Source organism: Hypomesus transpacificus, chromosome 18 (genome assembly GCF_021917145.1).
Source record: "Hypomesus transpacificus isolate Combined female chromosome 18, fHypTra1, whole genome shotgun sequence".
NCBI classification, from domain to species: Eukaryota; Metazoa; Chordata; class Actinopteri; order Osmeriformes; family Osmeridae; genus Hypomesus; species Hypomesus transpacificus.
The window spans coordinates 12,556,164-12,609,946 of record NC_061077.1 but is presented as its reverse complement, the minus strand read 5'-3'; the positions used below and the strand labels follow the sequence as shown (position 1 = coordinate 12,609,946).

Below are 53,783 nucleotides of genomic sequence, written 5' to 3'. Positions count from 1 at the left end.
AATAAAGAGAGAAAGAGAGCTCTGTCTGTGGTGTATCCAGAAAACGTGTCATTGTCTGTAGCCACAACTACTGTGCTCCCCACACTCTAAGAACCAAGAACACTCCAGACAGAACAAAAGGAAAGATTCCCTCATGCTCAAGCTCAATTGCTCCTTTACCTTGTCCTTGTCAATCACGACAGCCTTGTCCACAGCAAACTCCCAGGCCAATTCTTGGTGACTTGATTAAGTCATTTATCCTATTACAATGCTCATTATTTTAGCTAATGTCTGCTGTGCTGGATATTTGACAGGTTATTAAACTGTTGGTTTGAGGGCATTGTCAGACATCATTGTTTGGTAAACGTGCTCACTCCTGGTTCTCTTAACATAGGCTGCAAGTGTTGTTTCACAGACGGTTCAAAGAAAAAGAATTGTCCAACTTTATCAGTCAATCTCATGTACATCGTCTTCAGAAAATCATCACGGGCCTTAACTATTTCACATATTCCTATGTTACAGACACTTTTTGCAATCGACACGCAATAACATGTGATAATGAATCGAAAATGTGTTTTTAGAATGTTCTTCAAATGGCCATTCACATTAATTTAGTATTCAGACCCTTCAAACAGCAAATTCCAGTCCAGTCCCCTGGTATATACAGGTATGTATGTTGCTACAGGTATGTATCTACCAGCTGTGGAAACCTGAATTAGGACAGCTCTTTTTATTGTGCCTTGCAAATCATTTCAAACTCCGTCAGAATGGATTCAAAGCACATATCAACATTGGGTCTCTTCACAGAGTTTCTATGGGGTTCCAGTCCTGGCTCTGGCTTGGCCACTCAAGGACATTCAGAGGCCTTGGCTATGTGCTCGTGGTTGTTGATTTGCAGAAATGTAAACATTCGCCCCAGCATGAGCTTATGTGCGCTCTGAAGTGAGCTTTCTCCAGGCATCTCTCTATACTTCCCTCCCTTCATCATTTCCTCAATCCTGACCCGTCTTGCCCTCCCTGCTGCTGAGAAACTCCAAAGCTTCATGTTGCCACAATCACCGTTACACTTGGCATTCAGGCTGTTGTGTTCAATTTTTGTCTCATCAGATCAGAGAATCCTTTTCTATATTCTGTCAGTGCCAAGTGTCACATGCCTTTTACTCAGAAGCGTCTCATATCCAGCCACTTCAACATGAAAGCCTGATTTATGGTGTCCTGTAGACAGAGTTGTCATTCCGGAAGGTTCTTCCATCTCTGCAGTGGTACTCTGATGCTCTGTCGCAGTGGCCAGAGTACCTCACCAAGTTCACATTCCTCACCAAGGCCTGGTTTCTTGGTTTTGGCTGGATGTCCAGCTGTAGGAAGAATGTTTCCTGATTCATAGCTGATGACACCTTTAGCTCTTGTCTCTAAATCTATGCCTCTTTTAAATGATATAACGCAGCAAAATGTGGACCCAGTGAAGGTGTCTGAATTCTTTCTGACATTTCCCTGTGCTGTTGGTCACAGCATAAATCACCAGTAAGATAACTAACAATACATTCTTTAGTCATGAGAGTCATCATGGATGCCATAGATTTAGTCAGCCTTGGGGCATTAGTGACTTTGGCAGAAAGGTCATTTGATAGACAATCAGAGCTCTTCTCACATGATTATTCCTTAACATGTCCCTGCTTTGATCAATTATTCCCCCGGAGAAAAGTCAATAAAACACATGATTCTTACACTTCCAAACACTGGATCTATTTGCTTGGATCTCTACTCGGTGGTTATTGCTTTCGCTGAATGAAGGGCCAATCGATAACGACATCTGACGGGTCGTGAGAAGAAAAACATCCACATCGCCTGGTGGTTTCACACAAAGCCACTTCAAGACTTTGCATGAAGATAGGGTCAAAGCAGTATGTTTTGTGGTGCAATAGAAAATGTGAAATACCCCTTTATATAATTGTGAACCAAACGGACTGGTGGGCTTGTGTCAGTGCTCGCATGCTTGTTGTAATTTCCTGTTCCTGAATAGGAAATCCAACAGAGATGAGTTCATATGTTTTTGGTGGGAACAGCCAACAAACAAGGGGGTCAAAAAGGAGAAAATGCTGTTAGCGAGTCAATTTATGGTTTGTGTGATGTTAATGACTAAGAAAAATGCAGGGACCCTTAACACGTCTGTCGTTACCAAGATCATCAGAGTTGGTACAGAACACATCCAAATAGGAACATTATCAGAACATTTTCAGAGAGTGTAACAATTGGTCTGAGTTGTATTTCATTCCGACACACTATCATTGCATTCGTGTTTTGATTTTATGTTCTGAGAGTCCGAAAATGTACCAAGAGTCGAATGTCTAATTGAGACATGATATTCTCCACCACCCCGGTATCATTTATGTGGATAGTGAGATGAGTGGTCAGTGGAAGTTTACAAAACTGTTGCCGCCGTGATGCTGTCAATCTCAAATGGTGTAATTCTTTCCGACTAAATATGCTCAACCTTCCAATGTACTTACACATGTGCTGGTCAACTTGAGGAATTGTGATCGGATCTACATTCCGACATTACAGCAGTAATAATCACATTGAAGCGCATAGTTAAGGAGTTACCTATATTGGAGCATCCAGATACTCTACAAATGGTGTTGGCTTGTTTGTGTGGGCATCAGGACCACGTCTTTTCTGCACAGTGCCTTGGCTTCTCTGAGGGCCATTATCCAGGATATGACAACATCCTGCTGATTGGGTGCTGTATCCTGCATCTCCCCTGCCTCTGCAGACAAAGTGGGGACAGATAAGACGCCCACACGTCACGTCGCAGCACAAGATGGATGACCCTGGGCTCAACTCGTAGCCGCTAAGTGACAACTGCCATCCATAACAAGCGGGCTGTGCTCGGCTGATCTGATTACCTTCGTATCGCACACGGTCCTGGTAAACACAGATGGCACCGAGTCCTTCGTGTGACGCTGCGTCGTAAATGACTGGCGCACCTTCAAATTGCAGGCCTTCTTTCAGTCGAATCTCACCGCGAGCCTGTCAGCGGTCTCGTGCAGACTGGCCTGGATGCATGGCAGTTCCACTTCCTGAAGCGCAGACTGCGTGTCTGGGTTGGAGGATGACAGAGGGCTAAGTATGATGTGGGAGAGATAAGTGTGATGTGGGAATGGTAGACTGATAAGACTAATGACCACCAAATGACCTTGGATGAGGTTGGTTATCATGAATGACATTTGTCCATCCATATCCCTCCGAACGGGAAATGTCATCGGCCATTCTATGAGCTGCTCTCAGCACAAAAGCGGTTTAGTTTCCCAAGTAGGCTGATCAGTTTGGCTTTATGACGTCTCCAAGTTTTCCAAGTTGACGTCTGTTCACTCTAATTATTCGTCAAAAGGAAATCCTCGGGCAACTTTCCTACATGAGAAAGAGTGCGTGCGTGCAAGAGCTGAGAAGGGGTGGATAATTAGTGAGTGGTTGTCACAATACAAAGCCTGATGAATGACAGCATCATTTGTCTCATCCTGAAGTCACATCATTTAATCTAAAGTGGCAGCCATCTTGTGTATGATGCTTCACATCCGACTATCAGCCTCTGTTTTGGCTCTCCCTCTCTCTGTCTCTCTTTGTCTCTCTCTCTCTCTCCCTCCCTCTCTCTGTCTCTCTTTGTCTCTCTCTCTCTCTCCCTCCCTCTCTCTGTCTTTCCCTCCCTCTCTCTGTCTCTCCCTCTCTGTGTCTCTCCCTCTCTCTCCCTCCATCAGCTCATCCTCTTTCTTACTCATCCTTGTGCACTTCCTGAAATGCCAAGGGGCTTTTTGCATGCGTATTGATAGGAGATTCAAATATAGCCATGAATGCATGCATAGGACAACGTGTCACTCCCTGTATTGTCAATGAACCCTTGCCAGACTTTCAAATCTTTCCGAGAATGTACGGAAAAATTCATGCAATCAGCTTAAACAACTATGGATGAGTGACCCTTTCACTAGTATAGGAATTAATTTAGAGTTACAGTTATGAGAGGTATTGTTGTGATATGCTTCTGTCAGGGACAGGATGTGCTCTGTATCTAGCTACTCTTCAGGGTCATTATTCATCCATGTAGCATCACTGTCCAAACAGCTGATTCATGAAGCCATAAAAATCATTTTTATTGCAAAACCCTACTTTCAACCTTCAGTTAACTAGTCTACTTTATCTAGGAGCTAGATCTGGCCAAGAGCAAACGGAAATGTCAGCAAACCACACGTAACTGTTCATGTCATTGCTCATAACATCTTTGAATTACCTACATTCATTGCCCGTTATGCATTTAATTGAATTCCTTCCTACCGCGACCTATATTGACAGACATTGCCTCAGCCACCCACACCACCTTATCTTGTTTTATGTGCCCTTCTACTACCCACTGTCCAACCGCGAGGCGCTTTGTCTCTGCTGCCATGCCAACATGTAGTCCTGTCATGTAGCTGACAGTGCGACACGGGAGTCGGTAAAGACGTTAGAAAGATATTAGCCATAGATCATATACGGTGGAGGTGACACTTTCAGGGTCTACTCGGAGTGACATAGAGTATGTGAACGCATTCAAATATTGCAAACGTTCCTTATTACATAAAGGATTTTTTTCTGGGTGTCTGACATTTTGAGTGTCGTTATTACACCGCAACTGTCTCGATTTCCCAGTGGAGAGTGGGATATTAGGCCCTCCAGTTAGACTACAGGCCACTGCACACTACAAGGTATAGTACATTACAAAGCTCCTTAAATGTTCAAGTCAGAAGCAGGGGTGGTTCTAGTGATGGGAGGTTGGGAGAGGGGGGCAGTGCCCCTGTGAAAACCAGTTTGGACTGCCTTGTGGCCCCCCTAAATGTAGAGTCTGAATAATTATTAAACATTTTATTTGGCCTGTTGATGCCTGCAATACAATAAAGAAAACTAAATGACAACAATAATGTTTAATGTAACTGGCCCCTCTAAAAGTACAACATGCCCCAGCTTGAAATGGTCTAGAACTGTTACTGCTCCGAGAAAGATTTTTTTTTTTTTTTTGATGAAATCTAATTTGTTAGCCTCCAAGATGCTCAAAGTGCATATCTGCCGTTCATTTGCTAGAAACAATTCCTAAGAGAAATTAGCTTTACTGTCCCACTGGACAGTACAACACCTGTCAATTACCAAGACAAACAGTTGTTACCTGTGCTCTACTTCAGTTCCTAGCTAGGGAAATTAGTTCAGTGACTTCCCTTTTCCTTCTGTCTCTTCACAGCTGCCTACAAGTGGCTGTGGAGATTAGACCAAGCATCTGCCCCGCAATGCTGCACCTGAACCTGACACGACTCATTGTCTGGCCAGGGAAGACTTAGGGGACAGGAAATTAGCGATAACAATGTGCTAGCCTTACTACGACCGCCTGTCTAGGTATGAATTGTTAGTTTTAGTGTTGTGATGCATAAAACAACATTTGGGGTGTGGGGAAAGCAAAACACATCAGCTTCCAGCACCACAAGAGGCTAAATCAACACTTGTAGTGTTTTCACCCAGCAAGACAAGGATAGACTTTGGCCTACACAATAGGTACTTCAAATTGAATGCAGACCTCCAATGGGAACATGGCCAATGAAACCTCTTCTTGCAATAATTTGCTCAAATTGCGTTCTCTCCAATTATCTGGATTGTGTTTGACTATCTTTGAAGTCTGCGCTTTTGGGTGGTTTTAATTAGCAATCACTTCTTTGTCATCTACTGTTTATCTGGATAAGCTGCTGAATCATTTTTTATGTCTTTCTGAGCTATAAGCTAAAACGTATTTTCCCACAATAAAGCTTATTGACGAAAGAGATAAATGTTATTGTGTTCTCTACTCTGCAGACTAACTCAGGTTTTCTCTGTAGGCTGTTCAGTCCATAAACTGAACTCCTTCATCTCTAACAAGTAACTGGAATGAAACTCCATTAGGGTATCTTGCACATGGGTTTGCGGAAAGTGTTCGTTAAGGACCCTGTTTATGAGTTCATCTACACAAAGACTCTGGAATCCTATTTACCACACCGTGTCCTTGCCTTGGTTGCGCCAGCAACGATTGTGGTCAGCAACTGAAGAGTGAAGTTGGGATATTCGAGGCAAGAGAGAAGATAAATGAACAGATCAATGTTAACAGCAAATAACTAAAGGAATAAAGATCCAGTAAAAATGAGTGATGCTTGCTTCATCCTTCGGTTAAAATGATACAAACCAGGTTTCTCAGAGTAGACAACCTTACCATGACCCACCTGAAATAATGACAGACAAAAGAGAAGATTTTGTTCTTCTAAATAATTTCTTGATTGCAGCTTGAGTCACACGAGACATGTATTGAGTTCCGTTGATCATAAATCCAATTCAATTCATGCTTTTTAACACTTAACCATATACTTGCAATTTGGATTTTAACGTTTTTCTCAACATTGTCCAGGAAAAGAACATGCCTTTATGGGTGTATAAGCCTGCATCTTCTTCAATAGTTACTTCTCGTTATCATTGACTTCTAATATTCATTTTGCTGTACTGCAACAATGCCAGTGGGAGATACCATGCTTTCAATGTACTGTCATAATGGATGTTTTCAATTTCATTCCAGCTTTGACCAAGTTCATTCTCACAGTGTCTGTTGTGCCTGTCTGTCCACGACAGGCATGCATGGTCCAGAGTGCCAGCAGGGTCCATTTGCTTCAGTGTTCCTCAACCCACTCTCATCTCAAATTGCCCTGCCCTGTCATCTATGAGCCTGAGAGAGAGAGAGAGAGAGAGAGAGAGAGAGAGAGAGAGAGAGAGAGAGAGAGAGAGAAAAGAGACAGAAGAGACAGAAGAGAGAGGGGAGAGAGCCTTGCATAGGAGAGCATATTCCCTGAAGCGCAAGCCACTGTCTCTTCATACTCCGTTAGGAGATGCTCCACACCATCCTCTCAACACATGCAGTTTTCATACAGGTTGCACCTTCAGAAACTGTATTTAATGAAAGCGCAAGAAATATGTTTCCCTTTTAGAAAGCGTGAACAGCATGAAAGATCCAGCATGAAAAAATTCAACTACAAGAAATGTGATTGTTGTTTTTGCGATTCCCTATTCAGCTCATGTTCAAGAGACTTGAATGGTTTGAATGGAATCTTCCATCTTGGTTTTTAAATTAGAACAAATGGCTGTGTAATAAGGCTATGGGCCTGCTATGAGTGAGAACAATGCATTTATCATTTCTTAGTTTGGTAAATGACCACTTCTGTTGGACAACATGGCATGAAAATGATGTTATAGGTATACATAGGATTCTATATTTGTTTGTCGAACCCTACCAGTGTAGCTAAAGTAACAAATATAAGACTGCCAAACAACAGTGGAAAGACACAAAGAAAAAACATCTGCACCTGTTAGGCACGTACTGAATCTACCAACCGAGCACCTACCACCTAAAAGGTTTGATTCAAATCCATTGGCTTAACTATAACACATTTAGCCTATCCAGATCCATTAAATTAGGATGTTGACCGACTCATTCTATTCGTTCATATGCAGGACATTCATTCTGACATTCTAATTTGTTGAATAAGGCAGAGGAATTGCAAGATTTATTCAAGAAAAGAAAGTCTACATATTTTGTAGACACGTGCATTTTGCCAAGATAGTCTGTCTTTCATCAACTCAGGGGCAATCCATAGGGTCATTTATCGTATGATTTCCTCACATTTGAGGGCTGCATGCACATGACAACATGGGCCATTGACTTTTACTGTTACTTTGAAAACCAAAGCAATAAAGCAACCATCTGTCCTGTTGTGTCATGTACAGACAGGTACCTGAGTCAAACAGACAGAAAGGGCATTCTGTAACAAGTTGGAGTACCAGTGATCTCAAACCCTAACCCTAACCATACCAATGCAGCCAATATAGAAATTGGAAAGAGGGATTTTGCGCACTCTGCACCCTCGGCATGGAAAATGTTGCAAAATGTCTTGAAACTAAAGGATTTCATCTCGCTAAATGCTTTATATTAAAAATGAAAGAACTACAGACAGATTCCTTAAGATGTAAATGTTTTTTTATGTGTTTTAATGTATCTGGCTACGACACTAACTCCTAAATGTTGTCTCCTTTTGTGTTTCTGTATGTAACTATGGTTGTATGTATGCTGCTGCCTGTCTTGGCCAGGTCTCCCTTAAAAAAGAGATTCTTAATCTCAATGGGTCTCTCCTGTTTGCATAAAGGTTATTATTAATACAGAAGTAATAGTATTTGTGATCTTATACACATTTTGTAGTTGTGATGGACAATAAACCATATTGCAATGTTGTTCCCGTCAACATACCTTGTATCTTGGCCATCTAGTAAATACCATGTAGTGTGTTTTGACACTGCTTACCATGTCACTGCTTACCATGTATTACACATTGAATACATGAGCATACGTTTACCATCTACATTCGCTGTCAGATTGTAGCATCTAGTGGCTGAGATGTGCAGTTTAATCACAGAAAACTTGAGTCTCTGCCTCCATCTAGTGGTGACTTTGATCTGTTGCAATGACCCTGAGGGAGGGGGGTGGGTGGAACACAGGTGAGCCCTGAGAGAGGGGAGGGGGAGGGGGAAACACAGGGGATCCCTGGGGGAGGGGGGGCACAGTGGAGCCTTGAGGGAGGGGAGGTTGGAGGTGGAAGGGTGGGGAGTAGGGGACAGAGGAAGCAACAGAATATTGATTCCTACAATACGCCTATGGACCATCCTCATCACCACACACAACCACACATACACTCACCACACACACACACACACACTCATACAACCTAACACACATACTCACACACTTAGACACAACTCAACACACACACAGACACACATACACACACTCAGCTCTATACTCAACCAGGAAGAGGAAGCTTGTGTTCACATAAAAGAACACAACGAGCACAACACAACGGTCCCTGACGAGAATGACTCTGGATGCAACATGGTCAGCCTGGACATCTCAGGCTCAGTCTCTCTGTGTACTTTATACACCCGCCAATTTTTTTATGTTCACATTTGAAACATTAATTTGAAACTATATCTGGACAAAATGTTAACCTTCTAGACACTGGCCATTCATTTGATACTGTAGCTGGACAAAATGTCAGCCTTCTGGACATTTCCCATTCATTTGATACTACATTTGGACAAAATGTCACACAACACCGGTCGCAGCTCACTGTCTGTAGAACTAGAAACTTCAGTAGGTATCTAGATTGTAAGATTGTATTTGTCAAACATAACAATGATTAAGCTATAGTGTTTATTTGAGCCCGTCAGACTCAGGACATTCCGATCATCTAATCTGTTTAGCGAGACTGTACAGCAAGCAAGTCAGGTACACCACAGTACAGTCATACTATATGGCTGTAGTGTAGCTGTAGGCCTACTCATAATGTTTCAATTTTAGGGGATTAATACACCAAAAGAGCCAGAACTATTGTGTATCATGCTACATCAAGTCAACGTATTAGATTTATTGCATTACAAGTGTTTTTTATCGATATTGTGAGACTGCGTTGGTCACTGTATAATAAAGTCCCATTCACGTTTGTCACTTATTGAACTCCCGCAAAAACACCTTCCATAGTAAATTTGCTAGAGTAGGCTATCTGTAATCCTGGGTCCAGTAGTTCAAAACCGAATACATGCAGAGATAAAAAATTGTGCAGGTTGAAATATTATTTTTTTCGGTTCGTTTGTCGGCAGGTATAAATCTTACCCTCTGTGTAGCCTACATTCAACAATATTTTGCCATTTTGAGGAGGAATCCGCCATTGATGCTTGCAGCTATATTTGTTTTTATTTGTAACCTTTAACCAAAATATATAAAACTAGTGGAATAGTTATTAGGAACAAAATTAAGTGCCCGTTTCTAATGGCTTTTATATAACCAAAATAATTTGCTAAAGCGACGCGTCAAGAAAGTCTAGAAACATCTTGAGCTTTCTAGTGGTGGGCGGACCAGTAGTGCGTCACAGCACGAGACGCGAGAAGGGAGTCATTGACACGGACAGATTCGGTTTTGGATTTGGCTGCTCTCTTACTCATAATTCGCAGATAGCGACAATAACCAAATTCGCAGACACGGAGTTACAACATTGCTGCACAAAAAGGGAAGAAGAGAAGTAGTGGGACAAGATGTAAGTGTGAGGCGAGCAGTGAGCTTTCTGGAATAGAAAGTGGGAATGCAAGACGTTTGCGACCAAGCTAGGCTAGCTAGCGTAGCTAACGCGTTACTGTAGTTTGTTCGAAGAGGCGCATCAGCAAATGATTTGACAGTGCTGATGTAGGTTACTTGCTAGCAAAGCTAGTGACAGTAACTAGTCAGTATTCCTCTCGTAATTATTCATTTTTGGGTCAAATTTATCTATGCAAGTGCAACAATTTTGTTTATGAAATCCCTACTGGTTTGCTTGCGCAGCAAGTGGGGCCTTGCATTGCATGCTAGCTTTCAGTAGGTAACTGGGCTAGCTAGGTTAGCTGAATATAGAAACGGATGGTGTGTCATGATGGTGGTGTCGTGCTTAGCTGCGTTAGCTACCAACTAGCTGGCTAACCAGCTTCTGCGTTCAACACCTGACATCCAGTATTCATACATTGATATTTGTAATTTCTAACATGACAAACCAACTCCAGTAGGTGATTGCTGTGACCAGTGACACGTTAAGTGACTGAGATGAGGCAAGCCACAAATCTTTAGTTCTTACTTTCCCTGGTAGCGCAATCCTTTGGTAACTACAAACATTACCGTATGTAAAGCTAGCTACCTTTCCCTGTAGGTAACCACAACAGCCACCTGATCAAGTTTGACCTTGAAACTAATTAGGCTGCCTTGGGCGGAGTCAGTCCAACCTCGCATATCAAAGTTAACCTGGCAAAATACATCAGAAGTCCGTCATATTTGCTCAATAACTATCCTAAACATAAACTGCGAGCAGATTTAATTGGGTTTGGATTGAAGCTACAATCCAACAGGTTTATGATGTATTCCATTTATGTTCACATTGTAATCCCACTCTAATCCTCTTCTGTGTCTTCTATCCAATAGGCAGCCTGCAAGTGCGAAGTGGTACGACAGACGGGACTCGGTCTTCATAGAGTTTTGCGTGGAGGACAGCAAAGATGTCAGAATAAAATTTGACAAATCTAAAATAGATTTTCGGTAATATGTCACAACATTGTGCTGCAGTTGCTCATAACTACTTTCCCCAAATTACATGCATGTAGTCACATGGTCATTTGATTTCAAGAGATGTTTTCTGTTGGTTTTTACAGCTGTGTTGGTGGGACAGACAATGCCAAACACTTGAACGAATTGGACCTTTTTGACGCCATTGATCCTAATGTAAGGACATTTTTCCACAGTTGATTAAACTGTTTTACTCGTTCAGAATCCTACACATGCATATGTCACGTGCATGCCAACATTATTATTTTTTGCACTTAGGAATCCAAGCACAAACGCACAGACAGGTCTGTGTTGTGTTGTTTACGAAAAACAGAGGCAGGGAAGTCATGGCCACGGCTAACTAAAGACAAGGCAAAGGTGAAAACTGTTTCAATGTCATCTTTTATTTCTTCTTCTGTATTTCAGGATGCATCGGTTATGCCAAGGTGTTGTGTTTGATCACTTTCGTGTTGTTTTCCAGTTTAACTGGCTCGGTGTGGACTTTAATAACTGGAAGGATTGGGCAGATGATTCTGAGGAGGACTTGTCCAGTTTTGATAAGTTCTCAGATGTAAGTACATTACCATTTGGATGAATATGAGGCATTTTGTCTAAAGTAAAAATGATGCTTGTGGATCTTAAACAGAAATTAATGCATTTTATTTGCAGATGATGAACACTATGGGAGGAGATGATCTACCAGAATTGGATGGTGTAGATGAGGTGAAACTTGTTCTTATTAAGCAATTAACTCAATCTAACTACTCTCTGTAAAATTAACACGTGTCACTCCCCCCCCCCCCCCCCCCCCATTGACACCATTTCCCCCTGTTTTATACTTATAATTCACAGCATGAGCCCGCAGACAGTGATGATGAAAGTAAGCCTTTCTACACTTGTACCACTGCACTTTGAGTTTTGGTGGTTTACTTTTTTGGTGTTAAAATGTTGTCCTGAAACAAGTTTATGTTAAAACTCTGAAATATGGTATAATGGTTTTAATTTAATTAGAAGTTCCAACAATTATTATTATTTTTTTTCATTTAATCATATAACCATTTATTTAACTTTTAAAATGTACTTATTTTCAGAAATGCCAGACCTTGAGTAGCGGAGCAGAGGAAGTGTTAACAACAGCAACAAGGCAAGTCCCAACGGTTGGTTAAAAAGACTAGAGACAAGATTGTCACTACGTGGTAGAGGAAACATCCCGACTCCTGAAGCAGTTTTCCATCCCCTCAGAGGACCATCTCTCTGAACAGTAACAGCCGGACACAGACACCAAGGGCCCTCTTCAGCCATCGGCAGCTCTGTGCTCTGCTGTTCTATTCTGCATGGACAATTCCGTTTCCATGATGTGTTGTTGGGTATAGTTAATTGTCCATCTGACTATAACAAGATGTGCTATTGTTTTACACCATGCTGTCCTTTTTCTTTGCTCATCCCAAGTGAGGTCCCTTAATTACATAAAGTGTGATTTCTAATGAAGATGAAGGTTTCAAAGCCACCTATTTTCAATAAAGTTTTCTTTTTTTAATGAGGGATTATCCATTTATGTTATCCATTTGTTTAAATGATAAATTAAGTTTTAGCTTGAAGCAACCATTTCCCAGTGTATGTTGAAAACAGACTGTTGGCCTATAGTCTGTTGATTTAAAATACTGCAACAGATGAAATGAATGAACAAACCTGTTAACCCCAACCTTGTGTCATGGGTCAAATTAGTGTGTAAAGGGACATATCCTCATGCAATCTCATTTTGCGAGGAATTTGAGTACATGAAAAAATTATGCCAAATTCCAAACATATGTCTATGCTGCTAACTGAAAAGAAGCAGTTAATACATATTATTTGGCTTGTGTCAAAATGTAGCACATATCAAAAGGGTTTTGTTCCATATGTATTTGGAGAAGGAGTGCAGAAACCTTTTTGCACATGACACAATTTAAGTGCAAGTTTATAAAACACAGTCCATTGTTACACTTTTAACTATAACATTTCAAATAAACTTTCAGACTCATTTGGGTTTCCATTCAGCGTTCGTGAAACTAAGATTATTGGGGGCAATGACGTTGAGCCAATTATACAGCTGATTGTCAGTATAGGCTGTCAGTTGTGTACCGTAGCTTCCAAAACAAAGGTTCCTCCTGATGGAGGAATCCTGATGAAAAGCTATGAGCTATTGTGACCACTGAAGGGTGCTGGTGTTTCACAGCAGGGCCACAAACTCAGACATGGTGCATCTCAATAAAGTGACCTTGTTTACTTGTTACCTCATCTCTTCTTTTCACCAACAAGTCTCTACTGTCATATTGATGTCAAATGGGATCTGACAGGCATTCTCCATTGAACCAGTATGAAAGAACATATAAAGACCCACCACTTTCCTTACTGAACACACTTTAACTGGTCAGAGTGAGAGAAACCAAAAGTGTCTGAATGTGGATACAAAGTTGTGTCACATGGTACTGGTAGGAGTTGTGATACATTCTCTTAAATCACAACTCGGCTCTGCTTTCGTGTCTTTTCTGTTGGTAAGTCAGGCAATGTTGTGGCATATGAGGGCACAGGTCAGGGTTGGTATGGCAAAGTGAGAGCTTTGGGGGCTCGGGGGTCAGTTGTGTGAGTGTCAGCAGTCTGGAGTGGAGGTGACACAGAATTCCCCCATGCAGCAGCTTTTAACACCCGTACCCTGGAAAACGGGCTTATACCCACAAAAGGGGAGCTTATCAATGATGGTAGCTGGCATGGTGGCATATGGTAGACCACAATAGGAGTATAGAACCCAGACCAAAACGGATTCACTCTTGCAAGACTGGCTCACTTTTACAACAATATAGTCAAATATGGTGATATAAAATATAGCCTACCCATTTATGATGTCAGTATTGTAGCCTAATATTTCGGTTAAGGTGTCTGTGTATTGTAAAAAACAACTATACAATACACCCAGACTACATAATGGCCTGAAAGTAACAGATGCCTCTCATAGTTCAAGTGCAGTGCATGACAAAGTTAGCTACGATTCCTCAACATGTTGTCAGACTGTCAGTTATTAGCAAAGGTATTAGAATGAGCACAGCGTATTTTAAAATTGAACTGGTGTTACCAGAGGAATAGACCTGCATCAGAGTTAGGGGGACAACTCTAATAGGTTGGAGAGCGAACGCGCAATACAAACAGATCATGGAAAGCAACAGAAACGGTAACTGCCGGGGTTTTGTTTTCCGCGTATGAAAAGGACCAAAAGCGTGAGCACAGCAGTATCCTTTCACTGTGGCAACGGTCCCGCTCTCTGGCTGCCCTGGTCAGCGCGATGCTCCAGTGCAGAAGCTCAATACCAACCCTGCTGCCCCCAACTCCTCTCCAAACATGGATTTTCCAGCGCTTTATCAGGCCTGAGCCTCCCTGCTCAGCCAGAACACACAATGTAAAACTCTGCCTAATCAGTTCTTCACCTAGCCAAGTTCTTCACCTAGCCAACTTGACATCCAGAACACAAGTGCATGATGGAGAAAGCCAGGACATGCATTGTGATGGTCAGCCTTGACACGTTCGATTTTTATGAGAGCAAAAGTGTGTTTGTGAGCTGTTGTGTGAAATTAAATAGAACCACAAGCTTGTTGAAAAGTTTACATCTGACCCCAATGCGATGGGAGTAAGAAGGTCATGATCTAGCCTATGTTGGAAGGCTCAAGTCTCATTGCTTTACGGAAGGCAAACCTGCGTCTGGGCACATCTTATATATATGTTAGACAACATTTAGAAATTGTTGTATTCCACAGTGAATTTCATGACACTTTACCACATAGCACTTCTCTGTCAATCTCTGTGCTGGACGTTATGAGTTCCAGGCCGTTTCCGAAAGGGTGGGCCTTTCATGGTCAATGGCATGATTGGGACGGCCCTCTCATTCCTTTGTGTCAGCACTTAAAGCAGGCTGGGAGGCCGCCACCTTTTTACCCCACTTGCAAACTAGAGCAACACTCCACTCCCGCCTTACATTTGTGGCCCACAAAACAGTCAACAACTACTTCATACACATGATATGCTATAAACGCTTTTTGAATCCCCAAAGCCCAGTGTATAATGTATCAAATACTGAATCTTTGAAAAATGGGGGGGGGGGGGGGGGGGGGGTCATTACCACCGAGTTAGATCCAGACTAACCAACTCTCGGTAATGCCTAAGTAACGATATGACACCGGCTCAGCTTCAGCCATCAGAGGGCTCAGGGTGAGAGAAGGGTTAACTATTGCTGTTTTGATTTGTTGTATTGTGCCCTGGCCCCTCCCCGCCCCCTCCCTCGTGGGGTAGCGGTGGCCCTGGTGGGGATTATAAATAGGCCTGAGGGCTCCCCCTGCTCCGACAAAGAGGCTGAATGTCTGCAGGACATGCTCAACCTTAGTTAGCTATATATGTTCCTCTACTAACCACCAACGGGGTACGCACATAGACGCCCAGCGACCGTCGTGCATCTGTTAACTACAGGGGCTCTCTATGACTGAAAACACTGCTCACTGACAGTCACTGACATTAAGTCACGCTGACTCCTACAGAGCTACATGCTGAACTGTTTGCGTGTAGACACATATTTAGTTTTAGAGAGACTGTTTCTATTTCCGAGTGATTTCTTTTTTCTAGTTTGACTGTAGAATTGGTTTCCTCCCACCGTTGGCTCAATAACAGACATTATTGATCGGGTGAGCAGATAGCTGAATCTAAAGGAGGATATCCATCTCCTTTTAATTGATCAGTTCTTTTGTAGTTTTAGTTTCGGTCCAAGTTTTTTTTGTGCTGCATTTTCATCCCTCCATCTCTTTGGGGTATCATCTTGACTGCCACTATGTGGGAGTTTCGGTCCATGTCGTTCTGGCGGGCGGTGTTCGCAGAATTCTACGGAACCATGTTCTTTGTGTTCTTTGGCCTGGGTGCGGCCCTGCGTTGGACCACCGGGCCCCTTAACGTTCTCCACGTGGCCTTCTGCTTTGGGCTGGCGGCCGCCACCCTCATCCAGTCCATTGGCCACATCAGTGGTGGACACATCAACCCGGCGGTGACCTTTGCCTACCTGATTGGCTCCCAGATGTCCCTGTTCCGCGCTTTCTTTTACATTGTGGCCCAGTGTCTGGGGGCGTTGGCTGGGGCTGCTGTACTCTACGGGGTCACCCCCAATAACATGAGGGGCAACCTGGCACTCAATACGGTAAGCCAATCACGACATGTAGAGGAAGAAATATTTGGTCTGTGTGGTGCAAACCAGTGTGATGCAACAGAAATGGTTGACAGTTAAGGGAAGCGTTCGGAGGACCAATCCAAACCATGTTTATATGAATGTTGTCTAGCACTGATAGATAAAATAGTGTGACATTTCGTAACTCGAAGTGATGTAAGAATTACAAACACGTTGAATTGCATCAGTCTGAAGGTCTGACCAAGGACAAACAAACAGATGAATAGAAATGGCATTTTTTGAATGTCAATGCCGGGACAATGTGCAAGCAGCAAATACTAATTTCAAAACACTACAACTTGTTGAAGTGTCCACTAACTGGATAGCTCCCCCCCCCCCCTCCTCCCTGTGCTTTCTATTCCCTCCTGTCCTCTCCTCCATCTACTGGCCCACAGCTGCAGCCTGGCATCAGCGTGGGCATGGCCACCACCATGGAGGTGTTCCTCACGCTGCAGCTCGTCGTCTGCATCTTTGCTGTGACTGACGAGAGGCGTAACGGCCGCCTGGGCTCGGCCGCCCTCGCCATCGGCTTCTCCGTACTCATGGGGCAACTGCTGGGGGTGAGAGTCAGGCAGGGAATGCTAGTTTGTGGGTATTCATGGGATAGGAGTTGGGACCGATAGAGGACAGGTCATGCAGTACTGAGCTGTTCTTCTGCTCCCTGTAGATTTACTACACTGGAGCTGGGATGAACCCTGCCAGGTCCTTCGCCCCTGCTGTGCTTGTCAGAAACTTTGTCAACCACTGGGTAAGAATTTCATATTAAGTGTGTTTTGAAATGATTGAGAGCCATTTTATCACAGAGCGTCACATTGCAGTGTTGACCAGAGCAGGTTCTCCATCTGGAGTAGGTTCAGGTTTCTGGAGTTTAGAAATCGGACTCGTTTTAAATCAAGACTCGTTGCAAAGGGGTGAAGAAAATTCACAAACCTTTCTCAAGAAGTGGTTTATTTAATTCCTGTAACATGTACTCGGTAAGCAAGGTTTTGCATAGAGATGTAAAATTCTGAAAGTAAACTTTAATTTAGTTGGAAGACATAGGAAAAAAGGTAATTTGATTATCAGTGGTACATTGAAAACAGCCCCATCTAATGACAAATTCAGTCAAATTGAAATTGCACACCTTGCACATTCCTGCTGAAGACAACCAACCCCACACACTGGGAATTTTGTTCAATTTGGCTTGTGTTAGATGTTTCATATTTGACCAGGATAAGTATAATAAGCAAATACTCAATTAATAGTTTATTTTCCTAGTGTCTAATTAGCTAGTTGCCCTCTTCACCATAGGATGCTGTCTAAGTAGAAAATTGTTTTTATCTTGATTTACCATACAATTTGTGGTGATCATAAGATATTTTCATCATAAAAGGTCTCTTCAATCAATCCATTACAACCTATTTGTCTGCATGTGACAAAACTAGACAAATGATAATGTACTGAATATAACCTCACCTCCTTTCCATGTGTGTCCCCTGACTGTGCCCATCTTCCCGTCTCTCCCTCTCCTGTGCCAGGTGTACTGGGTTGGTCCTATGATTGGCGGCGCCTTGGGCGCTCTGCTGTATGATTTCATGCTGTTCCCCCGCGTGCGTGGCCTCTCCGAGAGGCTGGCCACACTGAAAGGCAACAGGCCCCCAGAGGCTGAGAGCCAGCAGGACACCCGAGGGGAGCCCATCGAGCTCAAGACTCAGGCCCTATAAGCTTGGGGAAGAAGGTCTGCTACCTTACCCCCCCTCCCTTAACACCTACCCCCTACACACATAGGGCATAACAAATGGTACCCTTTGTTTCCGCGCAAATGCCCCCAAACTCAATTGACCCGTTACACGTAGACAACAACCCCAAATGACAACACGCCTCTCTCTCTCTCACCCTGCATACAGAACAGGACATGCTGAATCCTAAATGGGCAGTCAAAGGCCAATCCATCTTCAACCCCCCGACTTTTCCCAACCAACCTTCTCCCCCTGCCCCCCCCCCCAGCCCACCTTCCCCCCTTGGACTGCAGGACACAAACAGAGAGCTAGAAGAGGACTTGCCACCGAAGACAAAGCACCGTGTGCCCTGTGATGTAGGGAGTGGGTTACTCCTGGCTGACCAGGTGGCTATGAATGCTCATGACAGGGGCATCTCTCTCTTTATCTCTATCTATCTCTCTATCTATTTTGTAGTCTGCTAGGAGTGAAGCTACAGTAGAGCAGTGGACTTCTGCATGCTTTTTTCCATTTTCATCCAGTGTGACATCTCCCTTTTGTTTTTGTTTTGTTTTACAAACTTCGGGTACCTGACATGTCTGTAATATACCTTTAGAATTTTCGAGATTTATTCAAACTTCAATTCCTTTTTTCAGTCACTCGTGTGTTGTGTGTGCGTGTGTGCCTGTTTTTACTGACCAATTTTCTTTTGGGCTTTTTCATCGCCACCATCCTGTGTTTGTATCATGCTTTGTTATTTTTATTTACAATGCAACCAATCAAAGTATTTTAAGAGGAACAAAAACATGTCCTCTTCCCTCAGTGGTTTTGCTACGGTTGAGGTTTTGTTTCACAAGACTTTGGAGTGCTCCCCTTTCCCATCAGCCCCTAGAGTTTTGCCTTGAAGATTAAGTCTTTTTACAACTTGTTATGTTTTTATTTCCGAGTCTGTGTCTCTTTTAGGGGAGCACGCACACAGTTACATTTATACAGTATGAAAATAAACACACAACACACAAAACCATCTGGTCTTTTCTTACCATTTCAACACATATGCTTGAAATTGTAGAATTTACAACAGAATTCACTTAATTATATATTTCTGTTAAATGCCTCAGAAGAAAGTGGTTCCTATGCAGTATTTGTGGACAGGATGTGCTTACTGTCATTAAAGCTTTACCCTTTCAGCAACAGTAATGCTAGGTTTAATGTACAGATGTGTGATAGCAGAATTGGTTTTTATTTTTGATAGCTCCGTGATGACGAGCTGCAGCTGACTTATGTGGAATGGATTGTTTTGTTATTGACTGTGTTCTATATATAACTTGACAAACGTTGGTTGAAAAACCACAAAGTGAGTGCATGATGATGAAGTGGCTTCTTGCTGGTGTTGGCAAACACCTGGTGCTTTGTCTAGAGGGACGAGTACTCTATTTCAGATGTCCAGTATTCATATACTCATATATCAGATGTCAAATTCATAGCATCTGCTGACGAGGGAAAGACACTCAAAGGTGAGGTTTCCAAAGATGGCTGATGGCTTCCTCCTCTACCACCCGCCCCCCCATCTCTTCTGCGTTCACCTTTACCTCCTTTTGTTTCCAAGGCAGCCATTTTGTCCTGCTCTGCAGAGAGAACAGCCGAGGCTGCAGGCTACAGGTGAGTGATGGAGGGGAGGGGGAAGGACTACAGAACTCCAGCAACTGAAGCATTTTATCTTGTTCAGTTGGTAGAGCATATACTGAACTGCATATATATCTGATTCTCTTTTAATATTAAATTCATCTGATTTCAAAGTTAGATCCCTCGGCAGTAGGTGAATTTGTTTCTTATTCTCATTGAGAAAAAAAGCTTTGTGATGTACAGTGTAAAGTTTTCTTTTTTAATTTATCATGACTGTTTAAGACTGAATCGATAGACAATGTAATATTCAAGCTTTAAAATGTCTCCTCTTTGGCCATTGGATTATGAAAGATAAGCAAAACGTGCTTTATCAATATGCCTGGGTCCGATCTAGAACCTTATACATACTTTCATAAAACGAATATTGTAGGTTTATTGTTTTATGTTGAAAGTTTCTTTAAATTTGGATCAATCTGTCTGTCTTGGCCTGTTTTGTTCTTTTAAACTGATATTTAGGACAACAATGGATATAGTTATGTGTCTTAGTGGGGTGACATTTTCGGTAGAGTTTTAGATCAACCTTTTCGATCCCAGATTTGATATAGGCTACTTTCTGATAAGTATACTTATCGGTAGAATCCCATTAGGCTTTTTGAAATAGCTTTCAATTAGTTTATTATCACAAAACATCTCTGTAAGTCCATTCAGTCACACAGCTTGATCAGCTAATGTAATATTGCTGATTGGTTAAACAATTTGCAGTGGCATCAAACTAGCTATAATATCCAATTGAAGGTCAATATTGACACAGCAAAACTATTTTGTGTAAATAAATAAAAATCAAAAAATATATGTTAAATTTATATTTTTGATAATGACTTACTCCAGAGATGATCAAGATTGAGATGTGGCTTTATGGATGCATTTTGTTAACAAATGCTTCTTTTATCTGGGTTTGGAAATGAAGCAAAGTTCTGTATCCATGGGATCAGGGGTTCCTCTCCTGTTTGTGTTTTAAAAGTAACAATATCTGTTCCATGTCAGCCCTGCTGGCTTCTACTGTGAGACCAAGAAAGGCTACAACACATTGTGTTGTTTTAAATATTAAGACATAAACTATATACTGTATGTAGTAAGACAAGACACTATATTAAATTTACATTTAGTCATTTAGCTGACGCTCTTATCCAGGGAAACTTACTGTAAGTACAGGGACATTCCCCAAGGCAAGCAGGGTGAAGTGCCTTGCCCAAGGACACAACGTCATTTGTCACTGCACGGGGAATCGAACCAGCAACTTTCTGATTACTAGCCCGATTCCCTAACCGCTCAACCACCTGACTATATACTGTATGTAGTAAGTGTACTCCCATTATCCCCCAGAAGTCCCTGTTTAGGAATGCACTGACACAAGGAGAGAGTAAAGGAAAGATAGTTTGTGTGTGGTATTATTGAACTAAAACAGCTATATTTCATACCCAAAAAGTTATATTTAACATACAAATGTATAAGTTCATTCCACAGTTCAATCTGATATACCACGGGTTAATTCATCTCTTTGCACCCTTTGTAAGATTCATTGATGCACAATGCATAGTTGGATGACCAGCTACATAACTAACACAGTGACTATAATACTTTTGGCATTAGCCAACAGAACACACTTTCAAAGTTAAGACGATGGATAAAAGAATCAGCACACATATTCTTCCAGGTTAGACAAAAAATAATTGACTTAAAAAAGGGTAGAATATGAAAACAAAAGTTGTCACGGATAACTAGGTACTTTATCGCCACAATCATTCACTGTCAATATACCGTCGACACATCGGGATTTCATCTATTTCTAAACTAGCTTTAAAAAAAAGAAAAACATTCAAACGTGTGCAATCATAAAATATTTCCAAAATGCCCCAAAAAACATTATTATAATAATAAAATTATGAATATTATTATTTTATTTATTTTAATAAAATGCTATTATTGCAAAATCCCTTCACAATAGCATAATTTTACTATGGCTGTGGGCAATAACCTGTAGACGAGATCGAATTCAGGTTATGTGTAATGCAGAACATGATATTTCTACGTTAAAAAGAACAAATAAATTGTATTTACAAGAATTTCTTTTTTTTTAAATCTGGAATAAATGTGCACTGGGAGAGGGTTTGTATGGCTTGAGAGTGGGAATGTAAAGTGACTAAACATATCACCCCAGAAGATAATGACAATGTTAAGTCTTTAGGTGCTCCAATGTGTACAGTTACAAATCAACCAGTATAGTCGACGACACTGGAAAAGGCAATGAAATGGAGAGCAAGAACTTATGCCCGTATTGTGATAAGGTGGTTATCATTTGGTCAACTCCATTCCATTATGAAGATGTCTTTTGATCATATAAGTTTGTTGTCCTCAGAACACAGAACATTGTCTCTCCTTTAGTGTGGCAGAAGACCAATATTGAACCTGATGTGGGGCCAGGGCCCTCCAATGAGCTGTTCTGAGTTCCCAGAGTGGCTGAACGGATGCACCTTCAAGCTGCTACCTGCTCTGCTGTGGTCCCCTCCACTGAGACGCTCTCAATTCTGGTAGATCTCCCCCAGAATCTCATCCAGATCCATGTCCTGGGCCTGTTCCCTGGGATAGCAAGCACACCGCTCTTTAAATACGACCTATTGACATCATATGGCAAAGTTACACAACAAGGAGTACAAGTGTTGGTCATTGCAGTTCGGTCACTCACATGGTACTGACAGGGTCAGGAAAGAGGTGCTGAGGTTTGTGATCAGAGAATGTCCAACTGTTTCTGGAGTAAAAAGACCACATGTTGTTCATTAGTTCTTAAGGGTGCTCTGAGGAACACATTGACACATCCACCAATTGTAGGTGACTGCTTCAAGGTGGCCAGGTACTCACTGGGGGTAGATGGGCGACATCCCCATAGCTCCATTTCCGGGATCCCTAAGACGAATCAGGTGTATTAGAACAAAGATCTGAACCAGATAGTACCTCTTTACTAGAGATGTTTTTTGGGGCTATCTTGTTGTATTATCAGTGACCTATGCACTTTGTAAAGCTCTGTCTTGGAAGTCGCTTTGGATAAAAGCGTCTGCTAAATGAATACATTTAAATGTATAGAGAAAGAGTAAAGAAGAGGGAGAAAGAGAGAGACAGCGTATGTGTCTGTGTGTTAAAGACTTACATGGACTCACTGGGTGGCAATGTACTGGGAACTGTGGGTGAGGCAGATGGCGTTTCCCTGTACACACACACACACACACAATAAACGGTCAAACATGTGACTTTGTTGTATAATAGATACTAGTGTTACTGTTTAAACTCACACTTTGGTCTGGATGGAGACGGGAATGTATCCACCACCAGGAGGCCCTTGGTTCACTGTTTACAAAGCCAGACGAAACTATTATTCCATGACAACTGACAATGTACTATCTTCCATAAAACTTGGAGGAACAGTGTTATATTCCCTTCCGGAAAAGACAACATATGACATGTAACTGAACCAAACTCTGCCCAATGATGTAGCATTCTTTAGAATGGTGATAGATATGCAACGTTATGGACTTGCCTGTGTAGTATTTGATAAAGACTTTGTTTTTGGGCGAATCTGGATAGACGTGTGTGATTAAGTCAATGTCTTGGATGCGATCGCCAAGGCAACGGATTTCCAGGTCTCTCTTGGTGAAGGGCTGAATGTTTTGGATCTTCTGACCCCCATCTGAAGAAGAGCGAAAAAATGAGGAGACAAATACAGAGAGAGAGAGAGACCTATATAAGCATATAACCAATGCAAAGAACCAGAACTTTGGGGGTCTGTTTGCAACAGTTAAATGAGCTCTGGTAGCTTCCCCAGATGCCACTGCTAGAGCTTACTCTCTGCGGCTGCGACGTAGGCAATGGTGATGCCTCCAATCTCAGAGTCACTGAAACGCAGTAGAAAGGTGCCGGTGGGTTTGTCTTTAAGAATGAGGTGGAGGTGCTGTTTCCCGATGAAGCCAAATATCAGCCTAGAACAGAGGAATTGTCAACGTGAGTCTTTGTCAGTGTTGTACAACTTGAAGGGTTGCTATGGCAGCAGTCACTAGGTTCTGGTCTGATTGGAACCACTCACCCATCTGTCCAGTAGCTCTTCAGGTGTTTCTTGGACAGTTCCATTACCCCATCAAACCATTGCCAAAAGGTGAAAGGTCGTCCTGGTAGCACTTCCTGCAATGTAAAAACGCGATAAGACGTTAACTGCTAAGATGAAGGTGTCTGTGTGCGCATAGCCAAGAATGGGTGTCCCAAAAGTGTTTGTGAATGCGTGTGGATGAGTGTTGGTGCAGAGGCAGGTACAGAACACCTTATTGAATTGGACCCATGACACAGGCATGTTACTGTAGTCGCCTGGGATGTCAGGGTTGTCGAAGATCTTCTGAGCGAGGAAGTGCTGGTTGTAGGTGTCCAGGCAACGTTCGGTCTGAACCTCGGACATGAACTTCCTGTTGAGGGTGACACACATCTTCTTCCAAGGCACCCTCTCAGGGACCACAAATGGTATCCTGTCCTGATGACATCACAAAGTGGACCAAATGGGTGAGAGCCAGAAGGACAATAATGTCATTTTTGGATCAAATAATAAATACATCAAATAAAAAAGGACAATTGTGAGCACATTTCTGTTTCTGCGAATAAAACGAATGATGAAACAGTGAAAGTGAACTTTGTGTCTCTTCAGATGCATGTCTGATGAAAGGTTGATGAGATAGTGAAGGGAGATGAACAGCGGGAGAGAATAACAGAGCAACTGAGCACGATGATCAATTAAAGATGGACTTCTGCACTCACTGGCTCAGAGAAGGCACAGTCCCATATGATGGTTGCCATTGCGTTGTTGTCCTGACTACCGTGCACAATCACCACCACAGGAACAGAGATCACCTACAATGACAAATGTACAATGTATATTTACAGAACAAATAATACAACTGCACTTACTCTGCCAAGACTTTGAACAATAATCACCCAGTGTTAAAGACCAAATCTCAAACCAATTATCTTGTTTCGCAGCTACAGCTGTAGTTAAAGATATAATTCAACTAACAAACACTCCTCTCAGGCTTGGCTTATCCTGGTGGATCTTTACAGTTTTTTACAATCGCTATGACCATTCTTTCAATACTTCTAACAAGTTTCCTCAACTCGTAACACACCTACAACACACAATCGGCAAAACGGTTAATTTCATGCTCAAAATCACACATTGTAAACTAAACTCAAACACTAATTTTCATAACACAAAAATACACAAAACAATACACCATGTCTACCAAAACACTAACACAATTTCAACAGGAACATTTAGTCAATCATAGCACAATGTCATAAAAACACTAACATCAGATGGAATTACAGAAACTGCATTCCTTCAAATGTGTCACGTCTCACAGTATATGGATCATAGATTGTGTTTTGCAATGCAGTTTCTTTTGAAGCCTCTCTACATTTTTGTTTTGTTGGATTTAGTAAATGCATGCATTTTGTTACTTTTGCTGCAGAAATTCAGAACAAAAAATGAATGACCCATCTAAGAGTAGCTTTATAGAATGTTTGGTTACTGTATTGAAGAAAAAAAGACAGAAACATAATTGCTGCAGTAAAGGCTTCATTTACAACAGGACATGACTGCAATAAATATGCAGCTGCCAATGTCAGAGATCTGGTTCTCTTTGATGATCGAAAAGGTTGTGGTCAAATCAAATACAAGTAGCTTTATTGACTTCAATACAGGATATACACACTGGTCATTTCACACATGAAAAGCCCAACAGTGCAATCAGTTGCAACAAGCACAGCTTGCTTTATACTCATAAAACAATTTCCCTTTCTGCTTCTTGTCCATTTTATATGCCATGGGGACCGGCCTGACATTTACGTAACTCAGGGGTTCCAGTGTTCTAATGTCCTCATGTGGTTATTGCATAGAGCCCATGAGTTTCTTAAGTATTACTTGCTTATCAGTTATAACAGGCCTCCAACGCCTGGAGCAAAGCTTGTGGTAAGAGCACGTTTCTCCTATCCTAGCATTTTGGATGGATACTTTCCTAACGTCAGTCCTTCTCTCAAGGATCCCTCCCAGATCAGCCTGGTTCACATAAGGACAGACATGACATATTCACGTAAAGGCAGTCTTACTGGAATTCACTAGGGACCGTCCTCCAGTTTTCAGCTCCGACACCATTGACAGTATTTCATCAGTTACCCTAGCTCTGGCCCTTCTCTGAGCGCCACCACAAATGTTAACTCCTCTCTCTCTCCCTTGCCCTTGTCCCACTCCTCTCCCTTGTCCTGGTACTTGTCTTCCTCTCCCTCGTGCAGGGATTATTCTTACTTTCTTCGTGTTGCTCTTTATTGAACTTTTTCCACACATGATCAGCCCAAAGAGGTCCTCCTTATATACCATATGGTCATGCGATTGAAAGAACCTCAACACCTGAGTGTTTCCTAGTTGGGAATCAGCTGTGATTTACAGTTTTTGCATAATTTCAACCACCTGTTTTTCAGTAGCAATGGAATAAAATACAGGGGATATATTTATGTTTCAATTCACAATATGAACAGCTGTTCACATTGACTTTAGCCAATAAGTTAGGTTTTGAACATGTTATCTGTTCTGACATACTGTGTGAAAGCATTGGTAAATCGGGCAGTAAAAATCGATTGTTTTGGTCTTGGTTGAGCTCTATGCATTTTGTGTCAAAGCAACAAGTCAAAGTCTTAATTGTACAGCCAACAAAGACAGATGTTGTGCTAACTGTGTCAAGTGTTTAGGAACCTTGTTAAAAGTATTGCATTTTTTTTAAATAGCGATTGTAAAATACTGTAAGTCTCAACTGAATGGAATAAAGATGTTTTAGTTGCTATGCAACACAGACATGGAATGACCTCTAGGGCAAGTTGAGTAACCAAATTTATAACATTATTTTACAAAAACACTTGTGAGGACTTTCATTCCCATACCTGTGCTTGTTTTCAAATAGACTGTTGAAACTGTATTTTAGACACATTTACAATGAAGAGATGATGTGAAATGGAGGCCATGGAATAGAGGTTTGCCATAGGCTTTTATAAAGCAAGAAGAGATGGAGGGAACAGGACTGTGTCGGGGGTCAGTCACTGTGTCAGGGGTCAGGGTCATTCACAGGGGTCAGTCACTGTGTTAGCCTGACACAGTGAATGACCCTGACCTCTAACACAGTGACAGTCAAGGTCAGGGTCCTACCTGGATCTTGTAAGGAGTGTCACAGCCGGTGATGCTGATTTCTGTGGAGAAGAGGAGAGCAAACTTCTCCTCCGTCACAGACTCGGATCCTTTCCTGTCGGCTCTCTTGATTTTCTTTATTGACTGAAGAAAAGTAGAGTTTCAATACAAAACAAACAACAATGAGAGGATCGCATAAACATCTGACGTATTGTAATAGTCAAGAAAAGGAAATCATTGGCGATGTTGTACGTTACAGCTCTATACTCAAGGTTTGACTGCAGTACCAACCATATTCCTGAAGGAGGCGCAGGTGCTCTTGCTAGATGTGTTGTGTTCCAAAATGGCGGTGTTGTTGATCACCTCCCCCACATTCTCACTGGGACAAAACAACAAAAACAAATCCACGCTATTGAAAAACACATTATGTGCTGAGTTTGACAGCCAGTTTCAGTTACAGAGACTGTGCTTGAAGCTTCTTTGTACAGTTGTCATGGTGACTTCCTGTGTGCAAACTTAGAACCATCCACCTCATTTTAGTGACCCAGTTGAATGGAACAACTGGAATGATAAAGAAGTCCAAAACACGTATAAATAGTTGCGCGGGACAGACAACTACTCCTGTATCAGATTGTTGAGTTTTCTTTTCTTCCCGAAAATAGCCTACATCACAGCTGGCCTTCTCCACTCACTCTGCGCATCACACAGAGCCTGAAGAAAAGTGTGTCTGAGACAGAGGGGGAGAGAGTAACTCACCTGGACATGCCGCCCAGTGGGCCTAAACTCCTGGCCTGGTTTTCTGTGACAATCTGGGCTTTGAGCAGAACAGGCTTTCCTTGAGCCACCTTTTCCCCCAGTAAATAGCGCACGGTGGTGGAGAACTTGGACTGGGTCTTGATGACCTGGGGAGGCTGCTTTTCCACCACAAGAGAGCTGGAGCAGACAGGACAGAATGTGAGTCAGTAACTGTGCTGGGCTTTAGAGCGATCTGTACTCGCTGGATTGAAATGGTGGCCGGATGTCTTCTTACCTCTGGATGAGGGATTGCAGCAGCCGTGCCAAAGCTTCCTGCAGCTCTGGGATTGGCTCTCCCACCAGCATGACTTCCTGTCTTAATTTCCCGTTCACCCCCAGTAGTTGTTCACACCTGAAAAGGAAGAGGGAAAGACAAATGAAACAAGGGAGGGCGAGAAAGAGAGAGAGAGAGAGAGAGAGAGAGAGAAAGTGCAAGCAAGAGAGGAGACTGCATGTGGGTTTGAGGTCACACTTTGAGTCATGAAACTGAACTCATAAACATAAAGTGCTCGGGAGGTCTCACCAGGTCTGCAGAGGGCTGAGGTTGTCGTCGAAGGGGTGTCCGATGGTGGCGCGGTGCTGTTCCCACCTCCAGGCCTTGATCCTGTTGATGAGCCTGGCCTGACACTGCTCAAGACTGCACACGGCCTCTTGCAGAAGCTGGACAAGCTTCTACTCACCCACATGCACAACACACACACACACACAAACATGCACACACACACACACACAAACAAACATACACGTCATGACAACTGTTTACAACCAAGGTTGATGAATGACAAATGAAAAAAACGCATGCACGGTGCTTACACAATATGTTCATGGATGTGTACAGAATGTCCTGAGACATTCTTGGCCTTAACTTTATGACATAAAGTATCGTTTACAGTACCTTAGACATGGCTTGCCCATTGTACTCTAGCTGCTGAATGTTTTTCTGCACTTTAATGACCTCAGAGTGCTGGGGATCCAACCCGTTTGTTTGGTTCTGTTGGAGAGAACCTGGGAAACGATTGAACAAATCATGAACATGTCTGTAATGTTTACAGGGTGAATAAAGTTTGTTTTACTTTCTCAGAATTTCCAAAGAAAAACATGTTTGGATGCAAAGCCCTATCCAATCCAGAATGTGTGCTCCGTCCAAATTGGGCCTTCCCTTTTACCTTACAAGGTCACGTTCCTGGATGTGGAGGATTACAGTTGGTTGTAGTGAGGTGTACAGTGCTGGGTCTGGGGCTCACCCTGTGTGTTCTCATAGTTCTGCTTCTGCCAGTTCAGCTCCTCCTGCAGCTGGTGGATCTGCTGTCGACAGTTCTGGATCTCCAGGACCTTGCAGACCAGGTGGTCCACGTCCCCGGTGCTGGGGACCGGGGCAGGAGACAGCTCCTGGGCAGGCTGACAGGAGAGGACTGTTAATACTGGAATGGTTGCATTGGGTTATGCTGTGCTGAATTTACTGTACTAAATAAATAAATTGGTCGGTTAATCTATAGGTAGATACTTTACGTCATCATCCCTTGGGGTAAAAGAAATGCAATTCAGAAAGAATCTAAAGTAAACACACACACACAAAATAAATAGAGAAGAGGTAGTCTAACCGGTTAGACTAGTACAGCCATCTTGGAAATAAAGCATTTACCACTTGACTGAGAATATATCTTTCCTTCCTCAGGGAGTCCCTGATTGTAACCATCAATTCCATAGGCTGGGTTTGAAACGCATTCTGCAAAACAAGCAAGCAAGAATCAAGTTTCATTCCAAATCACTATTTTCATCTTTTCAAAAAGAACTACTTCAGGGAATTCATTGGGGACCCAAATTTTTTTTATCAAGGAATACTTTGAATAATATTAACCATCTGCATAAGATGGGTCATTGTATATATGTATGTAATATTCCAATATATTTTTGCCAAGCTACATTTAATATTTATCTTTTGAGGCACGAGTGTTTTTGCAATGGACTTATTGACCTTCTGTGCATGAATAGGCATTTTCCATTATCCTTACTACTATGGACAATGGAAAATTAGTAAATTAAGAAATGCAATTAAACAAAAGCACCATTGTCACATGGATGATCTGAAGTTCCAGAGTTTGGATGGACCAAATGTATTTTCAATTTTTCAAAACTGAGCTGCATATCATACTCTATGCTTGGGATGCAACACACTGCAAGTTCCAGTTGGAACTGGAGAAATTTGACCAATGATTTGTGACCAATCATTTTATATTTAGATAGTTTCATAAGCACGCTCTTATCTCCACTGCTGTCAATGGCCGATTCTCGTGAAGTCTCTCGGCAAGGTTTTGCGCGAGTTGGAGGCGTGTTCGGGCAAGTGTTATCATGGCGGAGGAAGAGTTACACATTCCTACAAATTGCAATAGATCCAAGGTTTGGCAACACTACGGATTTTACAAGAAAGATAGGCAATTTGACAAGACCCATGCAATTGGCAAGATATATCGTACTGCTATGAAGTACACAGGCAGCACGGCTAATTTAGGTAGTCACCTGAAGAGGCTACATGGTATTTGTGTGGAGACGTCTGCCTCTCCCTCGGATTCAGCTATAGCTACAGTCAGTGGCTAGTTCCACCGGTACCCCTAGCAAGAATAGGAAGTATTCTCCGACGAAACAAATCCCTGTTGTGTACTACAAAGTAAGACGAGAGATAGCTGAGTCATTGAGAAAAATCTTAAGACGTATGAGTAGGAAAAGTAGGACGTATGAGTTCAATCGTGTGTGGTGTTAAATGACTGTTTACAGCAGCTTGTGACTGCCAGTAATAGTTTATCCATTTTCACATCCAGCGAAAACATACAACAGGAAAGACGGACTGGTTTAAGGCAAGGTCCAGGCCTGATGTTATTTTATCTTCTTTTGTCAGAGACTTAGTTTAATATGTGAAATAAAACTTTCACTTGTTTAGTTAATTGATGATTTGCAGTCTGACAAAGAAAATAAATCATAGCATAAATGTCAATCAATGTACCATATTAAATTGCATAGCATAATATTCCCTTTGCATCGCATCTCATTGAATCGCACTGCATCGCAATAGGGGAATCGTATCGCATTAGTAGTTGCTTTTAAGCATCTTTAATGTATCGGATCGTTGGCAGTGCATCGAGATGTGTGTCGAATCGTCCTCAGTGATGGAGATGCACATCCCTAGAACGTACCATGACCCTGCTGATATGCTGCAGCCTCATCTTCTCCACCACGTTCTGGTTGGTCTGGGCATGGCTCTGGAGGAACGAGATGATCTTGTCCAGCAGATCCAAGGCCTGGGGTTCCTGCCCCACGTTCCCCATGTCAAAGTCTTCCCTGAGCACAAGAATAAACACAGCCGTGTGAGCACTGTGGAAGAAATTGGGATTTCCTGTGTGCTTAATCAATGGAAATAGTCATTGGATACTAGTTAGTATGCTCTCATGTGAGCTTGCTATTAATAAGAGTAGATTGTGTCTATGTGTCAGGGTTAATAGATGTTCGGGATCAGGAGAAAGTACTGGCTAAATGTTCCTTGTCATGACTACAAGGAGATCTCCAACTATGAACTCTAGTCTGAGTGGTCATGTGTTGGGAGCAGTGAATCTCTTTCTCTGAGACTGTTGTAACGTCATTACTGCCTGACTGTCACTATCTATGTTTACATTCTTGTGTCCTATAAAAGATGGTCCTCTGGCCTTCAGAGCTGGGAGAGACATGTTTGAGGCCTAAACCTGGTGTTATCTTTATTGTCAGAGATCTGATTTTCTCTCCCAAACTGCGGATTAATAAATGATCAATCTGCAGATAAAGTATCAATCTGTGTTTAAACCTGTGTTTACCCTTTACTTTCTCCTAACCCCGAACATCTATTAACCCTGACACATAGACACAATCTACTCGTATTAATAGCAAGCTCACATGAGAACATACTAACTAGTATCTAATGACTAGTTCTATTGATTAGTGAATAATGTAAGCACACAAGAAATCCAAATTTCTTCCACAGTTCACGCACGCACACACACACACACACACACACACACACACACACACACACACACACACACACACACACACACACACACACACACACACACACACACACACACACACACATGGGGAGCAGGAGTTTATTTCAGCATGTACCTATCATACATAAAGGTGTCTTTTTGTCCTCAATGTGTGTGTGTGTATGTGTGCATGTATACCATCTCTGTGTCTCAATCCAGGAGGCCAGGTAACACCTGACTTCCATGGGAAAGCAGTTTGGAGGGTAGAGAAAATTGACCGTCTGGTTGTCCAGAAGGGGAATTTGTTTTTCCATTTGTGTCCACTGTGCCATAGTCAAGCAGAGCTACAAAAGCCACACCAAACTCCATTAATTCATTTGGACATGATCATCGAAAACACTACAACCATTGGCTAGGTTCTCATACTAACATACATAATTTCTAGGACCATCTACTACTAAATGCATCATAGACATTGAATTTAAAAAATGTATTTTTTGAAGTGTTGTCCTTTTTCATTGTTCACAGCAAACACACAATAATGGTTCTAGTCACTTCTGAGTGATTCAGCCATTTAGTTATCACCAAAAGCCTTGTGCCTGATTCAAAAACAAAGTTAAAATAACACTAAAAACATATCCCACAAGAAAATATCCAAAACCAAATGCAATAAAGTCAACACTATTGAGGGACTAGAAGCAGATGTTTTAAATCTGCAAAAGGCTAAAAGGAGCTTAGCCTTCTTCTCAGGACGTGGGCAGAACTGTGAGAAATGTGAGAATCCATAGCAACTTTGTTTTGTTTGGCATTCTGTAGACTACTGTACCAAAGTCATCTACATTGCTGCAAACAGCGCAACACGTGACATTAGTGAGTAATGCATGCGGGCATGGTGAACATAAAGTATCCTACACAGTGTATTTGTGCTTCAGCAAAACCTTTACTACTTCCTGTTTGGCAGTGAGGTAGCCAGCTTTCCTGTTTCACTTTGTAACTGTATCTGTAACTGATATTGACACAATTAAGGTGGTCGTTAATTACTGACAATGATCAAAACGAACTTCTTAGGTTTTGAGAAAAGTATGTTATACTTGTATACTCATCTATCACTTGGTTTGTTGTTAAATGAAGATGAAAAAGACAAGAAAAACACATAATAATATTCTATTTAACTATGAATTCAAACAAATTCTGAAAAACAGAACCCAAGAAGAAAACAGCTGCACATAAACTAACTGGACGTTGGCCACCAGATCGAACCTCATACTGTGTCCTGGACTTTAAGATACATATCATGGCCATAATCACACATCATTATGAATGTGTGTGTGCATATTGTCAAACAACTGCTGTAATATTGCACAAACACATGTCTGGGGTCATTTAAACCACCGGCTGTTAAAACTCTTAAAAGGTAAAAGTTTCAAACATGTTACAAGTCAACATGGTAACATTGACAGTAGGCCTACTTTCGATTGTCTACGCAAACATAACTACTCGCTGTCAAACGATTCAAGACAGGTGAATTATTTATGTTTTACAAAAGATAAACAGTGTCCCATTAATCTTGACATAGGTTCAAACTTAAAACCTACCGTGCGCAATTTTAAACCGTCAGTTCAATACATTACAAACTACATTTGGGATTGTTCTTTCGTCGCCTCCTTGGTTTCACTCTTGTACTCCGATTCAGTTTGAAGTTACTTTTAGTTAGCAACCGTCGTTGTCTTGTAGAACGTTCTGGTGTAAATACTGCCGTTTGAATAAAAAACGTTAAACGAATGTAGCCAGGTAAAATAACGTTGCTGAAACGACAGAAAAAGAGCGCTGTCTAGTAGTGTCTACTTCCCTATAACATCACAGGAGGACCTCCGTTTCTGAAAAAAATAATATTCCGTGCTCTCACGTTTGGTAGCCTACTGTAAGGGAACAATTGGAGGGACTTCCTGATGTCATGGACAAACATGGTGTATTTTTGTTATCATTTCGTTATTTTCATTCGTTTACAAAATGTTTACTTATTTTCCTATGTTGATTTAGTTATTTTGGTATGTTTCACCAATTTATCTAATCCACAACAAACATTATTTTTAACAATGGTAGGCAAATATGTTTTCAAGAACTGCGTTGAGGGGGCAAAATAAGACATTTTTAGCACGAACGTGTTTAATGTTATAGCCCACACGAAACTGAAGTTAGATTTGAAAGTATTCAACGTGTCGTAACAGTAAAGGACTTGCACGGGCCAGTCAGTAGCCTAGTTGTAGGCGGAGAATATAATGACTCATTAAACAAGGCCTGTAGAGTAAGTTCCAGTAAATATGGAGAAGGTTTTCTGAGCGTTGTGCCATCTCATGTCTTGTCTGAGCATCGACTTATTTTCTACCGATGAGTCATAACCAATATGACATAGCGGTCGAGCAACCCATTATATTTTCATTTCAATGTATATCTTGTTCATTTTTGCTATGTAGGCTACTTGTATATAGATATATTTTTTTTTAAACAACCCATTGCCATAAACAAATAGCTCAAATAACCCGTCTATTCTACATTGTTGGGCACTAGGCTACGGGTGGGACAATAGGCGAATATAGGTTTTAAAACTGGGGTTGCAAAGGTGACATTTGTCCATTTTTGTAACGAACCTTATTACATGTAATTTTCATACATTTTACATTGCTTTGGCTTGCCACTAGAGGGAAGTGAAAGACCGCAAAAATAAGACATTGACAGTGCTGGTGTGCGCATTTAGCGTCAAAAGAAGGGAAGATTGATTTGATTTGGATTGGCTATTGATTCAATTCTAAATAACTAATGTAGGCTTAAGTATAATTGCATTGTTTTGTTTTCTTTATTAAAGTCAAGATGATGAGAAAAGAAAGGTCAGTAATCTTTTAGGCATAGCATTCCACCTGTCTAAATCTATTTGACAGACCTTTGATTAATCTTGCCTGTCCTGGTCTAGTCAACATAATGTTAGCAACGAATGTAAAGGTTTCACCAATGTCACAGTCTTGTTAAGGTATGTCAAAAATTGGTACTGTATTTGGCTGAATTATCTGATCCTATAGCATATATTTGTGAAGACAAACACATTAGATTAATTCCATGGATGTACAGAGAGCAGTATTTCAAAACAAGCCAGTTCTTGGAGAACCAAGTAGAGACATGCTGTAGATCCTCTGTCAAGGACAAGGCCTGCAAGAACTCAAGACTTGTTCATAATGAGATGTGGGGTGTTGGTTCACGTCAGGCTGTTGCTGGTTACTAACGTTCATGAACTCTTACTCTGTTTGCACATTTAAATGGTATTTTTTCCAGCTATAAAACTAAAGAAATGCACACTGTGAACATAGTATTACAGTTGCTTCCCAATCATTATTTGGGGTCCTCTTAGGTAAAAATCCTTTGACTACAGGACAGCAACATCTGGAATCAATACAGCTGTGCAGTCTCTCTCAGGAACTGGGGCTCAGGGGTTGTGAATCGTGGTGGGGGCTAGGGGTTGGGCTAGCTGCTGCTTTGGCCCTGGGGGTCCCTGTGTCCCTGACTTCAAAATAGACTTGATTGCTAACAGCTGGCAGCCCTAACTCACCCAGTGTCAGAGCTCTCCTCTGATGTCAACCTTGTCAGAATCAAGGCTGGTCTGGACAATGGAGGTGCAGCGTTGGGGGTGGGGGGGAGACTGCACCTTGTTTCCACGTGTAATGGGATTCAAGAAATAAGATGACCCCTTTTCATTCGTGTTGGGTATTGTGAACATGTTTCATGTTTTTGTCATGAATTTATGTCCATACCTGTGTGACTGAAACTTAGGGTGTGTGACTGAAATGTATACCTGTGTGACTGAAACTGAAACTTAGGGTGCCGGACAATGCATTGCTTGACAACTTTATTGTTAACTTGCAGCTCATTATTTTGCTGCCAAACGTGTGTGTGTTAATAAGGAGCTGTATGCCTCTTCTCTTTAAGAGATTATGAATAAATAGGATAACGGCTCATTAGCATCTTTTATTAGTCCATTATGAACCCTACTTGCCTAATTACATCCAATTAGCAGTGCAGAGAGTGTGATTGACTTACTCTTGGACACAAATCTGTCAGAAGGACACAAAGGATGCATCATTAGCTGGTCACTGTGTCTGTGCCAATATTGTTGGAGATTAAACCTATTGGCTTGGAAAGCTGGTGTTTTTTTAACAATGACAGATAAGTTAAGATTCTATCATCTTAATATTTTATTTGATAAAAATGTGACTTTGAAAATGATTTTGGTAACATCACATTTAGTACCAAATCAAAAGTAGACTTGGTAGGTTAAAAGTGAATTTAGGGCGATCTAACCTTAACTTTTTACTCCAGCACAGTGGCTTTCCTTGCCCTAAATCAGTTTAGTACAATAGGTTACAGCAGACATTTGAGGCTTAGTGATGTTAACAAGCTAATGTGGTAATGCTCTGGAAGTAAATGTACTTCTCATGACGTTGCACCTTTCAAAGTTACACCAAAATGTCTTCAAACAACCAATTGGATTACCATTGAATTTACTAAATGTTGAATCCATTATTCAAAACTATTGGTCACAAACAAAATGGTTCTGGATGAGCAAATTTGTTTTGTCTTGTTCTGACTATATTCGTGGTCTATAGCTTAAATGTCAGCTAACTTTTCCACCAAGCTAACTTTTCTTCCCTTTCCAAGGTTATGTTTCTACAGTATGTATTTTGTTGTTTATCAGGGTCAAATCGAGGAAATTATTTCCAAACAGCTGCAGGAACAATTACCCTTCATCAAAGGATGAAGGGCAGTGCCTGTACAAGGTTGTAGCCATAACAGAGCTATGCATCATTATTAGACAATTAATGACTCTGTCATCACTAACACCACCACCCACACCACAGGGATTCATACAGAGATGTTGACTAATTCTAACTTGTAAGCCTCCCATGTTTAAGTAGTTCTGATCCTACTAATACCTCATTGATTTGAGAAGTTTCATCGTCATTTTGGAGTTGGGTGCTTCACTAATGTAAGTCCTGGAATAGCAGAGGTTGTGGTCAGTGGGAGCAGTAGTAGTTGGCTGACAGTGACAGGGATGAAGGACCTGTGTGCTTCTGAGACTGGGCTCTGGTCCTCTGGGCTGCTGATGCTCTGGGCCTGTCAAACATTACTACGATGAACACGATGCACAATAATAGTTTGAGAAGACCATAGCAGAGTGAAATATATGTCTAAAATGTTGTACTTGTAACAACATGACTATATATCAAATATGTCTTTATGAAGTATATCTCTTTCTTTAAGTGCTTGTTCTGAGATTTATTTGTGTTAAATTGACTTGGTTTTACACTTTAGTATCTGCAATTACATCCAGTCTACGGTATAGCAAACGTTAATACTCATTAGAGTGTCAATTCATTGACCGATTTGTTAATCAGTTTAAGTGACTTTACTGACCTTAACATTTGAGTCAATGTAAGGATATGGATGTTAAGTAAGGCCGGATAATGTTGTCATTCCTGCACTCTGGGCAATTGCAAGTGGCCAGTGATGAAATTGCTTTTGACGCTATTAAAAACAAATAAGAGTCCAATATTGACATATTGTTTAATATTGTGGGTTTATCTTCTTTTAAAATACAGTCTTTTTTCTGAGGTAGACCATTACAGTATAAGAACATTATCATTTTTTTAAACAGACATCTAAAAAGACATGAAATAAATACTTTCATGTACAATATGTTGCAAAAATGAGGTAGAAATGGTTACAGAAAATGTACAAGAACCAATAACAAAATGACTGTGAATAGATCATAAACAACAACAAAAAACCTGGTTTGTTGGACAGACTGTTTTGGTATCTTCTGTTTACTCAGAAGGTCTTAAGAGATAAGAATGAACCAGAGGAGATGTTTAATGGATGTTCCAGGCTTCGGTGATTATAATCTTAACACACATGATTACAATCTTAACACACATGATTAACAGACATGATTTGTGTGGCTTTCTGAACAGAATGTTACTTACAAAATTTAGCAATCTTGGTTTCGGTCGATGTCATTTGGCTATTTTTTCTCTGTATAAAAACATTCTCTGATAGAGAATGTGTCAACGACCTGACACAAACTATTTCAGATTATCAGACTGAGCAACTACCTCATCCAGAAGCCAATAACACACAATGATCCTCAGGCTTAGTCCTACTGACTGATCTGATTAATACTTCAAGTAGTAATAAACATAACAATGGATCAAAGTATTTAATTAAGGTGTGTGGTCTTTGGAGTCAGTACTAAGCTAATGTAAATCATTTAGTTGATATGCTACAAGTCCTAATGAACCACTGTAAACTACTAATACATATCATGCCTAAACTATTACTTCAATTAGACCAACAAAGTTGACCATGATAACTGATCATATTTTGTATTGGAGAGTCTATTGTGTTTCGAAGTGATTGTTGTTCATTTATCCTTATGTTACAAAATGTAAATAATCACAGCCCCTCTCTGAACCATGACTCAGTAGCTCCCAGAGGCAGGCTCTGTCCGCTGTGGTTTACAGAGGGGTTCTGGGACGAGGGGAGGGGTCAGTCTGATTGACCTGGCTATTTGGCATGACTAAAGCCAGCAGCTGTACCGTAGAGGTAGAAGGGTGCTATTGGGTTGCTGGACATCAATCAGGTTGCAACCACTCTAAATGATCTGCATAGGGAGGGGGGGGGGGGCAGCCACATGGCCATTGAAACTCAGCATCTGGGGGGGGGGGGGTCTTCTGTAATGAGATTGGGTTAGGGACCAAGAGACAGGGAAGGGGGGTTGTGGGGGGGGGGGGGGGTGTTGGTTGGGGGTTGGAGGGGACGGGGGTAGGAACATTGCATCATATGTGCTGCCCTCCACATGACCATGGCAACAGTCAAATAAGCATGACCTCAGTACCTGGCGGTCGAGTGACCGCATTTTTCCAGCTTGTTAAACGGAGCTGTTCCCTGTGGATGGTAGGTAAAGCCACAGAATGTCCGTAGGGTATTTGAATGTGTGATTAACTGTATCAGTCTTTAGACATGATTAGCTGCCAACTCCATGTGATTAATCATTAGGTTTAGTCTGTTGTTTTCAAATATGAGATCACTATTTTCTGTGCTCAGGTAACTTAATTGAGCGCACATTAATGCTTGGGCAAGTTTTATTTACATCTTTAAACAAAGACCATGTGTTCATCCCAATATATTCATAGCATGTAAGCATGTATAGATTCTGTAAACACTTTGGGGGATCAGTAAACAGTTTGTCCAACAAAAAAGGAATATTTTCTGTGTTCTACATAACATTTCATGAAGACAACCATCATTCCACCAAAAACAAATCTACATAATAATAAAGAATAAGGATAAGAAAAAATGTATTTATATATTCATATATAATAAAAACATGGATTTATGGCATCAAATATCCTTTGAAATACCTGAATTACATTCAATGTTACTCTTGTAGCATTTTCAAGTTTCTCTCCCGAGGTAAAGCCAAGCTGCAGTGGGTAAGCAGAACTGTGTCAGGTCTCTCTTCCTCCCTGCTCTGCACAACTCTCTCTCTCACTACTAACACCCTAAAATTACATACATTCTTTCTTTATTATTTCTGAGGTAAAGAAATTCTTCCTGAGCATTTTAACAAGACTACACATATTAAGAAATAAAAGGAGTAGGTGAACAAGAAGACAAATGATTTTAGGGAAGCTGTGGTTATTGACTAAGGGCAGGATACACATTTCTCAGGTAAATTGATTTGAAGGTGGAATGCGTGGCAAACTATCAATACTATATATACACGTGTGTGTATATATATAGTGTGTGTGTATGTAGAAGGGTTTCAACAATATATTATGGTACTTTTTATTCATATGTGATGCTTGTGAGGTTGAACCACATTTATCAGCTAATATGTTCTTTCTAAAATCAGTAAGGATGAATGCTTTGTTTCTGTTCTGGAAAGACATTCAGTAAGAGGACGGTAAATAATACTGTAGCTACTAGCAAGAGAAGAAAACACCTGTGCTTTGTCAAAGTGCACACTAAAAGACCAGTTTAAATGAATAATACAGTTCATAAGCTGTCCATTTGATTATTTAAATATAAAGACAATACGTTATACCAATTGTCATGTCGTGATTTTGGCGAGAAGCTAAAAAGATTATTTTCTCAATTCATCATAGGAGAGACCAAAAACATGGCTTCCCCTAAAATAATGGAAATTGAAACTGCATTGTTCTGCGTTTTTTGGTCAAAACAAGATGGTGGTTGCTGAAATAGAATCCTAAGCCCCTTTTTATGCTTGTCAAATGATCGATGGAGATGAAAGACTAAATAAACTCTACAATACCACCGCAGCGTTCTGGCGATAAATACAATCCTGAGTAGCAGTCAAAGGTGGGGATTTCCCGAACCCTGATTATCCAGAATCTTGGACCACTTCATCTTGCAACAAATAACTGATTTTGTCCTGGACCAAGGGTTAATCAGGATCTTTGAGAGCTTCTGACTAAATGTCTATTTTTTTCCCATTTGATTGGAAAAATGTAACAATGACCCACCCACGAAGGCCTATTCATCATTCTGTTCTTTGGGAGAAATAAAGTATATGTATATTTAGAGCAAATGAAACAGCATACCATGGCATTCTTCACCTGGCATAACTAATATATATTTGCGTGTCAGCACTCAAATGATTGAGCTTTTATTTCCCTCTAAACCTAACTCTTTTGGCTGCATAATAGGTAATGAAGAAAGAAAAAAACAACAACAGAGAAAGATATTGACATTCCCAAGGCTTGTCAGGTCAGAGCAGGGACCAGATGAACGTTTCCCTACAGTGGCTGGCTGCCTCCTCAGTGGCTATACACTTTGCTCCACTCCATGCAAGTGTCCAGCTCTTTTGGAGGGGTGTTTGTGCGCACCTTGCAGAAGGCATTCTCAAAGTCTTTGAAAGCTGGGGGGTTGCTGGGCGTGGGGAGGCCGTGCATGGGCCCCGAGGAGGCGGAGGCCGAGGTGGAGGCGGAGGCCAGCGCCTGCTGACACAGCTGCAGCAGCTCCCACACGGAGAAGCCCTCGCAGCGCTGCAGCACCGCGCTCAGCTCCCTCTCGCTCAGGCTGCAGCCCTGCGGCGCCAGCGTCTGCAGCAGCACCTGTCTGCGCATGGCCGGGTCGGGCAGCCCCACGTGGTAGCGCTTGGCGAAGCTCCGATGCACGGCTTCCTGCAGCATGTCTGGCCGGCCCGTGGCACACACCACGAGGAGCAGCCCCGCCGAGCCCAGCTGGGCCTTCTCCAGGGCGGCCAGCAGCACGGGTCTCAGCCCCTCCTTCTCCATGGCCTCCACCTCGCTGATGAGGACCACCGAGGGCTGCCGCGCCCCCGCCACCTGCAGCAGCGCCCCCAGGATCTGCTCTGCCTCCGCCTTCCACTTGGAGGCCAGCATGGCGCCACTCACCCGGTAGAAGGAGGCCCCCAGCTGGGAAGCCAGGGAGCGGGTCAGGGTGGTCTTCCCCCCTCCCTGGGGGCCAAACAGCAGGACGGTTCTGGGTGGGCGCAGCCCGGGGCTGGGCCGGAGCACGGGCCACAGCAGGTCCTCCTCCAGGGCCGCCTTGACGTGGGTGAGGCCCACCAGCTCCCCCCACAGCAGGGCAGGGCTGCAGTCCAGCAGCTCCCCGTCCACCAGGTCCAGCACACGAGGGTCGGGGCTCTTCAGGGCTTCCCCGGCCTGGCTGCACAGAGAGGGCCGCTTGTGGGCGTGGGAGCGGTGCCGCAGGGAGAACCCCTGCTCCTCCCCTCCGTTCTCCCCTGTCAGGCCCGTGGGGGGGCTGTACTCCCCGGCCACCCCGTAGGGAGGAGAAACCAGAGGCTGAGGGGAGGGTTTGCTGGGCTTGAAGGCCTGAGAGTCTGTGCCGCCTCCGCTGAAGCCGTTTCCCCGACACTCGCCTTTGTCGGCCAAGCTGTAGGGCGACTCTCCTCCGGTCTTCATGGGGTCGTAGCCGTACTTCCTGTAGCGTGAGCCGTCCCCCTCCTCCTCGTCCTCAAGCGTCATCTCAAAGGCCTTCCTCTTGAGCGGACCCCCAGACTCGGACCCCCCTAGGATAGCATTCTGGTAGCTATAGCTGCCCCCCACCGCAGTGGGCCGCGAGGGCAAGGGGGTGGGGGCGGCCAGGCCCGAAGGCAGGTAACCTGATGACGGGTGACCAAAGCTTGGGGTCAGACTGGCCTGGTGGGGGTAGCTGCTGTGGGGGTAGTTGTAGACCGGGTTGGAGGGTGAGTAGCTCGGCACCAGGGTGGATGGGGGCTGGAGCGCGTGGAGCGAGGCCGGGGGAAGGGCTGCGCTGGGCTGGGGACAGTAGCCAGACGAGAGGTAGGAGCCATTGTAGCTGGGCGGGTATTCGCCCGAGTGGGAGCCGTTGCAGGAACTGCTGCCACTGTAGCCAGAGTCTGAGAGGTTACTGTTGATCACTGACACGCTACTCGCCCCCTGGGGCCCTGCACTGGCAGCCCCAGCCTTGGGGCCTGACAGGCTGTCGTGGCCCCCGGGGGCCACCAGGGGGTACCCCCCCTCAGAGCCGTGAGTCAGCGGCCAGGGCTCCAGCTCCGTCTTGGGGCCGTTGAGGCCGGCGAACGCCCCGGGTCCCTCGGCGTAGCCGGCGCTCAGAGGCGGCGGGCGCTCGTAGGAGGAATCCAGCAGGCCCGAGTACTTCTCGGCGTATCGCTTCAGCAGGTTGGAGGCGGTGAGGGCCGAGATGTCGTCGTTGGCCCAAGCGTGGCTGCCGCGGCCGCGCCCGGCATACAGCTCGGACTTGTGGGCCGGGGAGGAGGTGGTGGAGGACACGTCCAAGTGCTGCTCGGGCCACTGGCTGAGGGGCTGGGCATGCTCCGGGTTCCAGTGCATCTTCAATAGGCCTACAGGAGAGACACACACATACACCGGTTAGATCAACACAAAGGCTAGCGCTCGCATCGTCGTCAAGGCACCTAACGAGCCAGGCTGGCTGGTGGGAGGGGGATGAACGGTCTGAACGAGGATGAAGCGGTGGCCGTCTCTCCGTCCCTTCTCTCATGTGCTTCTCCTCTTCTCTGACACGCCACATGGGCCACGGCCCCTCCTGTCTCCAGACAGACGGGGCGAGAGGGAGAGAGGGCTTTCTCGTTTGGAATCGTTTTTTATTATTACCATCATCCCTGGGAGCAGAAGGAGCTCCAGTTACTCAGAGAGAGGGGGGCTGAGAGGGAGGGAGGGAAACAGAAAAGTGAGGGGCAGAGGGAGTGAAATAGAGAAGGGGAGGGCGGGGGGGGGGGGTTCGGTTGCAGGAATTGAATCGGCCGTTTCCCAGCCCTGCGCTCTGTGTGTGTGTGATAAGTACAATTTCCCTGCAACCGCGCAGCATCTGCAGGTCTCCCAGAGGAGCCATTGTTATCTCTCCTCGCGCATGTTTCTCTGAATGCCTTATTCAGCCACCACCACCACCCGTCCCCCCTTCCCTCCCACCATCCACAGCACGTCAAAAAGGCCCAGTGGCCGGCTGGACAGGGGGCTGGAGAGGGGGAAGGGGGAGGACGGGCAGGAGGGAGGGAGGGAGGGGTGAATGGACAGTGGTAGGGAGATTTTTGTTTTTTGTTGAGGGGGGTGGGGAGCAGGAGAGAGTGTGCTATTCATCGGGCAGCCTCCCATGGAACATTGGGAGAGTGGAATGCCCTCTCCTCTGTCTGACACCACCAACACTCTGGGTCCTGATTAATCATGCAGGCCTGCTCCCCGCGCAGCACAGCGGACGCAAGGCTGCGCTAACGGCAGCTAGCGCTAATGGAGGGAAACAGTCACTTTTCTTTCCATGTCTACCCCCCCCCCCCCCCCCCCCACCCACACACACACCTTTCCTTTTCCCCTCTCCTGTGCTTTTTCTCTCGTTAGTTTCATCCTACGGTTGATTATTTATTCGGCCTTTGTTATTCTTTAGGATTGCTCATCCAAATCTTAAGCACATTCCGAAACAGATGGCAAGTCAACCAACGCTGTATTGCTCATTGAAACACGACCAACAACATTTTGAGTTTGCCTTTCTACCATTGGTTGTAGGAGAATTGCACAGGGGCCAACTGTCAAGAGAACAAAGTTATGTGACACTACCAATGGCAATCGCTCTGTCCTTAAGACTCAGGTACTTCTAGCCTAGGCGTTAGCTTGACATTCCAGGCATAGCTTGGCATTATTGAGCTGTCATGATGTAGCTCTGGGGTGAAGGCTTCCACTGGCAGAAAATAGAGAGGTAAAAAGTGGAATAAAGCACCAGGCTTCATTACCGCTCTTTAGAGGCGCTGCCATTTATTATTCATACCTCTGTCTGGGTGTGTGGAGACAGGATTCTTATTGCCATTTAAATCAAACTTCAATATCCAGCACAGCCGGTTTATAACACTCTCCTTGTGCTTTACCCTCTCAAATCTGGCCTCTCTCTCTTCCCCCTGCCTGGAAAACCTCCACAGTGTGTGTGTGTGTGTCTTCAGATTACGTCTGCTGTTTATTCAGTCCGATCCGACCAGAAGACCAGATGGCCATTGGATTATCAGGTCCTTCATATTCAAATCCACTGCCTTAAGTTCCCAATGTCCAAACCAGTTAAAGTCGTCTAAGCATCGCACACAGCATTCCCCCTCTCCCCAGGAACAGGCCACGGGTCTGTGTAGGCCTCGCTTTCTGCGGGTTTTTTGTTGTCGTTGTTCATTTTGTTTTCACGAACGTGCAGGAGACAGTCGGCTCCTCCTCACCCAGCTGACACGTATTTTTTTGGGGGTGCGGTTTGACTCAGAGGTCATTGTCCAGGCTGCGGAAACAGTATACGTCCTGCAGGCCGTTCCCATCTGCAGGGCCAGTTTGTGAGCGGGCCAATAATGGGGCCTGTGTGTGACAGAGATGGATGAGAGCCCAGGGGAGCTCATAAAACCATGCAGCGAGGGGAGGGAGGGAGAGGAAGGAGGGGGAGGGAGGGAGGGAGGGAGGGAGGGAGGGAGGGAGGGAGGGAGGGAGGGAGGGAGGGAGGGAGGGAGAGGAAGGAGTGGACAGCAGGCGTTCCGTCCTCTCCGGGGCGGACCGGGGCAGACATTAGAGGACTCAGCGAGGCGGGCTAACGACTGTCCACTCTATCATGGAAACAGCACACCACAGAACCAGCAGACGATGCCCCCCCCCCCCCCCCCCCCCCCCCCACCACACACACACACACACACCACTTATTTTCTTCCTCTCTGTCACTGCCGCCGAGACGAGCTGCAGCTGGAGCGAGCAGAGGGACAGGCTCGGCCATCTTTTTAGCGCAATCAGGGGAGAAACCAAGAATCCAATCACACTATTTTCTCCTCAGAAGCGACAAGAGGCCTTAAGGACCCAGCCCTGTCACGTCCCTATCTGACCATGCCCGGCACTGCTGGTCAGTCACCCATGATGAACGTGGCAGGATTGCTCTCCGGTTTAGCCCCTTGCTTTAATTAGATCTTGCCCTCAGTGGGATTGGGGGTTTTGAAGGCAACATCTCCATGATAATCTGCACTAACTCTAATCTACACTTCTGTTGAAATTGGACCAGTTCCACAGATTAATTTGGCGCTAGGCACTGGGAGGACATTAAGATTAGAATCAGGAAATGTGAATGTTCCTCCAGGCTTTATCAAACTCGTTAGCCGCGAAGACAACTATAATTTTCATTATAATGGAGGATTATGCAATAAAACCTCACAAATAACATTTATGTAAGGTGGAAGATCTCACATACCTATTTTATATACCAGTCCGAAAGATAATTCTGTCCTGTGGGTGTCTCTAGTAGATTGGAATCATATTCACGCAAACATATCTCCCTTCTAACGGGTATACAAATGTGCCCTGATTCTAAAGATGACTCTGCATTGTGATTATTGTTTGAGGAAAGGAAACCCATCCAGCCTGTGCCCTTTTCAGTACGGCTTGATAAGAAGCTTGTCTGCATGCAAGTGTGCATGCGTGTGTGCTTGTGTGTGTGTTCGGAGCCCCAGGAGAGACAGATGTTTGCTACTCCGTCCTCCCTGCTGCCTGTTGGGGGTATTGTGGTGGACAGGCAGCAGGGCTAGCAGACGTCCGCGCCTAGAAAACAATCCTGTTGGCCCTGAGACAAAGCCTGAAGGATCCCATTGTCCGCGGGCTGCCTAATTATGGAAATCTTATGAATCTATTCAGCGGCAGTCCACTGACAGCCTTTGTGCTGGCCTGGGATTTATCGAGGAACCTGTGTGAGCTGTATCCTTTTGTAGGAGTGCGTGATGAAGACAGTGGCCGGGCCCTCCTCGACAGACATGAGCTTTTCCTTTTAGGGACCCGCTCTGCGAGGCCTGCTCCACCAAGTTCTGCTTTACTCAGGGAAACAGGGGAGGAGGAGGGTTAAGTCATCTGAAGTGAAGGTCTGTCGGTTATCTCTGCGTCCCACTGCTATTTCCTGCTTCCCGACGTCACAATGAGATTTAGGGGGGGGTTTTCGAGGGAAAAGAAAGGGGTTTCAGCTTGCGTCGGCGGGGTGGGACAAGCGAGTTTCTGGGATACAGGTGAGGCCTGGAGGGAGCCACAATGTGAGCCCGGCAGGCAAGACTAGCCCTGGAGGGCATCTACTACTGGACGCTCCGCTGTTCTGGGCGGCCCCCGGCCCTGCTTCACAGCTCTCCCCAGAGGGCTCTATCTCACTCCCGTCCCTTTCCCTTCCTCCGCGAGCCAGCTTGTCAACAGGAAAGCTCTGGGTCCTAAGGGCAGTCCTCAGGAACACACCCCATCCCAGCCGACCCTGTAAACCCCCTCCACCTGCTCCACCCAGCTGTGCAGGATAGGAACCAACGCCAAGCCATCCTAACCGGATCATATCCTGGTTGGGTCCATTCAGCTCCTTTCTCATTGGGGCCTGATGCTGTTTGCCGTGGGTTTCTAAGTTACCGTAGTGACTTGGCTAAGTGGCTTCTGCTGTTATATACTCAGCCTGACTTCCTGGTGATCACCCAGAGGGGGGTTGCGTTTTGATGGAATAGCGTGGAGTTTAAAACCCTTCCGTTCCAACCATTTTGCTCTCATTCAAAGTCAAACTGATCAAATGCTGAAGGTATCTCTCAGTGCGATTTCCAAACGGTGGTCGTGTTGACCTTAGATGGCCCATCAGGCAAATAACATTTATAGAGTGAGTAGATCCAAACGTGCCAAATGAGAACACCTCTGATATTTCTGGATACCCAGACGCACTATAGCTTTCTTTCACACTAATATAACAAAGTGCTGATAACTATGTAGTTCTACATGCCATGGTTCTGCATTATAACTTGATGACCGAGAGGACAGGTGATTTAAAAAGAGAGATCGTGCACACCAGTGTGACAGGGACTATTTTGTGCTGATGAATCACAAACGTGTCTCCAGGTTGCAGAAGAAGCGGATGTGTATGATAAGTATTCAGCAAACAGGAGGTCATTAATGCACTGGCGCATGCAGCACCTCATGTCAGCCCGGGCTGTTTAACAAGGTTCTGTGAGGGAGGCCAAATGAGGCTCAGCTCATTGCAGCTCAACACAAGCATTCTGAGTAGCTCAGACTCAGATAGGTTCATACATGAGCATAGTGGGTGGACTAAGTGTTTTAGTACACATGCTTGATGACTTAACTGACATGTGGAAGTTGGTTAATATTTTCTTATGAGGAAGCTGAAACCTTCAAGTATATATATATATATAAATATATATTTTATCAAATATCAAATAGCCGATTCTCATCATGGTGAGATCTGCTTCTGTGTGTGGAACAGTGACTCATAAAAACACCAAACTCACTACACCACCACATTCTCTGCCGTCTAAGACAATGTGGAACGTACAATCAAATGCAACATTCTGTTTATAGAGATCACTTATTCTTTTAACTGACCCGATAAAAAAAAAATCATATCTGGTCAGCCCTACTCAGTACTGGTGTCACTATCCCGCGTCACCATGCCAGTCACTACAGCTTCCCTCCGATCCTCCCCACACTGGGGTTCAAACCCTGAGACCCTCTGAGCATGAAAGCAACAACCACTTCAATAACCACCGTGCAGCTACGCCACCGAAAAGCTCCATCTACAATAGCAGCGGTGGGTGGTGTTTACACTGAGGGGTAAGTTCAGCCAATTCAACTCAGTGGGAACACACAATCAGCTTGTGTTCGGCTCGGAGCTGATATTCTGGGGATATGTACAGTAGATGAGGTGTACAAAGGGTCTGCAGAAACCCTGAGGGCTTGGAGGCAGCACAGAAGATGACCCCCCCGAGGGCACAGTGGGAGTCAGGGGGATTTCATGAGACCCCAAAACATCCATTAGCTGGACATAATGCCCACACTGGACTAGCCGGGGGGGGGTCATAATTTATCAACCGTGCATAATTGGGTACCGCAAAAGAAAATTATTATAAATCTGGGTGTTAGTCACAGGGTTGCTATCAATCAAAGGAAACACAATCTCTTTCTCCCTCCGCCGTTCTCCTTCTCTCTTCTGATCCTTCTCCCGTGGCTCTAAAAATATGTAATAACAGAAGCGTGTGGGGGGCTCACAGGGGCGTCCTCACACCTGCTGCCCAGCACGCAGCCAGGAGCTGCTGCCCAGCATGCAAACAGGAGCTGCTGCTCGTTCTTACAGACCGGCTCCCTGGAGGAACCACGACCACTCCTGCTGTGGCATTGAGGAGACATGCTGCAGCTCTCCTCTCCTTCTCTCCCTCCCTCTGTCTCTCCAACCCCCTGTCTCTCTCTCTCTCCATCCCTCCCTCAGTCTCTCTAACCCCCTGTCTCTCTCTCTTTCTCCCTCTGTCTCTTTAACCCCCTGTCTCTCTCTCTCTCCCACACCCACCACCAACACACACACACACACCAGTCCAGAGGGCTGGTTGTCAGGTTCAGCGCTCCTCCATGTTTCAGAGTGAGGGCAGGATCCTGTGTTCCGGCTCTGGAGTCCACCCTGCAAACAGGGCTGTGCTGCTGCTATATACAGCTAAATCATTCTGGCAGCGGGCAGTTGCACAGGGAGAAGTGGGGTGGAAATATTAATGGACTTCAATGTCTTCAACTGTTTCAGTTGACTGTTTCAGTTCTTCAAATATTTGGAGTGGTTTTGTGTGTAGCATTGAGGTGACTGCTTACAGTAATGGTCTTCCGTTTAAGTTTGATTCAATGGCAAACATGCAAACAATCGCTAACCACAATCACAACCTTCCTTTGATGAGCACACCCTCTGGAACGAAAGACTGGAGCAGGCGGAAAAATCTGGATGCATCCCTCCTTGCTCATAATTTTAGAAACGGCTCCACCATCCCCCGAGCTCTCGAGCGCACGTCCGCAAATGGCAGGAGCCCAGGCCAGGCAAGGCTGACCCCCCCCCCTTACACACACACACAAATGCACGCTTTCCCTTTAAGGAAAACAGGGGCCCTATTTTCTCACTGCAGGCTGACGTTAAGTCATTGTGTCCACTAATATATCAAAGAACAGCTGTCCTGAGGCTCTGAGATGACCAGTCGCCCCCTCCATCTGTCTCTCATCGCCAAGTCTTTCCTCTATTTTACCCTTTTTGGCTCTCTTCCTTCCAATCTCTGCCTCCACCCCGCCCCACACACACCCCCACCCCCTTCCTCCCTCTGTTTCATGCAGCACGTCCCCCTCCGCTCCTCCAAATCCCTTGGTCCATCTCCTAGATTACACTCTGGCCCTCTGACCACATGGACAGCTCTGGGATTGGATGTTTTCTCTTGGCACGCACACACACACACACACACACACACACACACACACAGCTTCACTGTGAATAACAGTTTTTTTATGGGATGTGAGCTATAACAAACGGTGGACGGCACAGCGATAACAGGAGTGTTCTCGAGTGCGGTCGTTTCTTCATGCTCTGCAGAGGTGAAGCCTCTGTGCTTCTCATCGGTTGGTCCGGATTCTGCTGCCTCAGGACCCCTGTGAAGTCCAGCCATCCAAAGGAACCTCGCCGCCCTGTTACCATACTGCTCCTTAATTGGGCCCTTATTGGAAGCTGAGGTCACCTTAATGAGCTCACGAACGCTGGGAGGGACCTATGGAGACACAGGGGCCGCATGTCTCTAACCTCTTCACACGCACACGCGCACGCAAACGCACGCACGCACACACACATGCACACACACGCGCACACTGGACATCGCACCCAGGGGCTAATTAGAGCCCATTCACACCCCTCACTAATGATCCCTGCTCTTATTCACCCAGGCACTTCAGCAGGCTCTGTGTTTACACAAGGACTCCAGCCCCTGCCCCAGCCCCTGCCCCAGCCCCAGCCCCAGCCCCAGCCCCAGCCCCTGCCCCTGCCACACCACACTCACACCAGCCCTTTCACTGGAAGCGATAGATATAATAGAGACACATCCTGCTCCAGGAGGCAAAATGGGCCCCTCCACTTATTATATGCAAACTGCCTCATGATTCAAGTCTGGACCCTCACAAGCCATTCACTGAGAGAGAAAGGGGTGGGAAGGAGGGTGTGTGGAGGACTGGGGAGGGGGGGTGAAGAAAGTGAGGCGGGGAGAGGGGGGGTAGGACTGAGAAACAAAGTACGTGCGCAAGGAGAGAGTTTTTCCCAAAAGTGACGTCAACAGTGTTTATGTGTGTGAGAGAATGAGAGAGAGAGAGAGAGAGAGAGAGGAGAGAGAGAGAGAGAGAGGGAGAGAGAGAGAGAGAGAGAGAGAGAGAGAGAGAGAGAGAGAGAGAGGGAGGGAGAGAGAGAGAGAGACAGAGAAGGGTGAGTGAAAGTTAGAAAAGGGCTTTGGAGCTGGGGGTTGCACCGACTGTGTGTATATGTATGCATGTGTGTATGTGTGTGTGTGTGCGGGGGTTTCAAAAGAAAAAGGTATCGCTCCAACAGCGGGGCCCCCAAGCAACAAGAGTTAGGGCACTCCTGGGTTGCCGGCCTGGGACTGATTTAGGAGTGCGTTTGAAGTGCAGATTACAGATTCTTTGGGCCAAATCCCTCCAGGAGTATCTATGGCCCCCGGAATCTCTCTCAGGTTTCTTCCAGGTCCGGCCCTGGCCGCACGGCCCCAGCTTGAGGTCCCCTGGATGGAGAAGATACAGCAACCAGGGGCCAGACACTCTGGGTGTGTGGGGCGGGGGGGGGGGGGGGGGGGGGGGCACGCACTGGGAAGGTGAATGGAAGATTTGGGCCCGGCCATCTATAGGGAAAGGATAGTGTTTGTGTGTGTGTGAGTTTGGAGCTGCGTTTTCACGTGCAGCGGTCATTTATCCAACACAAACACGACTGACATGCCTGTAGTGGGAGTCCGAAGTCACACAGAGCAGGAACGCTCCCGTTTCCCCACAAAGAGAATTCCAACATGGAGGTGAGACTGTTCACATGGACACTCAGGCCCTCTTTGCTTGGTGTCTGTCTGGCGGAGTTCTGGCCAGAATCAAGAAACACAAATGAAAGAATGCGGCCAGGTGTGTCAGCTGAAGACAGAGGAGACTCTCAGAATCTGTGTGTGTGTGTGTGTGCGCGTGTGTGTATGTGTGTGTGTGTGTATGTGTGTGTCTGTGTGTGTGGGTGTGTGTGTGTGTGTCTGTGTGTGTCTGTGTGTGTGTGTGTGTGTGTGTCTGTGTGTGTGTGAATGTGTGTGTGTGTATGCACTTCACAGCCTCAGAGAGTACACAGGGTGACGAACTCCCAGTCTGACTCTCCTCCTGCCCTACCAGAGACACACTAGACAGCCTGTTCCTAATGGTCCCACCAGTCTCAGCCCAGTGGAACAGAGCTGCTCTGTCAATGACATCAGCCTGTACAGTACAATAAAGCCAGTATCGTACACTCGTAAAGAAGACTCTGGAAAGTTGAGACAAAGGCCAATATTGGGTGTGATGGATGAGTCCAGGCTGGGGAGAGCCGTGTGCAGGGATCTGAAGGCATGCTAACTATTCCACAGGTCGTTTGAGACATTCTTGGAGTCTGGAGCCGCACGTATACCCCAGCAGTGGAGAGGCCAGTGGGCCAGACTGGACTGCCAGGCTATACAAGGAGCGCATGGCACTTACTGTTACGCACTTCCTGCAGGCCTCAAAAGGCACATCACCATGCAGAACATCTTTTGCTTCATGACAATTTATCGATTATTTGTTGGCTAATGTTTTGGACCCTCGATGGAATACATGGCTGTGGACTACGTTGCCCTGCTAAAACAAGCTGTTCGTCCACAAACGCTCAAATGCAACGAAATCAGTCATTAACAGACAATCGCTTGTTTCGGAAGTCAGAAGAACGTGTGCCTGTTCTAATCGGAGCGTTTTTCCAGTTTAAATCCTTATCCTCCCACACGCACCACAAGCAATGGCCTCCTCAATCCATCTCAGAGACGCCAAAAAGGGGGGATTTAATCCATTCATTATAAAGTAATACTTTTTAAATTGAGTGTCCTGTTTGATTTCTCCCTCCATTCTTGTAACTGTCATGCCAATAAACCTCCTTTGAGGCGAGATAAAGAGCCGGGAGGAGAGGGGGGGCTGGAGGCTGAGGCTGGGGGAGGCCAGCCCCATGCTGGCGGCTGCACAATGGTGTTTTGGAGAGGCAGACCACTGGACATGAATGAATACTTGTGGGGGTGGGGCTGAAACTGGACACGTCAGTTATTAGGTCAGCATCGAAGGGTGTTGCTGGTGGAGGGTGTAGGGGTGGAGGGGTGATAGTGGTGGTGGTGGTGGTGGGGAGGGGGGGGAGGGGGTTGAATCCTGAAACCAGGAGAAGGACGAGCTGCTGCTGCTAAAGACATCACTGCAGCCAAACTCTGCTCCTCTGCTCTGGTATATTTCCCTCCCTCCCTCTCCTCCATGCTGGTCAAGGTCCAGAACTGGAACTGAGGTTTTCTATATCCAAATGCACATGGGGTATTTGTGTGTGTGCGTCGGGGGGGGGGGGGGGGGGGGGGGGGGGGGGGGGGGGCGACGACTCCTGAACAAGGAACTTAACAGTGGATTTGTCTGATAAAAAAAGGTACAGAGTGTGCTCCTATGTACAGGGACCCATTGATTTTGTCAAAGTCCAGACTAGCACAGAGGGGGGCTGTGGAATTTGGCAGGTAGATGAGAGTGAGTAAATGCAATGTTACTGTACTTACTATAGGGGACAATGGGACTCAGCATTCTGTGGAGCTGGTCTCAGTTAGGAGTTGAGTGGTTCAGTAATAGCCAGGTTAGTGTCTGTCCACCTGTAGTCCATCACTGGCATGTGTTCGCATTGACATTCTACAAGAGCAAGCCCTGAAAGGGGGGGGTGGGGGGGGGGGGGAGAGAGAGAGGGAGAGGGGGAGAACCAGTTACAGGCTGAACAATGTCTGGACAAACACACACACTTGTCAACTAACCCTTTCACACATACTCACAGACCAGGACCAAACTAAACACACAAAACTGGAAGAATTCCCTCCAATGACAGAATTACTGAGAAACCCAGGAGGAAGCCTGCAAACCTAACAATAACACACACACACACATACACACACATGCACACACACACACATGCACACACACACACACACGAAAAGACACACACGCAGGCACACAGTCATCCAAATTGACACACACAGAGGTATTCATTAAAGGCAGGCACACAGGCATTAAGCTGATTGTCTGCCTGTGTCCAGTCTCTAAAGAATGCTTTTTAAATCTGCCTTACAAAAATCACCGTGCATACCAGGGCTATGTGCGCTGGGGCAGTAAAGACTGCATTCTCACGAGAGCCACCACATAACATCTGCAAAATTAAGAAACAAAACTGAAGATTGAGTGACCCCAAAACATATATTTATTTAATGTATTAATTGTTGTGTTGTCAACTTGATAAAATAGAAGGATGTTTGTGAAAGGCGGGGGGGGGGGGGGGGGGGGGGGGGGGGGTCACAAGA

The 53,783-nt window shown here is 44.4% G+C and overlaps 4 protein-coding genes across 6 annotated transcripts; 2 read left to right on the top strand and 2 right to left on the bottom strand.

Annotated features, from left to right (window-relative positions):
- Positions 1-9,976: 9,976 nt before the first annotated feature.
- LOC124480408 (prostaglandin E synthase 3-like) lies at positions 9,977-12,878 on the top strand. 2 transcript variants are annotated; one of them, XM_047039697.1, is made up of 8 exons: positions 9,977-10,148; positions 11,057-11,170; positions 11,284-11,353; positions 11,456-11,554; positions 11,658-11,747; positions 11,846-11,899; positions 12,029-12,056; positions 12,268-12,878. In XM_047039697.1, coding segments are annotated over exons 1-8 (477 nt in total). In that variant the 5' UTR covers positions 9,977-10,146; the 3' UTR covers positions 12,288-12,878. The 2 variants fall into 2 exon arrangements, with proteins under 2 accessions (XP_046895653.1, XP_046895652.1); XM_047039696.1 differs by lacking the exon at positions 12,029-12,056.
- Positions 12,879-15,568: 2,690 nt separating this feature from the next.
- Positions 15,569-19,127, top strand: mipa (major intrinsic protein of lens fiber a). The gene is made up of 5 exons (XM_047039682.1): positions 15,569-16,382; positions 16,805-16,969; positions 17,077-17,157; positions 17,927-18,126; positions 18,296-19,127. The coding sequence occupies exons 1-4, from the start codon at positions 16,023-16,025 to the stop codon at positions 18,110-18,112; spliced, it is 792 nt and encodes a 263-aa protein (XP_046895638.1). The 5' UTR covers positions 15,569-16,022; the 3' UTR covers positions 18,113-18,126; positions 18,296-19,127.
- A 2,032-nt stretch (positions 19,128-21,159) lies between these two features.
- Positions 21,160-33,926, bottom strand: stat6 (signal transducer and activator of transcription 6, interleukin-4 induced). Its single transcript, XM_047039639.1, has 21 exons — positions 33,391-33,926; positions 31,994-32,139; positions 30,974-31,118; positions 29,428-29,511; positions 29,030-29,183; positions 28,681-28,790; positions 28,309-28,457; positions 28,021-28,137; positions 27,747-27,923; positions 27,282-27,369; positions 27,012-27,134; positions 24,578-24,670; positions 24,093-24,296; positions 23,862-23,956; positions 23,624-23,757; positions 23,319-23,468; positions 23,074-23,128; positions 22,932-22,988; positions 22,646-22,690; positions 22,473-22,535; positions 21,160-22,366 (listed from the first exon to the last, which is right to left on the bottom strand). The coding sequence occupies exons 2-21, from the start codon at positions 32,125-32,127 to the stop codon at positions 22,309-22,311; spliced, it is 2,235 nt and encodes a 744-aa protein (XP_046895595.1). The 5' UTR covers positions 32,128-32,139; positions 33,391-33,926; the 3' UTR covers positions 21,160-22,308.
- A 4,708-nt stretch (positions 33,927-38,634) lies between these two features.
- On the bottom strand, positions 38,635-53,736 carry fignl2 (fidgetin like 2). 2 transcript variants are annotated; one of them, XM_047039640.1, is made up of 3 exons: positions 53,573-53,736; positions 52,998-53,139; positions 38,635-42,734 (listed from the first exon to the last, which is right to left on the bottom strand). In XM_047039640.1, exons 2-3 carry the CDS (start codon positions 53,020-53,022, stop codon positions 40,681-40,683), a joined length of 2,079 nt encoding a protein of 692 aa, XP_046895596.1. In that variant the 5' UTR covers positions 53,023-53,139; positions 53,573-53,736; the 3' UTR covers positions 38,635-40,680. The 2 variants fall into 2 exon arrangements, with proteins under 2 accessions (XP_046895596.1, XP_046895597.1); XM_047039641.1 differs by lacking the exon at positions 53,573-53,736 and having other exon boundaries at positions 52,998-53,561.
- Between the last annotated feature and the right edge of the window lie 47 nt (positions 53,737-53,783).

Bases quoted from the DNA above. Each gene is read 5' to 3' on its own strand.
- mipa (XM_047039682.1), top strand. From the start codon at position 16,023: ATGTGGGAGTTTCGGTCCATGTCGTTCTGGCGGGCGGTGTTCGCAGAA. The intron at 16,383-16,804 runs GTAAGCCAATCA...ACTGGCCCACAG, and splicing joins GCAACCTGGCACTCAATACG to CTGCAGCCTGGCATCAGCGT. The intron at 16,970-17,076 runs GTGAGAGTCAGG...TGCTCCCTGTAG, and splicing joins TCATGGGGCAACTGCTGGGG to ATTTACTACACTGGAGCTGG.
- stat6 (XM_047039639.1), bottom strand. From the start codon at position 32,127: ATGGCACAGTGGACACAAATGGAAAAACAAATTCCCCTTCTGGACAAC. The intron at 22,536-22,645 runs GTGAGTACCTGG...TTTTTACTCCAG, and splicing joins ATGTCGCCCATCTACCCCCA to AAACAGTTGGACATTCTCTG. The intron at 22,367-22,472 runs GTGAGTGACCGA...TTGCTATCCCAG, and splicing joins CCTGACCCTGTCAGTACCAT to GGAACAGGCCCAGGACATGG.
- LOC124480408 (XM_047039696.1), top strand. The intron at 11,171-11,283 runs GTAATATGTCAC...TGGTTTTTACAG, and splicing joins AAATCTAAAATAGATTTTCG to CTGTGTTGGTGGGACAGACA. The intron at 11,354-11,455 runs GTAAGGACATTT...TTTTGCACTTAG, and splicing joins TTGACGCCATTGATCCTAAT to GAATCCAAGCACAAACGCAC.
- fignl2 (XM_047039640.1), bottom strand. From the start codon at position 53,022: ATGCTGAGTCCCATTGTCCCCTATA. The intron at 42,735-52,997 runs GTAAGTACAGTA...TCTCTCCTGTAG, and splicing joins GAGTCCCATTGTCCCCTATA to GCCTATTGAAGATGCACTGG.